This window comes from Helianthus annuus, chromosome 6, assembly GCF_002127325.2.
Source record: "Helianthus annuus cultivar XRQ/B chromosome 6, HanXRQr2.0-SUNRISE, whole genome shotgun sequence".
Taxonomy (NCBI): domain Eukaryota; kingdom Viridiplantae; phylum Streptophyta; class Magnoliopsida; order Asterales; family Asteraceae; genus Helianthus; species Helianthus annuus.
This window is the reverse complement of record NC_035438.2, coordinates 48,017,613-48,089,701: the sequence shown is the minus strand read 5'-3', so window position 1 is coordinate 48,089,701 and position 72,089 is coordinate 48,017,613. Positions and strand designations below refer to the sequence as shown.

General features: G+C 37.3%; 2 protein-coding genes, 1 long non-coding RNA gene and 1 pseudogene across 4 annotated transcripts; 2 read left to right on the top strand and 2 right to left on the bottom strand.

Moving 5' to 3' along the window:
- Window positions 1-9,762: 9,762 nt before the first annotated feature.
- On the bottom strand, window positions 9,763-12,142 carry LOC110865424 (peroxidase N1). Its single transcript, XM_022114669.2, has 3 exons — window positions 11,755-12,142; window positions 10,443-10,605; window positions 9,763-10,359 (listed from the first exon to the last, which is right to left on the bottom strand). The coding sequence occupies exons 1-3, from the start codon at window positions 12,139-12,141 to the stop codon at window positions 9,941-9,943; spliced, it is 969 nt and encodes a 322-aa protein (XP_021970361.1). The 5' UTR covers window position 12,142; the 3' UTR covers window positions 9,763-9,940.
- An 8,841-nt stretch (window positions 12,143-20,983) lies between these two features.
- LOC118479793 lies at window positions 20,984-22,242 on the bottom strand (annotated as a pseudogene).
- Window positions 22,243-50,700: 28,458 nt separating this feature from the next.
- On the top strand, window positions 50,701-51,938 carry LOC110863975 (blue copper protein). The gene is made up of 2 exons (XM_022113158.2): window positions 50,701-50,857; window positions 51,691-51,938. Exons 1-2 carry the CDS (start codon window positions 50,701-50,703, stop codon window positions 51,936-51,938), a joined length of 405 nt encoding a protein of 134 aa, XP_021968850.1.
- An 11,856-nt stretch (window positions 51,939-63,794) lies between these two features.
- LOC110863976 lies at window positions 63,795-65,932 on the top strand. 2 transcript variants are annotated; one of them, XR_002549512.2, is made up of 2 exons: window positions 63,795-63,830; window positions 65,706-65,932. It is a non-coding gene; the product is annotated as an uncharacterized LOC110863976 (long non-coding RNA). The 2 variants fall into 2 exon arrangements; XR_004860824.1 differs by lacking the exon at window positions 63,795-63,830 and adding an exon at window positions 65,313-65,582.
- Window positions 65,933-72,089: the final 6,157 nt, after the last annotated feature.

The following is a 72,089-nucleotide window of genomic DNA, read 5'->3' as shown; positions in this document are numbered from 1 at the left end:
GTTTTGAAAAATAACTGCCGGTTTGCATGTATCACGTATATAAACGTATCACAGAAATGGGCCAAGCCCATCAGAAAGGCTGGGCCGAAAGATGTCGAAGGATAGGGTCCTTGGTCGAAGGATATGTTTCGAGATCCTTCGAACCGAAAGCTGATCCTTCGAATCGAAGGATATCTTTCGTGGTCCTTCGAATCCTTCGAACAGTATGCCATGTTTCGTGATCTAGACTAAGTGTATTAAATAACAATTCTAGACTAAGTGTAATAAATAATAATTCCAACATTATCTTTTACAACCACAAGTAGTTACATGTATGCACAATGACAACACGTTTCATTAAAACACAACGCGTACAATTACAAATCCAACAAGTCAACTACTAAACAGTCAAAGTCAACGCGCATTTAATGCGAAAGTGAAAGTCAGAAACTCGAGTTGTCACATTATCCCCAACTTAAAAGAAATTTCGTCCCGAAATTTGGTACGCACTCACTGAGGAAGCTAGGTAAGTTACATCGTTCACTGGTTTTCCTGGGGTGTCACATCATCCCCCCGTTGATTTGGAATTTCGTCCCGAAATTCAGTAGTAGTAGCTTCAGCCTCAGAAGTGGATGCATTGGTTTCGAATAACTGGGGATACTTTTCTTTCATCTGATCTTCGCGTTCCCAGGTATACTCTGGACCACGCTGGGAGTTCCAACGAACTCGAACAAGAGGGATTCTCTTGTGTTTGAGGACCTTAACATCCCGGTCCGTGATTTCAACTGGTTCCTCGACGAACTGCAACCGCTCGTCGATAGTGAGTTCCTTAAAAGGAACTATAAGGGTCTCATCTGATAGGCATTTCTTCAGATTGGACACGTGAAATACATTGTGAACTGCACCGAGTTCAGGAGGTAGGTTCAGTCTGTAGGCTACTGGGCCTATTCCTTCAGTGATTTCAAATGGTCCAACATACCGTGGATTGAGTTTGCCTCGTTTACTAATTCGAACCACACCCTTCCAGGGTGAAACTTTCAATAAAACCCGGTCCCCGACCTCAAATTCCAATGGCTTTCTACGCTTGTCCGCGTAGGCTTTCTGACGGTCGCGTGCTGCCGCCATGCGTTGTCGTATCTGTGCTATCTTTTCTGTGGCGTCCACAACAATATCTGGACCCGTAATCTGACTATCCCCCACCTCTGCCCAACAGAGGGGTGACCGGCATTTACGTCCGTACAATGCCTCGAATGGAGCGGCTTGAATGCTGGTATGGTAACTGTTATTATACGAGAACTCCACCAAAGGGAGGTGCTTTTCCCAGCCGTTGCCGAAATCGATGACACACGCTCGAAGCATGTCTTCTAGAGTTTGAATAGTTCGCTCAGACTGCCCATCCGTCTGAGGATGATATGCTGTGCTCATGTCTAATCGTGAGCCGAAGGATTTGTGCATTGCTTGCCAAAGCTCTGACGTGAATCGTGCATCGCGATCCGAAATAATAGAGGTGGGCACTCCGTGCCTCGAAACAACTTCCTTCAAGTAAATGTCTGCTAAAGTAGAAAACTTATCCGTTTCTTTGATAGCCAAAAAGTGAGCAGACTTTGTGAGTCGATCAACGATTACCCAAATAGTGTCATTCCCACGCTGGGATCTAGGTAAGCCCGTAACGAAATCCATGGAAATTTCTTCCCATTTCCACTGCGGTATCTTGGGCTGCTGAAGTAGACCGGCTGGTTTCTGGTACTCGATTTTAACCCTTGCACAAGTTAAACACTTGCCGACGTAAGTTGCGATAAGAGCTTTCATGTTTGGCCACCAATAAGTTGTACTGATATCGTGGTACATCTTATCCGACCCTGGATGTACCGAGTAGCGAGACTTGTGCGCTTCATCCATCACAAGTTCGCGTAAACCGCCATAAAGTGGGACCCAAATACGCCCCGTTACATAGTAGGCGCCGTCTTCCTTTTGTTCCATTTGTTGCCTTGAACCGCGCAAGGCTTCAGCCTTGACGTTTTCGGGTTTTAGTGCTTCAATCTGAGCAGCTCGTATCTGTGCAGGAAGACTGGACTGAATGGTAAGCTGTAGCGCTCGCACGCGCTTAGGTAAAGTGTCTTTCCGACTGAGGGCATCAGCCACAACATTGGCCTTCCCTGGATGATACTTGATGGCACATTCGTAATCGTTAAGTAACTCGACCCATCGTCGTTGACGCATATTCAAATCCTTCTGCTTAAGGATATGCTCGAGACCCCTGTGATCGGTGTAAATCGTGCACCTGGTACCGTACAGGTAGTGTCGCCATATCTTAAGCGCGAAAACAACAGCTCCCAGCTCTAAATCGTGCGTCGTGTAGTTGCGCTCGTGAACCTTGAGTTGACGAGAGGCGTAAGCGATAACCTTGTCGCGCTGCATTAACACACATCCCAGTCCCCGAATGGATGCATCACAATAAACCACGAAGTCGTCTGTGCCCTCCGGCAATGAGAGGATAGGTGCATTGCAAAGTCTATCCTTTAGGTGCTGAAAAGCAGTCTCCTGGGGCTCTCCCCAGCGATAGGTAACACCCTTCTGTGTCAGTAGCGTAAGTGGTTGCGCGATCTTTGAAAAGTCTCTAATAAACCGTCTGTAGTAACCTGCCAGACCCAAGAATTGACGTATTTCTGTCGGTGTACGCGGTGCAGGCCAGTTTCGGATCGAATCTACCTTGGATGGATCGACATGAATCCCATCCTTGTTTACCACATGGCCTAAGAAGTGGACTTCACGAAGCCAGAAGTCGCATTTTGAAAACTTTGCGTACAGTTGCTCTTTTCGAAGAAGTTCCAAGATCAGGCGTAAGTGCTGCTCGTGTTCCTCCTGACTCTTGGAGTAAATCAAAATGTCGTCGATGAAAACGATGACGAACTTGTCGAGATACGGTTTGCACACCCTGTTCATGAGATCCATGAAGACTGCAGGTGCGTTTGTAAGCCCGAATGGCATGACCAGAAACTCGTAGTGACCGTAGCGAGTTCTGAAAGCAGTTTTGGAGACGTCCTCATCCCGGACTCTCAGCTGATGATACCCTGACCTCAAATCGATCTTGGAATAGTAACACGACCCTTGCAACTGGTCGAATAAGTCATCTATGCGTGGAAGAGGATAACGGTTCTTCACCGTCACCTTGTTGAGTTCACGGTAGTCGATACACATCCTGAACGTACCGTCTTTCTTCTTCACAAATAACACTGGAGCTCCCCAAGGCGAAGAGCTTGGACGAATAAAGCCCTTTTCCAAGAGCTCTTGTAGCTGCTTCGACAGTTCTTCCAGTTCGGTTGGAGCTAAACGATACGGTGCGCGGGCTATTGGTGCTGCTCCAGGAGCTAACTCAATCTGAAACTCGACTTGACGATGAGGAGGTAAACCAGGTAAATCTTCAGGAAACACTTGAGGAAAATCACGCACAACTGGTATATCCTCCAGCTTCTTTTTCTTTGTTGATGCGTCAGTGACAAGTGCCAGAATGGCAGTATGTCCCTTTCGTAAACATTTCTGCGCCTTTAGGAATGAGATGATGCCAACCACTGCACCACTCTTGTCACCTTGTACTTCGAGAGGTTCTTGACTGGAGCGAGGAATACGTATAACTTTTTCTTTGCATAAGATCTCCGCATGATGTTGGGATAACCAATCCATACCGATGACGACGTCGAAACTACCCAAAACTATGGGTATGAGATCAATCGAGAAAGTCTGACCCGCTAGAACAATACTACAACCCTTGACTACCTGTGTGGCTTCTACACTTTTACCATTGGCTAGTTCTACGACGTGTTTGGTGTCTAGGGGTGTTGGTGTACGTTTTAATAATTTACCCATTTTCAATGACATATAACTTGTATCAGCACCCGAATCAAATAAGACAGTAACGTAAATATCGTCGAGAAGAAACTTACCCATAACCACATTGGGATCATTCACTGCATCTCCTCGACCCAACACAAAAGCACGACCACGAGCTTCATTGCCGTTGTTGTTGTTGTTTCCCCCATTGTTGTTGTTACCATTACCCTGATTGTTGTTATTCCCGTTGCCCTGGTTGTTGTTATTGCGATTCTGGTTCAACTGGGGACAATCGCGTTTGTAGTGACCTTCAGCCCCACACTGGAAACACCCCCGGTTTCCACGCTGTGGCTGCTGCTGCTGATTCTGTGGAGCTGGCGGTGGAAGTTGCTGGTTCTGATTCACTGGTCGCGCGCTTCTACAATCTTTGGCCTCATGGCCCATCTTGTGGCATCTTTGACATTGACTCCTGCGACATCTTCCACTGTGGTGTTTGTTGCACCTGTTACACCACGGGTGATTTCCCTTATAACCACTATGTCCCTGACTGCCCGATGACTGCTGACTCGGACTCTGGTAATCGTTGGTGCGACGTTGCTGAGTTTGGGACTGAACAGACGCTGATCCCCTGCTGGAATCCCCGTCCCACTTTCTTTTATTCTCGCTGGGTGTGGCAGAAGTAGCAGCAGTGGGAGTGACTGTAGTAACAGCTGTAGCAGTAGCGCCGACACGCTTCGGCAGTTTATTCTGATCCACTGCCTGATCGGTGATGCGGTGAGCGAGACGCTGTATTTCCTGGATATTGTTGAGGTTAGCCGAGGTAACGTGGCTCTGTATTTCTGGCACCAAACCTTTGAGATACAACTCGATACGCTTGTAAGGAGGGTCCACCATAGTTGGGCACAGCACAGCCAACTCATTCGATCTTTTGGTGTAAGCTTCGATTTCCGAACCAACCATTTTCAAGTTATACAACTCGTCCTCCAACTTGTGAATGTCTTCTCTAGTGCAGTATTCCCTCTTGATCAGTTCTTTGAATTCATTCCAGGGTGTGGCGTTAGCAGCTGCCAACCCTAAAATCTGCACTTGCGCGTTCCACCTGGTTAGCGCGATTCCTACCAAAGTACCAGTGGCGTACTTGACCCCTGCGAACCTCAGGGCGTTCACACATGAAGTTCTTGAATGTGCCACTGAATGTGCTTGAGCGACAGTCCATGATGTTCTGGAATGTGTGCGTTCTGACCCGTTGCGCGAGAAAGATAGATCAAGGTTAAGCGCGAAAGTTGGGTCACGAGAGTAGGATCTAACATCCTAGAATAGGTCTGGGATAGCAGGTTATACCTCCTGCTTGTGCGGCTGCAAGTGCCGCAGCAACTTGTTCGTTAATGAGAGCCGTCAACTGGGCTTGAGTCATGTCAACACGTCCAGACATGATCGAACAGTAAAGGTAGCATAAGTAAGAATGGTTCACGAATAGTGCGATGACAGAAGAGTGTAAGCACGTATGTGTTCTCAAGCAATAACAAGTTGTGAGCAAAGTAATGTAAGCATACTACGAGCAAAGTTCTATGCAGTTCTAGCAAGCAGGTAATAAACATAAACCTTATTACCTAGGATGTCGAGTCTTGCACGTGGAGCGAAGCGTCGTTGTGGATCGTTGAGAGCACTGTTCTGGTTATAGTCTGGTTTTAATAAAAACGTTTTTCCATATTAAAACCAAGTTCTCTATAACCAATGGCTCTGATACCAATCTGTCACACCCCCAAAATCCACCTGCGGGGTATCACCGCTTGGGAGCGTGACTGACCAGGATCAAGCCACCAATCATATTGAACATAGCATAACATAAATAAAGTAGTTCGTAAAACCTCATTCAATACAATTGATGTTTCAAAACAAACATAGTATCAGTAGCGGAAGCATAAGTAAATAACCCAAGTAAACCATAAGTTCAATTATTCGAAATGTTTAAACATAGCGTTCATAATCCACTGCCCACAACGTCCCGCTCCTCCAGTGCAAGCTCCATAATGTACCTAAGGTCCTGCAAGGCATGCAGCAGATAATCAACAAACTAGTTGAGCGAGTTCACAGTTTAAAGTTCAATATCGTATAGTGTGAGTAATGGTTTAATCGTTACGTTCCATATGATTAGTTCCATCACGGCCTCCCAGGCAGGTGTGCGAAGATTGGGTTCGTATAGTTCGCGACCATAGTCTTTACCGACCAGGGTGTGTGCGAAGGCGGTTAATCAATTCGCGACCATAGTCTTTACCGACCAGGGTGTGTGCGAAGGCAGTTGAGTAGTTCGTTCGCGACCATAGTCTTTACCGACCAGGGTGTGTGCGAAGGCAGTTCGTAAGCATCAACAGTTTAATCGTTCGTTATAATATCAAAGTATGCACAAATAATCATCCAACCCATTCCCACCCTGGGAACCCATGCCTTGGCTGTGTGAACTCACCTTGGTTTGCTCGGTATGCTAGGTTATGCACTCACAAGTGATTAATCACGTCCTATTGTATGCACGTATAACAAATCAGTTCATGTTCACAATGATACGCATGCAATTTAATGTTCACATAACAGTCAGTTTGCATATCGGCACATCACGTATCATTTCGCATTTAATCATTAACTATCATTCGATTCACATTTACCCATCCTTCGATATATTGCTCATCCTTCGGTCTAACAATTATCACAACCATCACAAATATGTTTCGACACATCTATCGATACACAGTTAGCATCTTACGATTCATGGTTATCTTTCGACACATCAGCTATGTTTCGACATAGTTATCCTTCGGCACACAGATTATGTTTCGGTCAACACACTATCTTTCGGTCAAAGCTATCCTTCGGTCAACACTACTATGGTTCGGTCAATGCTATCCTTCGGTCAACACCTATGTTTCGAAGGACAGGTATCTTTCGGTCACAGCTATGTTTCGATTACTAATATCTTTCGATGAACATCAGTTACGGAATGTCAGTTACGTTTTTCTCAAAGTTTCCAAGTTTTTCCTAACTGATTATCAATTAACACCAATTTCACAAATCAATTAGCATCAACAAGATCAAACAAGCATGATTCCCATGTTTATCAAGAACCCTAATCTGAATAACAAAATCATTCAAACTATCCGATTTACACATAGGTGCCGATTACATAAACATGTCCGATTACAATATGATCAATTCGATTAACCTACATCCGATTAACATACATATTCCGGTTAACACGCAAACGACATATTGCAATACCAACATACATATCCGGTTATCATGGCCAATCCACAAGACATCATCATTGAACATCATCAAAACAGATCCGATTAACATACTAACAATATATTGCAAGACAATTTATAAATCATGAAATCAAAGCATCATAAACAACATCACACTAACCGGAAATCTGGATTACGGTATGGAATCCTTCGAACAGAGAGTAGGTTTGCTATATGCCGTCACACACACACAATAGCACTAGGGTTTTGAAAAATAACTGCCGGTTTGCATGTATCACGTATATAAACGTATCACAGAAATGGGCCAAGCCCATCAGAAAGGCTGGGCCGAAAGATGTCGAAGGATAGGGTCCTTGGTCGAAGGATATGTTTCGAGATCCTTCGAACCGAAAGCTGATCCTTCGAATCGAAGGATATCTTTCGTGGTCCTTCGAATCCTTCGAACAGTATGCCATGTTTCGTGATCTAGACTAAGTGTATTAAATAACAATTCTAGACTAAGTGTAATAAATAATAATTCCAACATTATCTTTTACAACCACAAGTAGTTACATGTATGCACAATGACAACACGTTTCATTAAAACACAACGCGTACAATTACAAATCCAACAAGTCAACTACTAAACAGTCAAAGTCAACGCGCATTTAATGCGAAAGTGAAAGTCAGAAACTCGAGTTGTCACAAGAGAGATGAAGGTGAGATGAGAGTTTAGAGAAGTGAAAGGATAGGATGATAGATATAAGTCTGGTACAATAAATGAAGAGAGAGAGAAAGATTAGACATTTTGAAGGAAATGACCAAACTACACCTTGTTGTGATTGGTTGAGAGTGGTTCTCACGGTTCTTACAACTGGAGGTGGTTCCTATTTTAGCGGCTCCCTATATATATATATATATATATATATATATATATATATATATATATATACATACATACTTTTTGTGTAAGAACTCAACCTTATGAAATATACGGACACGATGTAGGTTTATACGAACACGCTTTGATAAGTATATATATATATATTTTTAAGACAAGAAACATGGTAGGGATCCTTACCCCGTTTTCCCTTTTTGTTATCTTGTTCAATTGTTTATAAACCCGTTGACTATCGTTTCTTTTGGAACTCCTAACGTCTTTGGAATATTGATTTGTTTGATTGTCCGTTCATTTCCTTTTCAGACTTTAGATTTGACTTGATATCATGCGATAAGATTATGATTTTATTGTACTCAATATCGCATGTTCCAAAACCGATTAAATGGTTACTGTTTCTTGTTAAATTGGATTACCGTTTCTGACTGACTGTGCTCTGTTACCCTGAGTTCTACGCTTCTTGTGGAGTGTCCCACAAGCACGTTATTGAGGCACCGATAACATGTGCTCCTTCCGTGACGGAGAGATTAGTTTATGGTGTCCCTAGGTACAAGTGTGGTACATAGCTACTAGAAGGCGTATGGATTGATCCTAAGATTACTGTAAGTGTATGGTTTGTGTGTGCCCACACCCATCATACCTATTACTGTGCGGCTCAAGGGTACATCTGTATGATACCGTTTATTGGTTGACTTGCTTTATATTGTATCATATTTACTGGTATTAGTTATTATTGTTACTGCTACTATTGTTACTGTTACCGTTACTATTACCGTTAATGTAATTTAAGCCTAATATTTCGTACCGGGCATTCAGCTCATTTCGTGTATTTTATTTTAGCACAGGTTCACAATTTACTTTGGACGGGGTGAAGAGTGAAAAATAAACCCTAGGATGCTACCCGAACATGTTTATCACTTATATAAAATAAACATGTATTTTGGGCCTTAGGGCTATGAATTATGTTTTGGAATATAACCCTAACTTTAGTATTAATGGAACTATCTTTTGTTTCTAATCACCGTTCTAGTGACACATCAGCCCTATTCAGGTTGGGGTGTTACAGACACGATAAGACACACTGAACTACGGGGCTAGACACGAACACCATATGATAAATTATCAGGTCATTTTATTTTTTTTCTGAACACGAACACGAACCTATTAATAACATATTAACATGATAAGAGACGAACCTATTGATTAAGGGTCGTGAATGCGATTGTGAGATGCGGCCATGCGGCTGAGAGAGGAAGAATGTGCGATGCAATTTCAAAATTCCGGTTTTTTCAATTGTGTGGCCACATATGTCAGTATAACCCCCACCCCACATCCTATATTTTGTAAATAAAATTTAACATATTTTAATAGGTGATTAACATGTTAACATGTCTTTAACCTGTTTGACATTCAACTGTGAGGCTGCATATGTCAGTATAACCCCCACCCCACATCCTATATTTTGTAAATAAAAATTATTAACATGCTTTAACGGGTGTGCGCTTAACATGTTAACATGTTTTTATAACCTGTTTGACACGAAAATTAACAGATTTTATCATGTCGACTTATTTACGACACGGAACTTAGTAAGGTCAAAAACGAAACATATTAAGGTCATGTCGTGTTATCAAGTCCGTGTGTCTGAAATTGTCAGCCCTATTAAGAGCTGAACATAATAATTTTATCTTCATTTATATTTTTTTCAACAAGTTTTTACCAATTATTTGTTCCATCAACGCGAATAGCATAATAGTGTAGGTTCTTGAGTCAGAAAAGCCTCAATAACTAAATAGTAAATATCACTTTTTAAGTTCTCCTTTAGGTAGCTAATACATCATTCTTGTACAGTGATATTGAATAAACTATTATTTTACCAACTAATGTAATAGTGATATGATATATACGGCCAGACTAGCTTAGCTTAGGCCTTCTTGATGTTGGAATACGTTTATTCAATCAGCCTACCGCCTACCGGACACCCATCATCATCAGTTAATTAATTGATCTTGTTACAAACCCTACGAATTTCTCCTTGATTACCTGTCTTTAACTCAATTTTACTCATCTTCACCATTGCTCTCGCGAACATCTTGTTGAATGTTGATCCATGCGATCTGCTAGCTCCAATAAACCGTTGCGCCAACTTTTGTGTTCGTGGGTCACTCCACAGCTTTGAATCGGATTCAAGTACTCCTCGTCCACGCCTTATGTTTTCATAGAATGAGTTGTCGAAATTGTTTTCGCTGTTTGTATCCAAGGCCACTCGCCTTGTAAGATCACCGCTAAGAGGACATAGGGTTTGAAGATGGGGAAGGAATCCTTGGTCAATAGCAGGGTCGGGTGCATTAGTATTGTTGTAGTTGTATAGCCTGTCACTGAATGTGTCACAGCCAGCTGTCCCAATCGTATGTCCTCCTTTGAATTAAACCGTAAAATATGCAAGTTAGTTCCTTTGAAACTATATCCATTCCAATGTTAATTTGTTGGTCTTAACTTACCTACAAGGGTAACCAGATCTTTAATGCTAAGACCTTTGTTAGCAAACTTCTTGATTTGGTCATCAATGGAGTCTTTAGGACCAGGCATGCTTTCGGCATCAGATGCCAGTGAAACTAATCCGTCTCGACGACCTGTTGGCACTGCCCAACCACTTCCCCCAGTCTAAAACAATACAAATAAACGTACTCAGTAAGATTCTACTCATAGTAAGAAATTAATGAGGGCAAAACTTTCATGTACACCATGATACCGAGATGCAACACCCAACATGATCCCAGCCCACAAAAAAATAACCCTCTTTTTCAGAAAAATAAAGTATGACAAAACAAATAACATAAAGTGTGGACAAGAAAAACAAAAATTCTAAGACCATCCCTAAGGGGAGGAGGGGAACCAGCGGTAAGGGTAAGGCTGGCGGGTGCCCCCTACCCGCTCCCAAACACTGTCGTCGGTCCAACAGGTAGGGACGGGTGAGTAGGGTGGGGTTAACATGTTGCCGCTTGAAATTGATGATTGTGTGTGTATGTATGTATAATTAAAATAAAAAAGAGAGGGCAGTTTAGGTCTTAGGGTAGTGGCGCCACCAAAGAAGGTAGTTTAGGATAGTGGATGGTCTGAGTGACGTGTCACGACGAGATTAGCGGGACTTAGGGTAGGGGTTTAAGTGTCCCCTCCCCTAATAAGGATATCTAAAAATACTAAAAAACATGTCTACTCAGTTGTCACGTCAAAAAAGCACTCTTTCAAAAGCACTAAAGAACCAGAATTTTGTTTTTGGTACAATTGGATTTGGCTTTGCTATTCAAAAGAGGGTGGTGACGTAGCTTGTTGCCGGTTTACCTGTCATTGTTATGTAATTTCTCTGATAAGGATATTAAGATATTTAAGAACTACAATCTAACATTGCCTAAAACACACCCAATAAGAAAACCTAAAAACACTCAAAAACATTAACACATCATCACCATGTCTTTTTTTATTTTTAACTACTCATTTCTCTATATATTAAATGATTGGCCCTAACTCAAATGCGTTTTTTCTTGTTTATTACCAAGAACTACATGTCTACAACCCAAAAATGGATGCCAAAGCGAGCTCCACAATGGTTAAACCTGATATGTGGCGTTTTTGGAGGCTAAAAGCGAGCAAAAGCATCCTATTGTGGATGCTCTAATATTAATAATACTAAACCGTCAATAACAAAAACTGATGACAAACAATACGAAAGGAGAAAAACTACAGATTTAAATAGATTTTCTAACATCCGTGTAATGCTTAAGTTAAACATGTATGAAGCTAGTGATTAACTACCTGGACCACAGAATCACGAGCAGCGAGGGCAAGAATGTCTGCACAGGAGACCACCCCCGGACAGACGTTTTCTAGCATGGACTTTGCAGCATCTATGACTTCATAGCCTCTCAAGCGAGAATTTGTTCTTGCGGTTTTCTCAGAAAAAGAGCCATCAATTAAGACGGATGCATCACAACCATTGACAAAGCAATCGTGAAAGAACATTTGTAGTATACCAGGTGCATATGTCTGGTTTGATCGAATCGCAGACTGGACCACAGACTGCACGATGGCTTCAGCTTGTGGGCATGTAGTCTTGTAGAACCCGACTCGTGTGGAGCGTACTGTCAAGGTGGCTAAAAGGAGAACAAACAAGGGTAGTTTGATATGAGAATAAAGTCCCATTGCTTCAAATGTATTGTAGGATAAAATTTAGGGGTGCGGATAGCATGTTTTATAGTGAGTGAGGCTGGAGCTGCACACATGTTAGTGTTAATGAAATTAAATGAAGTCGGCCATGAAGATGCAAAGGAAGGTGATATGTTCAAAATTTTCCAATATCTTCTTTTAATTTTTGTCATCATTTGTACACATAGTATTAAAGTCTCAAATACCTAATTAGGATACTTATCACTTATGAGTTATGTAATAAAATAACCTGTATGCCAAAGTTCTACTAGAGGTTCAATGACTAGGTGTTTATTAAGTTATAATTTTTAGAAAGTAAGATAAAGTTACGAATTTTTAGGAAGACGTACGTATAGTTTTGTATTTAGCTTTGCCTAGCCGTCGTGACATGTCTAATCATTTTGTTTGGTTTTAGTCATAAGAGTGGGTACTAGGTAGGGGTGTTTAAGGTGTTGAAAATTTTGGAACCATAATAAAGGCGTTGGTTGAAGGTATGTTGGAGTAACCAGGCCGAAAAAAAAAACAGGACCGCTAAAGTTTATTTCAATTTTTAGAAGTCCAGCAATTTAAAATTTGGCTAAACAATTCATCATTTATAATTAGATAATGGGCAATTAGAGTAAATTACAAGTTTTGTCATTTATGTTTATACCCAATTGCAGGCGGTGCTCTTTAGCGCAGTTGATAAGTTTTGTATTTAATGTTCTAAAATTTTGCATGTTATGTCATTTGAGCCAAACCAAGTTAGATTTTTTGGTTAAACGAGTTGACGCAACCCGCGCGTTGCAGCGGGATGTTGATTATGAATGTCTTTAATATCAATATATGGGATGCGAAAATTTTGAAGTCTATTATTTTCATTTAGCAACACTTTATAGCAGTTTACTTCACCATCCATATGGGTTTTCCTTTGTTTATGCAATACCAATAGTTTTCGTATCATTTTTCCTGAAACACACTTTTATCTTTTATATTAGTACTTGTTCTATTTATTATAGATGTTCTTTCTTATAGAGTATTTTTGTTTTCATAATAATTATTTAGTAAACGTTATCCCGCACATTGCTGCGGTATATTGGTTATAAAAGTCTTAAGTATGCATAAACTAGTAACATAACAAACCAAACTACATAACATACCAAATTGTCTCACACGATTTTGAAATTTTATAACAATGATTCATGCGAAAGAATTAATATAACGGTACTAAATAAATAAATTAAATTGTTGCGGCTTCTATATTTTTTTGGTAAAGGAGAACAAAATCACTCTCATTCTTCCCTTGATGGTTCACAAAGTACTACAACAAAAACCATGGTTCACAAAGTACTACAACAAAAACCATGGTTGCAAAAGTCGCTACGCGCTCCCTAGTCGGTAGACTGGGGAGTTGAGAGTACTCAGTCTAGGCGGAGAGTACTCGGGAAGTACTCGGACATGTAAAATTACAAAGAAAATACTTTTTGGAGATTAAATATATGTCAAATAACATAAATTTACTAATATTTATAACAAAATACGTGAAAATGATATTCATTCTTTAATATGATAGGCTTAGAAATTATGTTTTATTATTAATTAAGTCAAACTAGGCCCGAGTTGACCTACTAGATCCAATTCTAACCGAGGTTGACCGCGTTTGACCGACTCCGAGTAATTAGGCGGAGTCGAAGAAAGTCGCCTCGGCAGCCTACCTTGTAGCGACTACTCGGAGAGTACTCGGCCTTGTAAACCTTGTTTTACAACCATGACAAAAACCATGGCCATAAACTCTCTATCTCCATCAAATTTATAGGTTTATTATTCTTGTTTTTTTTTTTTTTTGTTCTTCTTCTTAACATTTACAGTTACAAAAGTCTCAATCAAAGGAAGCCGACATTTGTAGCCGTAAACGGTTGAACCATGGCCTGATCCATCGCTCATAGCAAACACATTTAAAACAACTGATGCAGCCGTGACAGATGATGATTAAAGTCGTGCCGTCAATGCATGCCTATGCCAGAGGTTCATTTTGAAAATATAAATAAAATGAACATTGATGATTATGTTCGTAACTTTTGTAACTGTTATGGACTTATGGTATTATGATGCAAAAATTCCTAAAATAACATAAATAAATAACAACAATTCTAATAACAATTTTGAACAGTAACCGATCCTCATCTTCCTGCCGTCTTCTTCATCACTTTCGTAACCGATCCGCAATCAAATTATGTTCCAAATCTTTCGTATCTTTGTTGAAAATTTCCGTTGCGTCACTCGCCACCATCGTTGTGATACGCTGTCGCACAACCACTAAGACAGACGCCTGGTTCAAATCTGAAAGGGATATCGACAAACATAGTAACTGCACATAATTTGATCCTCCAAATTGAAATTGTTAAAGTAATTGCATTTCGAGAAGGAAAAGTGACAATTATGGAAAAGGCATATTGTTGAATCAATTGAACAAAGTGTAAATAACACCTTTGATGTTGAACGTGGCTGATGAATTGTTGGTTGCGATTAACGGATGGCGCTTAAAGCGGCTAGAAATTGATTGAATGAGTTTCTAAATGGGACGGTGGGGGTTATATAGGGTGTGAAACGACAAAGGAAACGGTGTTTGGAGGAGACGCGTCAGTTTGGTTATAACGGTAAAGTCATCACGGTAGGAACGGTGTGCCGGAGACGGAAAAGGATGGTGTTCAATTGTGGTGAACTTTCATTGTGAAAGAAGCGGTAATTGAGTAATGTTGGTGATGCGATGGTTGTCCGGAATAGTCAAATGGTGGTGTGAAAGAAAGTGGTGGGGCTTGGAGTTAGACGAAAACCGGTTGTGTGAGTGGTTACAGTAACGGTGGTGGTTATCGTTAAGTTGCTTTACGAAGACAACATCGGAGGCTTGGAGTTTCTTTTTAAACGGCACGTTGCTTTATTTCTTTTCAAACGGCGTGTTTTGTAAACTGGCGACCCAAGTTACTTTTTGTTATATATAGTAATATGGTCATGTGCGGTATTGTTGTCATTTCATCTCTTCAAGAACTATTGTATAAAACAACATATGTTTAGGGACTAGTTTGTAATAAATTGAAAAATAAAAGAAATATAATATGTTTCTCAGTATCTCTCTACCTCTTTATCTCTTTGTCTCTCTCTACTGCCAACAACCACCACAAGCCACCACCCTCTACCATTTTCACATCACCATCACCCCATGCTTGAAACCTCTAGCGACCTCTCTAACCTTAACCCTAACAACAACAATAGCGGACGATCCACCACTCTCCGATCCAATTCCGCTGCTCTAATCTCTTTGATCGATCAAGTTTAGATCCTAAATTTCATGATTTTGTCTCCAATTGCTCTCAAAATTGTAACAAAAATTTCTCCGGAAATTGTTATGAAAATTACAGTTCGGATGTTGCTGGATTCCTTAATATTCCGTCACTGGACGGTTCCGGTGTCCGTGATAGTACCGGTGATGAAAGTGTGAAGTCAATTAGGGTTTTAGAAAATTTGTTGAAAAATATTCTAGCTAAAAAATAATGGTTATTATTCATATGTTGTACAATTTAGCAATTTTGGTACTTGGTTCTCACTTATTTTAAGGTTTATCTTTAGAAATTTATGTTTTTAAGGTGGTAGAGATAGATGGCGGTGGTGGTAGAGGTTGTGATGGTGGTACAAAGAGATGGAGTAAAGAGGGAAAGAGTCTTTGGTTGTTTAGAGAGAGAAAGAGATGGAGTTGATAAATAATAATTTAATTTTTAAGAATTTTTTTAATCAATTTGGTAAAAAGAAAACAATGCCCTTATGTGCAAGGCACATGACCGGATTTAACCAAAAAATCTAAATGCGTTTGGCATAAAAGACATAACGTGCAAGATTTTGAAGCACTAAGTACAAAACTTGTCAACTTTTGTGCTAAAGGATAGCGTCTGCATTTTGGTGTAAACATAAAGGACACATTTGTAATTTGGCAATTATTTAGACTTAGCATTCGCATAATTCATTTAGTCAATTGCTTTTTGAAATAAAATATTAGAGTAAAGTACAGTTTCAGTCCCTAAGGTTAACACCCGCTCTTAGGTTCAGTCCCTATTTCAAAAAAATCAAAACTCTAGTCCCTGACGTATTCAATTGCTCACAATTAAAATCTTTGCACTAATTGACCGTTTGGATTTACGTGAAAGGACGAAAATACCCCCAAAGTTTACTTACAGTTTCAGTCCCTGAATGTATAATTCATATTTTCCCTCCATTAATCTAGTAACTAACCACCAATTATCCTTAATTACTTAGCAATATCATGTTATTAACATCCACAAACAATCCATAACAAGACCTGTAAACAAAATTGAAGTTCCTATGAAATGGGTTTGACCATTAGAATTCAAATGGGTTTGACTTTTAGAACCTGAATTGGGATTGAATGTTAGAACTTCAATTAGGATTGAACTTCGCAATTGCAATTGAGGTTCAAGTGAATTTTTCTAGTCAAACAGGTTAAACTTCATAATTGTAATTGAGTACTAGTAATTCCTAGAACTTGAAGGTTTAGAACTTGAAATGGTATAGACTTTTAGAAGTTGAATGGTGATTGACCTTCACACCTTCAAGTGAATTTTACTGGTCAAACAGGTTAAAGCAACGCTTACCAAAATTACAAATGCTTGAAGTTTAGTCTAATTTCTGGTGTGCAAACTTAACTTTATGTGCAGTAAACAAACAATTATGTTTAATGCTACAACTGATCCATCTACTTATGTGCAGCAAACAAACAATTCTGTTTACAGGTCTTGTGTCCAGCTGATCCATCTACTTATGTCCAGCAATGTCATTTGATCCTAAACACCCTTCTAATCATCTACTTATGTGCAGCAAACAAACAATACCATCTACTTATGTCCAACAATGTCATTTGATCCTAAACACCCTTCTATCATCTACTTATGTGCAAACTTCAACTAATATCATTTGATCACAAGCACATAAAACATAAATATGATGCAAACTTCAACTGATAAGCTGCACATAATATCATCTGATCCTAAGCACATAAAACATAAAAAAACATCAACTAATTCAACTAATATCATCTGATCTTAAGCACATAAAACATAAAAAATCCACTGATTCAACTAATATCATCTGATCCTAAGCACATAAAACATAAACAAACATCTGTTAATTTCAACTAATATCCTTTGATCCTAATATCAACTGATATGCTGCAAAATTCAACTGATACAGTTTAAATAAGCATTATATTTACCATTCAGTCACCATTAACAGTTACATAACAAATAACAAAAAACGATTAGTTATCCAAAATAACATTTTAAAACTGTTCTACATAACCTACTAGTTAGGTGATCATCATTCAATCCCAAATTTGATCAACCCAACCCAAATCATCCAAAACAGTTAATACATGGTATAGACTTTTAGAAGTTGAATGGTGATATACCTTCACACCTTCAAGTGAATTTTACTGGTCAAACAGGTTAAAGCAACGCTTACCAAAATTACAAATGCTTGAAGTTTAGTCTAATTTCTGGTGTGCAAACTTAACTTTATGTGGAGTAAACAAACAATTATGTTTGAATGCTACAACTGATCCATCTACTTATGTGCAGCAAACAAACAATTCTGTTTACAGGTCTTGTGTCCAGCTGATCCATCTACTTATGTCCAGCAATGTCATTTGATCCTAAACACCCTTCTAATCATCTACTTATGTGCATCAAACAAACAATACCATCTACTTATGTCCAACAATGTCATTTGATCCTAAACACCCTTCTATCATCTACTTATGTGCAAACTTCAACTAATATCATTTGATCACAAGCACATAAAACATAAATATGATGCAAACTTCAACTGATATGCTGCACATAATATCATCTGATCCTAAGCACATAAAACATAAAAAAACATCTACTAATTCAACTAATATCATCTGATCTTAAGCACATAAAACATAAAAAAATCCACTGATTCAACTAATATCATCTGATCCTAAGCACATAAAACATAAACAAACATCTGTTAATTTCAACTAATATCCTTTGATCCTAATATCAACTGATATGCTGCAAAATTCAACTGATACAATTTAAATAAGCATTATATTTACCATTCAGTCACCATTAACAGTTACATAACAAAAAACGATTAGTTATCCAAAATAACCTTTTTAAACTGTTCTACATAACCTACTAGTTAGGTGATCATCATTCAATCCCAAATTTGATCAGCCCAACCCAAATCATCCAAAACAGTTAATACATTATATATGCATCATATATTTACAGCAGAAGTGCAGCAACACATCTACCCGCCACGTTGGAAACAGAGTTCCACCCGGAACCCCATGCCATTCCTCATCAGGACCTGATACTCCATCCTGACGTACGTCCTGATCACTTGCACCTTTAACCCAACTGGAATCAAACATAAACAACCCAAAATTCAGGTTTCATACAACAGGAACGACTGGAATCAAACATAAACAGACTTGAAAAATGCAACTTTTAGTCAAATCTTACAGACGACGTGCAATGTGAACAAAATTACAGCGTATGTCCTCATCTGGGAGATGATTGGAGAAAGTTCGTTGGAGCTCTTGAGTCGCCGGAGTGTTTGGGGGAGAGGGGGAGTGTTTTGTAGCTTACAAAAGAAGAATGGGGAGTAAAATAGTAGTATAAGTTTCTACGTTTTGTGAATTTACCATTTTGGCATCCTTGTCATTAAAAGATGTATCAGTCAACGAACGGCCATTTGGTCAAAGGTTTTAGTTGTGAGCAAATGAATACGTCAGGGGACTGGACTGTTGATTTTTTTGAAATAGGGACTGAACCTGCGAGTGGGTGTTAACCTTAGAGACTGAAATTGTGCTTTACTCAAAATATTATTTGACATTACTTTTACTTGATTAGGGTTCGATCCTCGTATTTATGTGAGTGGGTTATATTATATAGAGTCATCATAACTGGATAAGAGAGAAAATATTATTATTCATTAGTAAATTTGGAGAAAAACACTTTTCAGCCTCTATAATTTTTAATATTCTTTAAAGTGGTTGTGAGTGGAGGAGAGAGAAAAAATAATGATAAAAGTATAAAAAAAGTATTATCTAATTGAAAAGAAGAGATGAAAGGTAATGACTTTTAATATAATTATAGAGATTGGAGATGGAGAATCAATTCTGAATGTTCTTAGTTTTTTTATTTTTTTTTGTTTTGAATGGCAAATTCTTTTTAACACCACCACCGGCAACCACCATGTCACCACCACCGGCAACCACCATGTCACCACCCAACTCCACCTAACCACCACCAAAACCCTTAATTCTCTAACATCGAAGACTTTATATGTATGATTGATTCCAAGGATGGAGATTAACTTTTGTTTCGATTGCTAGAGAAACAATGCCCATTTGTTGTTGATTGAGGTCAAGTAGAAGATTAAACACAGGTACGGAAACACCTTAAGTTTATTTGAATTTGTACATCGGCTGTCAGAAACGATTTAGATCTCCGGAACGAGTCCCAAATTTCTAATCGAAGATGTATGGTTTGAAGAAAAGTAGAGAACGATAACCTAACCGTTCGATGGGGCAACTCATCTTTTCCACACAGAAATATTAAAATCACACTATGGTTGTACCTTCTAAGTTGATGTGTGGAGGAATATTCCGATAATCGGTTGATCCGGAGTAACTAAGTTTATCGGTTATCGTGAAGATGAGCGAACATTCTTCATTCTTTCGATTTAGGTTTTTTAGTCTCGTCCATGTTCTGGAGAATGATTAACAAACAGGATCTAAAAATTGAGTATTTTCCCCAATTTTTCTCTCGAAAAATTGGATTAGGGCAAATTCTCGATCTCTGATGAGATAGCTACTTTTTCATTCTGAATCTGGTAATAAATATATGAACGTCCTCTGGGAAATCATCAGGTTTTTGAAACTTTTGAGGTTTCTACATCGTGGTTGCAGGTGGTGACATGGTGGTTGCAGGTGGTGGTGTTAGGAGGAAGAAGAGGTTGAGGGGTGGGGGTGGGGCCTTTATCCATACATACATAAATATATGTATATATTTATACATATATCAGTATTTACAAAAATTGTCCTTTATATGTATAAAGACTAAACTACCCTTATGTGACTTGCACGTGACCAGATTTAACAAGAAAATCTAACTAGGTTAGGGTCAAAAGGCAAAAGTACAACATAATTCCCTATAAAGGGCAAAACCTGTCAAAATTCGTTGAAAATGACACCACCTGAAATATGGTATCAAGATAAAGGAGAAAACTTGTAATTTTTCCTTCTTTTTAATTCCTGTCAGTGGGACTTGAACGCAAGACCTCCCCCTCTCAAACTCACGTGTTTAAAGACTTTGCCTTTGTCAATAAACCACCACCCCATTGGCGTGAATGCTCTTAATACAATGGAACTTATAGATGATAATGTTCCTAACATTGCTTTCGTTTTGTTTAATTGATACTCAATGGTGTATTTACGTTAAAATGTGACTACGAGCACCCCTGGTGCGAGGTAATATCTGGGTGCATTGTAATTCCTTTTCCTGTCTTCTTCTTTTTTTCTATTTGATTACTACTATACATTTATGTTACTTGTATTTTATAACATCAAATAAATGAAGGTTTACTGAGTCAGGGTCTCAGTGGGAGTAACCTGTCTATCTAACAAGATAAACGTAAAGTTTAGCATCATCTCACCCTCCCCAAAACCTACTTTGCAAGTGAGATATTACTAAGAACATTTGTTTGTTTGTATTAAATTAATATTTTTTTACAGAATTAAGAGTTTTGCATACTGTTTGTCATCAGTTTAACTCTTTGTATAGTTTTATGAGTAAATTATAAGTTTTGTCCTTTATGTTTACATCAAATTGCAGGCGTTGTCCTTTTGGCCAAAAGTTTACAGGCGGTGTCCTTAACCTTCCAAAATCATGCATGTTTTATCTTTTAGGCCAAACCTGGTTAGAAATCTCAGTTAAGTCTTGTCATGTGCAATGCACATGAGGGTACAACAGTCTTTTCCCTCTCTACCCTTTTGCCAATTCTTTATTCTTTATCATCCTCTTTTGCCTCATTTCCACAGTCTTCTCTATCACATCACCAGACGCAACACGTTTCCTCCTAGGTGTCTGCGTATCAGATAAATTATGCATCAAATGCCATGGAGACATTGCCATTTAGGTCTCCGAATAAACCATATCCATTATCGGGTTCGCCCCAATCGACAAAGACTGTTGAACCGGATGATGCCCTGACATATACATGTTGCTGCGGTATCGGTGCAACCTAATACTGCATCCACTGCGCTTGTTGATGATTCACATTCTCTTGTTTCACATCCACATTTTTCTTTCTGGATCTAGTAACAACCCCGACTTTGAGCAAGAAATTCTCCAAAGTCATCTCACCTAGCGTCGGTTGTCGCTCTCGATTTCCCCTTTTACCATTATCATTATTACCACTACCACCACTATTATTATTACCTTTGTTTTTACCTTGTTGGATACCTTGCCACACCTCATCGACCGTCTTTTTACGCAGATCTTAAGCAAGATTGATGCTCGACTGGAGAGCCAAAGACAAACCCGGAACATGTTGACCAAGATGAGAGTAATCAACATTCATGTTACTCTTAGGAGTCCAAACACTCTTCAAAAGCTCATCAAGATTCATACTACTCAAACGCTTTCCAAGATCCCCTAATTGGTGTTGTACCTCATCTAAAGTTAGGTCATACAATGAACTCTGTCTCCCTAACCCACCCGATTCGGCCCGTCGCAGTTGCGGTTCACCACCACCATTTGATCCCATTACCTCACCCAACTATCCACTAAACAATTAACTGAAGCAAAAATTGATCATAATTCAAAACCCCTTTGTTAATATCAAGAAAATAACTGTTCAATCCATCACAAAGTCAAGAACTCATTTGAACACAATACCCTTATGCAGAATCTCCAAGATTGTTGCTTCAATCAAGAAAAACAAACCCATTTGAACCCCAGTGTGGATTTATGAATTAGGTTAATCCAACATAAATAAAGCATATGACCATATTCTGGATTCACGTACTCTCAAAGAACAAAAAATGGTGGATTTGATTATAATATTATTATAAAGGTTTGATTTTTATTATTTTCTCAGTAACCCCACCAAGAATTGGGGGAGACGAAATTTGATGGCAGGTTGATAGAAATTATTTAAAAAAATTAAGAGTAAATTACAGGTTTAGGGAAAGTAGAGAGGGAAAAAGACCATTGTACCCTCATGTGCATTGCAGATAACAAGAATTAACTGAGATTTCTAACAAGGTTTGGTCTAAAGGACAAAACGTGCAAGATTTTGTAAGGTTAAAGACACTACCTGTAAACTTTTGGCCAAAAGGACAACGCCTGCAATTTGATGTAAACATAAAGGACAAAACTTGTAATTTACTCTAGTTTTATGTATCTATCATTTTAGGTCTACTTTCTAATAATCTTTATGGATGTTCTTGAAGATGTGAAGAATCTTGGATTTTAAAGTTATCTAATACATATTTACTCTTTAGATGTTGCATCTTCTTTATATATTCTTGAATGTATTACCACCACCATGTAGGAATATATAAACAATACAAAATAAATTTTTGGATGCCTTTATATTTTTCACCTCGTGTGTACGTGGTTTGTGGCCTGGATAGCGCGAGTCAAATCGAGGGCAGGCTCAGTATGGCGCATATTGTGGTGAGTCTGGTTTGAAGACGCGATTCATTCAGGTGCTAGTGTTTGGAGGCGTGAGAAAGGTGGCGCAAGAGCATGGTGCCTCGTGTGGTTGGCGTGGCGGCCCAAGAGAAGTCGTTTGCAGCTGGCATGAGCTACAGGGGTGCGTGATGTGCCGTTAATTATACATATTTTTAGTGCATAATTATCCCCTAATTTTAAGTACATTATTAACTTTTAAGTTGCAATTAGTGCATAATTATACCCTAATTTTTAGTACGTTATTGACTTTTAACCTGCAAATACTACCTAGATCGTTCCTGTTTGACGAATGTAGGTTTCTAAGTTCTCAGGATGAAAAGAAGTGAAAAACGAGTATAAACAGAAGTAAAAAAAACCCAAGATTCTAAAGAAATTATCAAGTAGCCAAATAGGAACACTGGTACCAGGCTATGGGCACGACCTTGCGCAACACCAAGTAGCATGAATTCAACAAGTCAACACAAGAATGGTCAGCAAAAGTCAACTAGATAAGGAGGCACGCTCGTGCAGAGCTAAGGATAAAGTTCAAAGCTTCGAAACCGAAATAGAATGTCATGTGTTCACTGTCATACCCCGACCGCGTTAAAACAACAAAACTGCGGTGGAAACGTCTGGGATTGAAGTAACAGAATCATTGTTTCACAACAAATGGATTAAAGTTAACTTTTATTGAATTATTAAATGTTCAACATTGTCTTAAAGTAAAACAAAATGGGTTCACATATCGTCTTTCTTGTTTTAAGTCACTAAGGCCTCGTCCAACCCTATGTGAGCATGCATCCTAATCATCATCAACATCATCAAATAACGGCACCTAAAACATATGTGAAAATAAGTCAGCAAAGAAATGTCGGCGAGTACATAGGTTTTGTGAGTGAGTCAAATTCATGGCTTGTTTACATGTGGCAATACCTTGTATGACTACAAGAGTCAATAATTGAAAACCGTGTTTTGAAAAGTGTTTTGTATTGCAATATGATTAACCAACTTAAAACAAGTTGGTTATAGTTTATAAAACCTCGTTGCCATGAATCTTGACCCAAAACATTTGTCTTTGAAAACCAAATTGTAAATTGTTCTTGTAATAAAATTCGTATGGTTTATATCATTTAGTAAACATCGTTGCGTGTCATCGTTTGAAAACATTCGTCCAAAATCATTCAAAATTGTTCAATTCGTTAATGTTATCAAAACCAATTGTTCAAATTGTTCAACTCGTTCATGTTATAAACTATCGTTCAAATCGTTCGTGTGTTTAATTGTGAAAACTAACTTTTGGTCGTCTCGTTGAACACATTCAAACCTGTGTGACTTGTTAATTGTTCAGCTCGTATTAACAAACCATCAAAGGGTTAGTTAACATTCATCAGGTTTTGTCGTTACCCACATTACCCCATAACCATGGCGATAGTCCGATAACGGGATTTTTCAGATCCTATGGTACCATAACATACTACTGCTCGACATGATCATTGTTAATGAATGTCATTCGTTTTATGTACTAACGCACCAACAAGTTCGTCCACGTTATCGAAATCGTTGTATTTAATCTAAACCATAGTTATTTGTTTTGAAAACTCGAGATCGTTTAGCACATATGCAACACCCCAAAACAATTGAAAGCAGTAAAAGAGGGGATCTATGTACTCACTTGAGATTGCAACGTATGCTCGATTAAGTGAACTAACAAGCTTGGGTAAATCAATGAATTCAAGTGGCACCTAGTAATTGGATCACTATGTTAATAAATCGACACCGAAATCGGGAGATCGGGTAGAATGAGGTCTCGTAAACCAAATGAGTATTGGAACTCATGTGATATGGTTTAACAAAGCCTACATTTTGAATTGAAACCTATTCTAAGTGCTTTTGACCCATTATGACCCGTTAAGGTAGTCTATGCTACTTTAACGCGTCATTTGCGCAAAAGCGCATTCGGATAGCCTAACTAGTCCTATGACAAGTATTATATGCCCTAACATGTTTAATATGGTTGCATAATCAGTTTAAGTGTCAAAATGTAAGTTACATAGGCTTAAATTCAAATTACGCATGAAAAGGGCATTTTGGTCATTTTCCTAAGGCATATAAACTACCTATCATACAACTAATTAAACTAAGTGACCATAAGGTATAACCTCGGAAGGCTATTCCTTATGCAACTATGGTCACAAAATATGTTTGGTCGGATCCTAATGATCGACCAAACGGGTCGGGTTCGAAAGTCTAAGCGGTTGTTTAGACCGCTTGACTTACGACCCGATACAAGCACTCAACTAAAAGTGACGAGTCAAACATGTTAAAACATGTTTAACTAAGTTAGAAAACTGATTTGATATCAAAACAAAGTGTTTTGATACCCGAAAATAGTTTCGTCGCAAAATGCACATAATCGTGCATTTTGACCGAAAATTTGACTCGTCACTTCGACTAGTCAATGTGGTAATCAGTAGGTATAGTCGCAAGGGACTATAACCATCGTGGTTACGCTCACATTGCAAAGTTCAAACGAACTTTGTCTTGACCAAATCATGGTCAAAGCTGAAAGTCAAACACTATTTGACTTTCTTGATTGAAATAAATAAACAAGTATGAAAGAACACTTACAAGAGTCCTAAGCTTGGAAGAAGACTAAGAAAACTCAGATTTGAGGCCTCCAACCAAGTGTGGTAGCCTCAATAGAGCAGATGTAAGAAGAAGAAGCAAATGAGCAAGTTGAAATGTTGGTGAACTTGAGTTTATATAGGAAATCAAGTGACATTGGATCATTGCCATGTGTTTTTGAGTTGATCAAGGCATGATCATCACCACACACTTGTTATGCTCTGATTTGGGGGCTTGAAGATCACACAAACCAGCCCACAATACTCAAAAACCATGATCAAAACCAAGTACAGCAGCAGTTTTGAAGATACATTGAATCTGCTAAGCAGGGAGGTCCTTACGGACCATAGAGGTTATGTGCATATGGTCCGTATGCAGCTTAGCTGGGCAGCAAGTTTGCTGTTTTGACAGCTTTGGTCCCTGAACTTGTTTTGTCGCATTTCGGCACTTCTAACACCCGCCAAGCCCATTTTCAAGCTCCACGATGAAGTTAAAGTATATTTAACTTGATTTATGCTCAAAAATGTCACGGATGTCGGTTCTTTTGGCTGTACAGTTGCGTTTTTCGGTTAATTACCATGGAAATCGTAACGGACACGAAAACGACCCAAATTGTGAAACGTATGAAGTTTTTGCATTCACATCACTAAAATACAATATTTTAATGATTACAAAAATTTTTGGATGTCCGGATATGGTCAGAACGCAAGATATGCACGTATATGCATACTTTTGCAGTTTTGATGCTTTTAGTCCCTGTTATCAAATAAGCGTATTTTCGCATACTGAACCCCTCAATACTTATTTCTAAGCTATGTAAAGGATACTTAGGGTATGTTTAGATTATGATATTGTTCCGGAGTGTACGTTGCTATACTATTCGGCAGACCTTTGCAGTTTCTCGCAGATAGTCCTTGTGATCGAATAAACTTGTTTTTGACACACCAAACCCTTCAAAACTTATTTCTAAGTTATGTAATGGTTATTTAAGGTATGTTAAGAATATGTCACTAATCCGGAGTGTTTTTCGCGTCAAACTGATTACGTTTACGTAACAGTTTGCGTATAACTTTCTAGAAAGCGATTAAAAGCTTGAAATCGAACTAGAATCACAACGTGAAATTGTCAAACATATATACACAAACTTTAAGACCAAAACACATTGTGTCATTGATAATTGGTATTTTTTTACATCGTACAGTGTTTACAGAGCACAAATGTCACAGAAAACAAATGTGGATATTTCATCCCGAAATTTTAACTAGAGGAAACTTGTGAAAACAAATGTGGATATTTCACCTTCATTTGGTCCTCACGTTCCCAAGTAAACTCTGGGCCACCTTTGGACTCCTAGCGAACTTTGACTATCGGTATTCGTTTGTTCTTTAGTCTCTTGACTTCACGGTCCATTATCTCCACTGGTCTCTCGACAAAGTGCATTGTGTCGTCAAGTTGGATTTCGTCGAGTGGAATGCGAAGATCAGTATCGGCTAAACACTTTCGTAAATTGGACACGTGGAAAGTTGGGTGAATATTCCCAAGTTCAGGAGGTAGCTCAAGTCGATAGGCAACCTTTCCGATTCTTTCAACAATCTTAAATGGTCCAACGTATCGTGGTGCAAGTTTTCCTTTCTTTCCAAATCTCACCACTCCCTTCCAAGGAGATAACTTGAGTAGGACATGGTCTCCGACTTGAAATTCCAAGGGCTTGCATCGCATATCCGCATAACTCTTTTGACAGCTTCTAGCTGTCAGAAGATTATCGCGAATTTTCTTGACTTTGTCTGTTGTTTCCAGAATGAGTTCAGGTCCAGTAAGCTGAGCTTCACCAACCTCATTCCAACAGACAGGTGAATGACATTTTCAACCGTATAAAGCTTTGAACGGTGCGATATTGATGCTAGCGTGATAACTATTGTTGAAAGAGAACTCGATCAACGGTAGATGCGAATCCCAATTACCACCAAAGTCTATCACACATGCTCTAAGCATATCCTCCGTGTTTGTATCGTCCTCTCGGATTGTCCATCTGTTTGGGGATGATAAGCAGTGCTCAGATTTAGTTGGGTTCCCACAACAGATTGCATGGTCTTCCAAAAGTGAGATGAGAATCGAGCATCACGGTCAGATATGATGTCCAAAGGAACACCATGTCGAGATACAATCTCATCAACATAAATCTTGGCGAGTTTATAAGCAGATAGATCCTCGTAAATCGGTAAAAAGTGAGCTGACTTTGTAAGTCGATCAATTACTACCCAAATGGCATCATGACCTCTAGATGTGCGTGGTAACTTAGTGATGCGATCCATCGCAATGTTCTCCCACTTCCATACCGGTATTTCTGGTTGTACAAGCAAACCAGATGGTCGTTGATGTTCAGCCTTGACTTTGAGACAAGTTAGGCATTTAGATACATACAAGGCAACATCCTTCTTCATACTAGGCCACTAGTACTGAGTACGAAGATTCTTGTACATTTTGTCAGCACCAGGAAGGATAGAATAATGAGACTTATGAGATCCGTCCATCACTAAAGTGCGTAGATTGTCTTAACTAGGAATCCACAGTCGGTTTTTGAAAAAAACTAGTCCATTGTCTTTCGTTTTGAGTTTAAGCTCTAGTTGACGTGGTAATTCCTTACCAATTAAGTCTTGTGTAACACAAGTGTGTTGAGCTTGAGAGATGCGAGTTTGAATATCAGATTGAGTTTGAACACAGTGAAGCTTGACTCGTTCCTTTCGACTTAGTGCATCGGCTACGACATTCGCCTTACCAGGATGGTAGCGAATTTCGCAGTCGTAATCGTTCAAGAGTTTAACCCGGCGTCTTTATCTCATGTTTAGCTCCTTTTGATTGAAAATGTGTTGGAGACTTTTGTGGTGTATGAAAACCACACACTTCGTGCCATAGAGATAGTGTCTCCAAATTTTGAGAGCAAAAACCACAGCGCCTAACTCAAGATCATGAGTTGTGTAGTTCTTCTCGTGAATTTTCATTTTCTTGACGCATAAGCTATAACTTTACCTCGTTGTTGCATGAGAACACAACCAAGGCCTAAATTCGATGCGTCACAATAGACAACGAAATCATCATTGCCATCAGGTAAAGATAAGACATGAGCATCACAGAGTTTTTGTTTCAGTGTTTGGAAAGCTTCCTCTTGTTTGGGTCCCCACTCAAAAGGATTATTCTTCTGAGTCAAAGCAGTGAGAGGAACCGTGATCTTTGAGAAGTTCGTAATGAATCGTCGATAATAACCAGCAAAACCAAGAAAAGAGCGAACTTCTGTAGGAGTAGTAGGTGTGTTAAAATCCTTAATCGCGGCGATTTTGGAAGGATCCACATGAATACCTTGCTCGTTGACAATATGGCCCAAAAACAGAACTTCCTTAAGCCAAAATTCACACTTGGAGAATTTGGCAAAGAGTTGTGTGAAACATGAGTGTTTAAGTGCGTATGTTACATGTTTTGTGTGGTTTTATATGCTTATATGTTTAGAATTGTTTTATTGCGAGAATTTATATGTTTGCAGGTTAAATGCGTGAAATGGATGAAATTACAGAGTGGAATGTACGAAGCTGATAAACAAGCAATTAAACACTATTGGGAGCTCTCAAAATGTTCCTAACATTATCATCATTATCACGTTTGGCGGCAACAGCAAGGAGTCACATGGGAGGACTATTTATTTTTCTTTTGTAAACATTAAATCATTTATCCTCATCATCACGTGGAATTGGAGGAGGATTTCTTTATGAGCATTAATTCCCATCAACTCCCAACATCATCATTATGGCATAATAGAAGCAAACAATGGGCATCACAAGTCAACCGATAGCATCATCATTATACATGCAGACTTATAGATTGTGGGAAAATGGTGTCACGTAAAAAGCCAGTCAAGAACAATGGCATATTGTTTGGAGAAAGTAACAGACATTTAGAGATGGGGTTTACGCTTGGAGGATGGGACTTACGGCTGTTGTTGGTGATCTTCACACAAATTCACAGCAACATCAACATGTGGCTTACGGTTTAGACATGCAACCTACGGAACAAAGACATGCAGCACGTGTGTTGTGGGTAGTTTAAAAACCCTAATTGAGAGACATCATGATTCATGAATCATTGGCAACCATATATTATTATTTTGGGCCCATAATCACTGTGAATTCACCGACTTATGGTGGCAGCAATATAACATCACTTAGGGGCTCGAGAATTTGGATGACACACATCATCATTCATCATCATTCATCTCCACTATCATCGATTTTTGCGGGGGAAGCCATACATCACATTTTTTTTGGTATCACACATCTTCATCATTCAATATCATTAATCCACCATCAACTAAGTCGGTCATGTCTTCATCAATTTCTTACCAAGTTATTGAAGATCAAGTCATGAACATGAGTGGCTAGTCGTCCCGTGACCGTCTCCGGGACTAGGGTTTATGTTCAAACATTGGGTTTGCTTTTTATTACAACTTTTTGGATTAGGATTCGATTAAACTTTCGGTTAGTCGTTCCTATTGTTTTTGTTTCGGTTAAACAATATTTGATTATCGTATTCATTTGAGTTCATCAATTATTTGGTTTGTTCATCAACAACCGGGATTAAATTCTAGGATGTCATTGTTTTAAACCTTTAATCATTGAACTCGATTATGTTTATGAAATCTGAAATTGGTAATTAATTGGACTACTATTCATTTGCATCTATCTTTCGGTTTCGATCGTGGATCATTGCACTCAAATATATTGCCCGTTAATTATTTATCAAAACAAGTTTTACAGATCATGTCTATGTGATTTCCAACTGGTTGTAACTAAGTAACCTGATTTTCTACATAATCTGAAAACCCGGAGATTGGTCTCCTTTCTCACAATTGTTTACAACTCTAATTTATTTTGTTTTCACAATCATTCTAAAATCTGCAAAAAGCAATTAGGTTTTAATTTAGATAATAGTTATAAACAACGAGCTTTCATACTTTCCACTGATTCCCCGTGGATTCGACACCCTACTTGTCCTTTACTAGTAAAAGGTGAATAGGACACTTTTTAATTATAATTTTGACCGGCCTTACGACATCGATCAAAATGGCGCTGTTGCCGGGGAATCGTTGCGCTTAGTGTTTAGTAACTTGTTTTTCTTAAAAAAAAAGTTAGAAAAAAAATTCCAAAAATATTTCTTGTAGTTTTTTGTTTTTTTTTATATGTTACTTTTCTACGCGGGTATTTTAGTTTGTTTGTGTAGGAAGTGAAATCTTTGGATCATGGATAGAGCTGATCAGTCATGCCCTTGTTGTGGGAAAATTCACATACATGAAGATTTCCTAGTGTTTTGGACAGACCCAGTGTTTTGGAAAGAAAAATTGATGTCTGGGTATAAGGCACCTTCATATCAAGGACACTCTCAGTCAAATGTCAACTACAAGTGTGAGAAAAATTTGGTTTATGATGATTATGAATCCGAGGTGGTGCCCTTCTCAAGATACCAAGAATATTATAATGGTCGTTACCATGATTACTTTGAGTCAACATACAACGATTTTAATATGCGTAATCAATGGTGTAATCATGGTAATTACCAAGAGAGCTCAGATCAGCAACACCAAAGTCAAAACGATTGTCAAGGTAAACACCGAAATTCTAAACTTGATGAAATCATGGATATTATGATGGAGGTGGCACAAGAGAGCAGGTTGAGAACTGAGGCTATGGTTCTTCGATCGAACCGAATAGACGAACAAATTGCAACACTGAAGGCTGTGAAAGATAATACCACATCCATTCCTGCATTTGTTGAAGAAACACAAGAAATACCTGTTTTAGTTGATGAAGATGAAGAAGTGGTTGAAAGTCTTCCTGAACTTGAAATTATATGTTTAAACCCACATGAAGACTTAGCACCTATTGAAGAACTAGAGACTGATGTAGTCCAAGTTTATCCCGAATCGCTGCATATTTTGATTACTCCAACTAACAAAGTTAGGGACGATGGCTCGAGTGGGAATAAGAGAAAGGTGAGTAGAGAAGATCTCAGACAAGGTATATTGAAGTGGCTATACAATGATCCAATAGACGTACTCATAATAAGGAAGAAGGTGAAGACTCGACAGGTCAACTATCGAGCACACCTTGGAAATTCGGTAGGCTAATGTAGATTTCACTTGTTCCGATTAGATTCGACAAATATCGTTGGCAGAAGAGAGCAGATGGGAGTTTGGAATGTCAATTACCGAGCATATGCAGGAAACTCGGTGGGTAAATGTTCACTTCGATCTCCATGAACGAACGTCAGGTACGGTCTGGCTGAAGACCTATAAACTTAGCGCACTCGGGAGGCAGCCCGAGGATGTAGAGCAGTGTATATTTGTTTTGTTTTTGCATAAGTATTTTTTGCAGGTTACCAGGTTGTTAATCTCTACAGATGCAATGGTCCAAGTGTTGGGATGTTTGGTGAAGTCCCAATACGTTCTAGTTGCAGTGGTGGACAATGCACGGATTAGAGTTCAGTCAAAACCATCCATACTCAATCTCCATTTGGACGGGGATGATTTGCACACTAATCGTAGAGATTGACCTGAGTACTTGTGGACACGGCCATGAATGAAATGCTATACGGTCGTGGTGGAACATGGCGCATGAGGATTCTACGCTTTAAACCAGGGGAGTCTGTTCCACTTTTTATTATTGCATTTCTATTTGTGGTTTTGGTGGTGTTAAGCTATTTATGTTTAGGGAATGTGTTTGTGTCAAGTTGTTTTAGGAATGGTTGCTCATGATGTTTGATAGTAGGTATTCTCGGTTCTGTTTTTGTTAAATACGGTACATTGGGGACAATGTCGCCCAAGTGTGGGGATGTGGAAACCCGGGAAGGGAAGGTTTGGGACAAGAGTTTGAAAGAGGTTGAAAGTGATTGAAAACGATGAAAACTGAAAAAAAAAATTGAAAATTTTAAAGAATTTCATCGCCTTAAGTGAACTAAATGGATATGAAAACCGAACGTTTCAATCACTAATGGGTTCCTTGCCTGTAGTAAACTAACATAGTCCCTTGTCATGGTCGTTCCTTTAAGTTTCATGAGAGTATGTCCTACAGGTGTTTTTAGGATAAAAGAATTGAAAAGAGAGGTCTATTTAGGGGTAACATGCTTTAGATTGCATATGCTACGTGTCGGCAACCTTTTACCCTTCTTTGGTGAGAATTTTGAGCCTGTAGAATGATAGAATGATTTATATTATGACTTCATTTGTTGAGAGCAGGCCGCATGTTATTCTGTGTTAGAACTTGTATGATTTGATACATGCTGAGACTGTGGTTTGACATGTGCACGTAAATGATAAAGGCATTAGGATATCCCCTATACCTGTTTGTTTGTTCTTTGTTTATCTAGTTATCATCCTTAGTAGCCCTGTTAAGCCTATTTACCCATTTGTTTGTCCACCTAATGTGAATTGTTTGATACAGACCGTGAACGACAGATTATGAATAATTGAAAAAAAAGAAGAAAAGAAAAAAAAAGAAAAAAAAAGCAAAAAGAGAAAGTGTTTTGAATATTGTTTATGTCTTGGGTAGAAACCAACCCAAAAGTTTGTTATGTTTGCAAATAAAGTTGTCACGGTTTGGTCGTTTGTTTGTTCGCCACATAAAAATATAAATATAAGCCTAAAATTTCCTACCTTAGCCTAAGCCCAAAACCGAAAGTCCTTTTGATGTGTGTCGTGTCACATGATACAGTGGAGGTGTGATTGTCATACAAGCATATGATTACAGGATTTCATGTTTGGTTTTGAGTGTTATAAATGCTAGCACATTACACGCTAGTTCAGATATTGAACTGAGAGGAGAGTTAATTGTGAGGGGCGTGTAGCATGTGTATAATCCTAAGCATGTTAGTTTTGAATAGACAAGTCTTGTGTTTTAGAAATTGCATCAATTGCTTGTCGGACTGTTAATCTCGATTGTGTCAGTCTATGGGACGGGTATGACTTGGGACTTAAACTGTTGCATCGGTTGAGGGGTTTAGAGGTATTGTTACTATGGTGAGTAGTTCTGTAACGGTTTGCTTGAGGACAATCAAAGGTAAATGTGGGGATGTGATGGAGAGTGTGAAACATGAGTGTTTAAGTGCGTATCTTACATGTTTTGTGTGGTTTTATATGCTTATATTTTTAGAATTGTTTTATTGCGAGAATTTATATGTTTGCAGGTTAAATGCATGAAATGGATGAAGTTACTGAGTGGAACGTACGAAGCTGATAAACAAGCAATTAAACACTATTGGGAGCTCTCAAAATGTTCCTAACATTATCATCATTATCACGTTTGGCGGCAACAGCAAGGAGTCACATGGGAGGACTATTTATTTTTCTTTTGTAAACATTAAATCATTTATCCTCATCATCACGTGGAATTGGAGGAGGATTTCTTTATGAGCATTAATTCCCATCAACTCCCAACATCATCATTATGGCATAATAGAAGCAAACAATGGGCATCACAAGTCAACCGATAGCATCATCATTATACATGCAGACTTATAGATTGTGGGAAAATGGTGTCACGTAAAAAGCCAGTCAAGAACAATGGCATATTGTTTGGAGAAAGTAACAGACACTTAGAGATGGGGTTTACGCTTGGAGGATGGGACTTACGGCTGTTGTTGGTGATCTTCACACAAATTCACAGCAGCATCAACATGTGGCTTACGGTTTAGACATGCAACCTACGGAACAAAGACATGCAGCACGTGTGTTGTGGGTAGTTTAAAAACCCTAATTGAGAGACATCATGATTCATGAATCATTGGCAGCCATATATTATTATTTTTGGCCCATAATCACTGCGAATTCATCGACTTATGGTGGCAGCCATATAGCATCACTTAGGGGCTCGAGAATTTGGATGACACACATCATCATTCATCTCCACTATCATCGATTTTTGTGGGGGAAGCCATACATCACATTTTTTTGGTATCACACATCTTCATCATTCAACATCATTAATCCACCATCAACTAAGTCGATCATGTCTTCATCAATTTCTTACCAAGTTATTGAAGATCAAGTCATGAACATGAGTAGCTAGTCGTCCCGTGACCATCTCCGGAACTAGGGTTTATGTTCAAACATTGGGTTTGCTTTTTATTACAACTTTTTGGATTAGGATTCGATTAAACTTTCGGTTAGTCGTTCCTATTGTTTTTGTTTCGGTTAAACAATATTTGATTATCGTATTCATTTGAGTTCATCAATTATTTGGTTTGTTCATCAACAACCGGGATTAAATTCTAGGATGTCATTGTTTTAAACCTTTAGTCATTGAAAACAAGTTTTACAGATCATGTCTACGTGATTTCCAACTGGTTGTAACTAAGTAACCTGATTTTCTACATAATCTGAAAACCCGGAGATTGGTCCCCTTTCTCACAATTGTTTACAACTCTAATTTATTTTGTTTTCACAATCATTCTAAAATCTGCAAAAAGCAATTAGGTTTTAATTTAGATAATAGTTATAAACAACGAGCTTTCATACTTTCCACTGATTCCCCGTGGATTCGACACCCTACTTCTTTAGGAGTTCCATTGTCAGACGAAGGTGTTGTTCGTGATTAACTCGTAACTTTGAATAAATAAGAATGTCGGCAATGAAAACAATGATGAACTTATCTGAATAAGGTTTACAAACCCTATTCATTAAGTCCATGAAGACAGCTGGAGCATTCGTCAAACCAAAAGGCATGACAGTGAACTCATAATGACCATATCTCGTGCAGAAAGTAGTTTTGGGAATATCTTCTTTGAGTACACGAAGCTGATGATACCCAGAACGCAAATCGATATTGGAAAAATATGTAGCACCTTGCAGCTGATCAAAGAGATCATCAATTCATGGTAGGAGATATCGTTTCTTGATGGTGAGCTTACTGAGCTCACGGTAATCGATACACATATGAAAAGATCCATCTTTCTTTTTCACAAATAGGACTGGAGCGCCCCAAGATGAATAACTCGGACGGATGAATCCTTTGTCAGATAACTCTTGAAGCTGTTTTCACAACTCTTGCATCTCAGACGGTGCAAGACGGTAAGGTGCTTTAGCAATCGGGTTGGCATTAGGTACAAGATCAATATGAAACTCGACTTGATGAACTGGAGGTAAACCAGGCAGTTCATCAGGAAACACCTCTGGATAATCTCGAATAATCGGAATATCTTGAATATTTTTGCTCTTGCCTTTCTCTTCTACGACATGTGCCAGAAAGGCCACATATCCTTTTCGTAGGTATTTTTGAGATTTAGTACAAGACATGAGTTTCAAACCATTCGAAGGTTTCTCGCCACGAACTTCTAGAACTTCACCATATGAAAGAGGAATACGAACAATCTTATCGAAGCAGAACACCTCAGCATGATGTTTAGTTAACCAATCCATTCCTACGATAATATTGAAGCTTCCAAGTTGCATTGGCATGAGGTCAATAGGAAAAAGATGGTTAACGAGGTCCAATTGACAATCGCGAATGACAGAATTGAGTACAAGAGGTTCACCAGTAGCAATTTCGACGGATAACGGCTTTCTTAGTTTAGTTCTAGGCATCGCAAGTAAAGGTTCAAATGCTAAGATACAAAACTTCTATCAGCACCAGAATCGAAAAAAATAGATGTAGGTTGATGGTTAACAAGGAACGTACCATTAACGACTTCGTTATCAGCACGGGCCTCGTTAACATTTATGTTGTATGCTCGTCCACGAGTGGGATTTGCATTAGCGTTCACAGGCTTCGGACAGTTGTTTCTAAAGTGACCCATCTCTCCGCAGTTAAAACATGAACCAGGTGGGAATGGAGGTCTAGCAGCGTTCACTTGAGCTTGACCCGGGTTCTGAGCAGCTTGATTAGGAATCGATCGACAAATATTGGCCATGTGGCCAAGTCTCCCACATGATGTACACTCTTTACATACTTGCTGAGCCAAATGATAACCATTGCACCGATTACAGTAAGGTGCAGTACCAGCATATGGCTTCCTCGCAGAAGGTTGCGCTGGTTGGTTCTGAGTGTTAGGGTTAGGTGGTGCGGTAACAGCAAAGTTTTGGGAAGCCTTACGCTTCCTTGACCTCCTCGATGACTCACCTTTCTTCTTGCCTTTACCCTTGTCTTGAGTGGTGTCAGCTGACTGTTTCTTATCACCCTTACGGGTTAGTTTACCCTTCCTGACCCGAGACTCAGTCAGGGTTGCAGCCAACTCGATGGCCTGACGTACAGTGGTAGGGTTACTACCAGTGACAATGTCTTGCACAGTGTCAGGCAAACCATCAATGTACCTCTCAATCGCTTTATCCAACGGGGTAACCATAGTGGGACAAAGCAAACTCAACTCCTCATAATGATCCATGTACGCACGGTGTTCTCCCCCATCTTGTTTCAAATCGTCAAATTCCCTTTCCAACGCCCTTATTTCGTGTCAGGGGCAGAACTCTCTCATCATGAGAGCCCGAAGCTCTTCCCAAGTTTGTGCCATAGCCACATCGGCACCCATGTCTCTCATCACTCCGTTCCACCATCTTAAAGCACGTTTCTCGAAAACACTAGATGCGAACTCGACCTTTCGCTCATTCAGACATTGAACATGTCTAAATGTGCTTTCCATACTCTTGAACCATTGTGGGAGCGCAGTTGCTCCTTGAGACCCAGAAAATTTCAGTGGTTTAGCCGAATTGAACATTTTGAAACTGCACTGAGCATTGTTGTTGTTGGTGTTGTTATTTGCTTGATTGATCTGAGTGATTAGGTTTGGAATCACAACAACAATCTACTGAGCGACTAGGGCTTCGAGTGCGGCATCCTGTGTTTGATCACGTCTACGAGGCATATTCTAAAAAGAACAAGGAAACATGAGAAACGAGTGAGATTGACAATTGGATAAACAAAAGAGGTATTGAAAACATCGACAAAACATTAGGAAGGCGATCGTTCATTCGTTACCTCGAACAAACAAACGACACACAGTGACTAATCAAAGTAAATGGGTCAATATAATGTATCGCGGAGACATGCTTTAGCCTATAAGTGGACACTCACCCCAAGAGTTCCCAGGTAAGAGTGACTGGTCCGATTATGTGGATTTGTACGAACACTCTAGCCTTAGACAAAAAAACTCGAGGTATGGGCACCCATCCTTACAGATTGCACGTGTTCACATTATAAGACCCAAACTTTGACGAGATTTTGAAAACTTTGAAGGCATAAGACTAAAACAAATCATCTAAGAATAGATGATTGATTTTCAAAATAGATTTGTAATTTGTGTTCTTGTTGTGGTTGTCACCTAAAGATAGGCGACGGTATTGTCTTAAGATCTAAACACAAGATAACTTGTGTTAGGGTCCTAGAAAGGTTATAGTCTATGTCAAAGCATTACTAATAACCTAATTCCCTATAACCATGAGCTCTGATACCAACTCTTCTGTCACACCCCGACCGCGTTAAAACAACAAAACCACGGCGGAAACGTCGGGGAGTGGAGTAACAGAATCATTGTTTCATAACACATGGATTAAAGTTAAGTTTTATTGAATTATTAAATGTTCAACATTGTCTTAAAGTAAAACAAAACGAGTTCACATATTATCTCTCTTGTTTTAAGTCACTAAGGCCTCGTCCAACCCTATGAGCATGCATCCTAATCATCATCAACATATCAAACAACAGCACCTGAAACATATGTGAAAATAAGTCAGCAAAGAAATTCCGGCGAGTACATAGGTTTTGTGAGTGAGTCAAATTCAGGGCTTGTATACATGTGGCAATACCTTGTACGACTACAAGAGTCGATAATTGAAAATCGTGTTTTGAAAAGTGTTTTGTATTGCAATATGATTAACCAACTTAAAACAAGTTGGTTATAGTTTATAAAACCTCGTATGGTTTATATCATTAAGTAAACATCGTTGCGTGTCATCGTTTGAAACATTCGTCCAAAATCTTTCAAAATCGTTCAATTCGTTCGTGTTATCAAAACCAATTGTTCAAATCGTTCAACTCGTTCATGTTATAAACTATCGTTCAATCGTTCAGATCATTCAAATCATTCGTGTTTTAATTGTGAAAACTAACTTTTGGTGTTCTCGTTGAACACATTCACACCTGTGTGACTCGTCCATCATTCAACTCGTATTAACAAACCACCAAAGGGTTAGTTAACATTCATCAGGTTCTGTCGTTACCCACATTACCACATAACCATGGCAATAGTCTGATAACGGGATTTGTCAAATCCTATGGTACCATAACATACTACTGTCGGCTTGATCATTGTTAATGAATGTCATTCATGTTATATACTAACGCACCGACAAGTTCGTCCACATTATCGAAATCGTTGTGTTTAATATAAACCATAGTTATTTGTTTTGAAAACTCGAGATTGTTTAGCACATATGCAACACCCTAGTACAATTGAAAGCAGTAAAAGAGGGGATCTATGTACTCACTTGAGGTTGCAATGTATCCTCTATTAAGTGAACTAACAAGCTCGGGTAAATCAAGGAATTCAAGTGGCACCTAGTAATTGGATCACTATGTTAATAAATCGACACCTAAATCGGGAGATCGGGTAGAATGAGGTCTCGTAAACCAAATGAGTATTGGAACTCATGTGATATGGTTTAACAAAGCCTACATTTTGAATTGAAACCTATCCTATGTGCTTATGACCCGTTATGACCCGTTAAGGTAGTCTACGCTACTTTAACGTGTCATTTGCGCAAAAGCGCATTCAGATAGCCTAACTAGTCCTATGACAAGTATTATACGCCCTAACATGTTTAATATGGTTTCATAATCAGTTTAAGTGTCAAAATTTAAGTTACATAGGCTTAAATTCAAAGTATGCATGAAAAGGGCATTTTGGTCATTTTCCTAAGGCATATAAACTACCTATCATACAACTGATTAAACTAAGTGACCATAAGGTATAACCTTGGAAGGCTATTCCCTATGCAACTATGGTCACAAAATATGTTTGGTCAGATCCTAATGATCGACCAAACGGGTCGGGTTCGAAAGTTTAAGCGGTTGCTTAGACCGCTTGACTTATGACCCTATACAAGCACTAAACTAAAAGTGATGAGTTAAACATGTTAAAACATGTTTAACTAAGTTAGAAAACTGATTTGATATCAAAACAAAGTGTTTTGATACCCGAAAATAGTTTCGACACAAAATGCACATAATCGTGCATTTTGACCGAAACTTTGACTCGTCACTTCGACTAGTCAACGTGGTAATCAGTAGGTATACTCGCAAGGGACTATAATCATCGTGATTATGCTCACGTTGCAAAGTTCAAACGAACTTTGTCTTGACCAAATCATGGTCAAAGCTGAAAGTCAAACACTGTTTGACTTTCTTGCTTGAAATAAATAAACAAGCATGAAAGAACACTTACAAGAGTCCTAAGCTTGGAAGAAGACTAAGAAAACTCAGATTTGAGGCCTCCAACCAAGTGTGGTAGCCTCAATAGAGCAGATGTAAGAAGAAGAAGCAAATGAGCAAGTTGAAATATTAGTGAACTTGAGTTTATATAGGAAATCAAGTGCCATTGGATCATTGTCATGTGTTTTTTAGTTGATCAACGCATGATCATCACCACACACTTGTTATGCCCTAATTTGGGGGCTTGGAGATCACACAAACTAGCCCACAATACTCAAAAACCATGATCAAAACCAAGTACAGTAGCTGTTTTGAAGATACATTGAATCTGCTGAGCTGGGAGGTCCTTATGGATCGTAGAGGTTATGTACATGTGGTCAGCTTAGCTGGGTAGCAAGTTTGCTGTTTTGACAGCTTTGGTCCCTGAACTTGTTTTGTTGCGTTTCGGCACTTCTAACACCCGTCAAACCCATTTTCAAGCTCCATGTCACGGATGTCGGTTCGTTTGGCTGTACGGTTGCGTTTTTCGGTTAATTACGACGGAAATCGTAACGGACGCGAAACCCACCCAAATTGCGTAACGAATGAAGTTTTTCCATTCCTATCACTAAAATACAATATTTTAATGATTACAAAAATTTTTGGATGTCCGGATATGATCAGAACGCAAGATATGCACGTATATGCATACTTTCGCAGTTTTGACGCTTTTAGTCCCTGTGATCAAATAAGCGTATTTTCGCATACCGAACCCCTCAAAACTTATTTCTAAGCTATGTAAAGGATATTTAGGGTATGTTTAGCTTATGATCTTATTCCAGAGTGTACGTTGCTATACGATTCGGCAAACCTTTGCAGTTTGTCGTAAATAGTCCTTGTGATCGAATAAACTTGTTTTTGACACACCAAACCCTTCAAAACTTATTTCTAACTTATGTAAAGGTTATTTAAGGTATGTTAAGCATATGTCACTAATCCGGAGTGTTTTTCACGTCAAACTGATTACGTTTACGTAACAGTTTGCGTATAACTTTCAAGAAAGCGACTAAAAGCTTGAAATCGAACTAGAATCAAAACGTGAAATTGTCAAACATAAATACACAAACTTTGAGACCAAAACACATTGTTTCATTGATAATTGGTATTGTTTTACATTGTACAGTGTTTATAGAGCACAAATATCACATTCAAGCCTTGCTGGGACACCTGTCTAAGCATGGCTGTGCCTACCCATGCACGCATGTGCCTATAACTAATTCACAACAGATTATCCTGGGAAAGGACAAGCTAGTGTTGGGGCCTAGCATAAGGCACGACCATGCCCCCCTAAGCACGTACGTGCTCTACTGCTCTGCTATAGCCTATAAATAGAGACCCATGGCTACCCAGTTTCACCATTCCACTTCACCAACTCCTCCTCCACATTTAACACACATACTCTCTAATCTTGAGAGATCGAAAAGGAGTTTGGGATCACTCCAAGAAAACACTTGTGATATCTTAGTTTGAGAGAGAACGAGAGAGAAAGAGAGAGCTTGTAATCAACATCCCTTTTTCAAGTTGTATGATCTTATTACACTTGATCTAGCATGATCCATTCTATGATCATTGTTTGTGGACAAGTTATGGCCATTCATGGGTAAACCCTTAGTGTTGCTTGGGTTGAAGATGAAGCTTAGTATGAATTAAATGTTTAATCTTTGACAAATGGTATGTTTTATCTTTAATAATTCCTTCTACTCTTCTTCTTCCGTAATGAGCTTGTGATTGTTTTGATCTTTGATTGTAATACCCCAAACCCTAATGTAACAACTATAAATGTGTGAAATTTATATTTCATATATTGTTGAATGAGTAAGTAATGAGTAGAATGGTCGCTTGAATTTATAGCATTTAGACGAATATTTAGTATTATATGACACTATTCAAAATTAATAATAAAATATATTATTTTTGACCTTACTCCGTTTTTCATGAAACTTAGGTTAAAACATAGATAAAAATATGCTCATTTTAATGACATATTCGTCATTTCATATAACGTTTTATTTTAGAAGTTGTAAGCGATAAACCAGTAAACCAACTGAATTAGTTATAGAAGATAATAATAAAATTTAAAACATAACTAGCCAAGCAAGCTAGCTAGCATGTAAAATTGTCCTACATCAAAACTTTGATGAAATTGAGGTGCTTGCCTTTCTAAACCATACCCTACTTATTTGTCATCCATGTAAACCTTTACCAACCATACACCTTACCATATTCCCTATCATATCACCCAAAGGAAGCCCTCTTAATTCATGAAAATTTGTTAAGTGATTGGTGTAGATGTGAATTGAATACAAGCCTATGACTCATGCATGCATTTGGATTGACTTGAGTGTTAAACCCATAATACTTACTCCCAAACATAACTAAGAGTTGAGTGAACATTGTGAGATGTGTAAGACTAAGTATAACTAATGTTTAGTAGGCATGTCATGATTCATCATTATCCCAAAAGAGTTAGTAGGTTACAACTCATTGGAAGCAGGAAATGACCAAAGACGTTTGGATCACCTATGATTTTCATTTAAAAACTTATGAGATTGCTTGAGGACAAGCAATGTTTAAGTGTGGGGTTTATGATGTGCCATCAATTATACATATTTTTAGTGCGTAATTATCCCCTAATTCTAAGTACTTTAATGACTTCTAGTTAGAAATACTACCTAAATCGTTCCTATTAGACAAATGGAGGTTTCCAAGATCTTGGGATGAAAAGAAGTGAAAAATGAGCATAAAAGGAATTAAAACCCAAGATTCTAAAGAAATCAGCAAGTTGCCAGATAGGTATAGTTGTGCCAAGCTAAGGGCACGACCGTGCAAAAAAGCAAGTAGCATGAAGTCAACAAATCAACCCAAGAATGGTCAACAAAAGTCCACCAGATAAGGAGGCACGCCCGTACTCAGCTAAGGACAAAGTTCGGAAGCTTCGAGAACCAACAAGAATGCCACCTATTCAAGCCTTGTCGAGACGCCTGTCCAAACAGGGCCATGCCTACCTATGCACGCTCGTGCCAATAACTGATTTGAAACAGATTGTACCGAGAACAGACAAGATGGACAAGCAGTATCAGGGCCTAGCATGAGGCACGATTGTGCCCCCTAAGAACGCTTATGATCTACTGCTCCACTCCAGCCTATAAATAGAGACCCTTAGTTGCCCATTTTCACCATCCCGATTCACCCACTCCTCTTCCACGTTTCACACACATACTCTCTAATCTTGAGAGGTCGCAAAGGAGGTTGGGATCGCTCCAAGAAAACACTTGTAATAGCTTATTTTGAGTGAGAAAGAACTTGTAATCAACAACCTTTCTTCAAATTGTTTCATCTTATTACACATAATCCATCATGATTCACTCTGTGGTCATTGTTTATGGATAAGTTATGGCCATTCTTGGCTAAACCCTTTATGTTGGTTGGGTTAAAGATGAAGCCTATTATGAATCAAATGTTTAATCTTTGGCAAAGTGGTGTGTTGTGTTATTAATAATTCCTTCTACTCTTTTTATTCCGTAATGAGCTTGTGATTGTTTTGGTGTTTAATCTTGTGGGAGTTCTTGATAACCTTGGGAGGTGAAGCATATTATTGTTAAGTATTGTTAAGTATGTATGTAGGGTTGGAGGAAAAATAAGTGTTTTTGATGCATTTATATAAATCTGATATAGCAACTGACTAGGCATGTTTAAAAACGCACTTAGCTCCTTGCATTGGTGATGGTCTAACAAAAATATGGTTTGAAATAGGATCCTTCCATGTGAATCATTAATTAATGTCATGAACGGTATGTTAAGGGGTTAATGTGTTTGTTATTGCCTAAAGTTTGCCTACTAGCGAAATTTTATTTTATTTTATTTATTTATTTATTTATTTATTTTTTTTGGGGGGGGAGGGGGGGCGCTTGATATTAAGCCATTAGATGCAGTTAACTTAACATATTTTATTTTTACAAAAACATAAACGATAAATTGTATTTTTTTCTGAATATGACACGTATGAAAGGGTCAACTTGCAGCCGATAGTTGCAAATGTTTAGCCTAGTTTCCAAGTTTAATCCATGGTTCTAGACCTGGTTGTCACAATGTCACCTATTTTAGCAACTTCATTTAACCGTGGATTTCTTCTTTTGTGATTTCTTATAAAATCATATAAAGACAATCCTTATTTGATATAGCTACAGCACGTATTTACCACTACAAAGGAATTGTCTCTTGTACATATCGTTTATTAATCTGTTATGTATAACTATTTGTTTTATTGCATATCTCTATCCTGATGAGCCTAAAGCAAAGCTCTTACTTTTTATATAATAGTAGTTCAAGTAAGTCTTGCATGAGAGCCCGAAAGCTTGATGCAAATACATGATCTTTAAAAGCTGTTTGGCATCAGCTCTTAAATCATATTTGGTAAGTCAGAGATGAGGTTTGAACAAGTTGACTTATGCAGCCTAAACTTAATTGGGAAGCATATGAGAAGTTAGGACTCTACACATGGCACTCCTCCTTACACATGTTTGGCACCCACGGTAGGCAGTTCTGTCTATTTGCACACCATTTGTCTCGTATATGCCTCGTATAGGCTTATACGGGGCGTATAGGATTGCATTGAACTCTCAGTTCTGGTTTGGCTGCTCCTATACGCCACGTACAGGTCTATACGTGGCGAATAGGACCCCTCGTATGGATCTCGTATATGACTCATGCCCCATATATGCCACGTATAGGCCAATATTGGGCGTATATAAGGGTTTTTTTACAAACATTTTATACAATATTAATCGTTTTAGCAAACTTTTATAAAAATATCAGTTTTCTATTTTAAATAAATAAAAATAACAAGTATAAGATATGATACAACATCTGTATAGGTCTCGTATAGTGTAGTATAAGTCTCGTATAGATCTCGTATAGGCATCGTATAATTAATATTAGTGTTATTGATATTAATATGAGGTCTCGTATAGTGTAGTATAAGTCTCTTTTTAAAAGTTTGCTAAAACGATTAAAAAAATTTAAAAATAAAATGGCAAATTACCATTTTAGCCCTAAGACGCCCCCAGTCTAGGCCTAACTCAGGGCTAAAATGGTAATTTGCCATTTATAAAGGTGTTTTTTTTTTAAAAAAAACCCTTTTATATATATATGCCTCATATAGGCCTATATTAGGCATATAAAAGAGGCAAAAAAGACCAATTTACCATGCGTATAGCCCCAAATTAGGGGGTAAAATGGTCTTTTTCGTCTATACGCCCCGTAAAGGCCTATACGACGCATATAAGACAAAATATGACATAATTAGAGTTTCTCTTGAAAATTGAAAAAGGTTATACGCAACATATAGACCTATACGAGGCGTATATGATGGTGTGTGTGAATAGGCACTTGGGTGTGTGAATATGTAGACCCATATAAAGACATCATACCAAAGTTGTACATTGGCATTTAAATCTGGAAAATAAGAAAATCCTAAGATATTGGGTTATCAAAGTTCTGAACCATTAAGAGTCAGTATAATGTTTAACAATTCAAAGGCAAATGTCTGACCAATTTAGATAAGAGGTCTTAACCATTTGAACTCAGTATAATGCTTAACCATTAAGAGGCAAATGCCTGAACCATTCAGACATTTGCTCGCGAAACAAATAGTTTGAACCATTAAGTGTTAAATCAGTAAGAGGTCTAAACCATTAAGAGCCCATTAAGAGCTGAAACAAACGGCCCCTTAGACAAATACCCCCTTCGTTATTTTTTTATGGGAAAAATTACACGTTTTGTCCTTTATCTTGATATTTTTTTCAAGCAGTGTCCTTTTCAACGAATTTTGACAGGTTTTGCCCTTTTATAAGAAATTTTGTTACACGTTTTGTCCTTTAACCCTAACCCAGTAAGATTTCTTTTGTTAAATCTAGTCATGTGACTTGCACATGAGGGCAATTTTGTCAATTTACTCTCATATTTCTATCTCTCTCTAAAACACCTCATCCTTATCACCACCATAACACCCACCTTCACTGCCACCAAATGCTCGCCACAACCTCCCACCTGAAACCCCTGACACAACTTCCCACCGGAAACCCCGCCGCACTGGAAACCTCCGTCGCACCTGAACCCCTCTGCGACATATAAACATGACCCCTTCTTCCATATCATACAGTTGTGTAAGGTTTGTAAACAAACTACCAAACACATAATTTTCACAATTACGCATAACCGAATTAAATAACAACTCCTCCGTACCAAAAAAAAAAAATCAACAAATTCCAATCACAACAGCTTCATCTACAAATTATATCCACATAAATCATAAATATTATAAAACCAACAAGGTTGAAATTTGACACATTTTAGTCTACTGCACCATTGCTCTGCAAACTTCAAGTTTCTTATCAATTCTCTTGACACATTTTACAGGCAAAACAATTACAGAAGGATAAGAAAAAAAGAGGATAAAGAAGACATGCCGGAAATTCAAAGAACCATGGATTGGAACTCAGACATTAGTAGGTGAGGCTTCAACTGCGACATATAAACATGACCCCTTCTTCCATATCTTGTGTAAGGTTTATAAACAAACTACCAAACACATAATTTTCACAATTACGCATAACCGAATTAAATAACAACTCCTCCATACCAAAAAAAAATCAACAAATTCCAATCACAACAGCTTCATCTACAAATTATATCCACATAAATCATAAATATTATAAAACCAACAAGGTTGAAATTTGACACATTTTAGTCTGCTGCACCATTGCTCTGCAAACTTCAAGTTTCTTATCAGTTCTCTTGACACATTTTGTAACAACCCTCGTCAAAACTATTGTTTATTATATTATTTCATACAATAGGAAACCCTAATTAAGACACCCAAGTAATTCTACGCAAACCCTAAAAGTTTCAGAGCAATCGGAATCAGGATCAGGGCCCCTAAAACTCAAGGGGGGCAAAACCTAGTTAACGATTATCCTTATAAATTATTATAAAAATCGAATTTATAAAAACTGTCGACTCACCTGAGCTAGTTGGACACGTACCTACCCTACCCTAAAAATGACTTTCCAGGCGAGTAGCGGGAGATTCCCCGAATTCTGCCGCGACAAGCGGGAGATGCCAATTTTCAGTATAAATAGAAGGGCCTGGGACTTGATTTCTGGCATTCGTTCGACGATAAAATTCGTCTTACACTTCGAGTTATAGCCGTTTTACTACACAAACACACACAAACCTCGAAACGCTACCGCAATCAGGGTAATAACTCGATCGCTATTACGATTCAACGTCCGATCGATTGTAACTATCCGACGATTGTCCGAGTGCTGCTCAAATTGAGCTTATACTTTGTTATTCATCGTGATTTCGACTTGAATATTTGAGTGCTGTTCGAATTCGGACTATGCTCTGTTATTCGTTGTGAATCCGATTGAATTATTAAGTATTATACTTTGTCGTTTGTCGTCAATTCGATAAATGAGTTGAAGTATTGCACTTGTTAATCGTTGTGAAGGTTTAATTCCGTGAATTGTCGTAATTGCTATATTAGTTACAAACCTCGATTGTGTGAAGTGTTATTAGATTAAATCAAGGCCAACAGTAGACTAGATTCTGCTCAAATTGAATCTGCAATATATCAAGGCTTCCCTGTAGACTAAACTTTGCTTGTAGAAATCTGCAATGTGAGTTCATTTCTCTTTTCTCACCGTTTGTGAGTCCAATCTCTTTTCTCAAAGTTTTGTCACCTTTTGTGATATAATTATATTTACAAATATTTTCCAAAAGCATAAAGGATTACCTGTGATACTTACAGTGATTAGATTTTTATATTCTTTGCTGGTATAGGAAATCATATATTATTTGATCCTTGTTATTATTAGCCAGAAAGATAACTAATAAAAGTATTACCACAAATCACAGTAAGAATTATACTCCAGTATCCATAACATATAAATTTTAACAGCAAATCGTTAATAGATTCATAAAGTATTTATCATAATAAAATAATCAAGAATAAAGGTATCCTACCATACGAAGATTAGATTGTTAATTACGTGAATAGATCAAGTATTAATATAATTGACATATTATACTTGATAAGTAGTAATAGTCTGATATGGATTGATATATGTCATTCTAAGGATTGAAAGGCTTTGTGCCATAAGTCATATATTTGACAAAGTAAATATCACCCAGAGTCGCTAGTTGAAAGAACGATCAACAGTGACATGACCAGGAGCACTAGTTGAAAGAATGATCAACAGTGCCAGGAATAGAATCACTAGTTGAGAGAATGATCAACAGTGATATGACCAGAGTTACTAGTTGAGAGAATGATCAACAGTAACATGACCAGATGCACTAGTTGAAAGAATGATCAACAGTGTAATGAATATAATCACTAGTTGAAAGAACGATCAACAGTGATATAATCACCGTCACAGGGATTGCCTAGTGACCAATAAATTGAGTAATCATACACAATAATTACTGGATAAGATTTACAATTGGACGAAAGTATGCCAATAAATGATATGATTACAGTTACATCGGAATTACCCTATGTGACAATTACTGATTGAGTTGGATAGATATAAAAATCTTAATGATGTAAAGTATAACGATATATTTCCAAAAAAAAAAGGAATGAATTCACCAGTAATTATTACTGACAAAATGTTTTTCAAAAACCTTTTCAGGTAATTACATTAGAGTGGAATAAAAGCTGGATACGGCACTGAAAGGCATCAAGATGTGGCTTATCTTAATCAAATTAAGAAATATCGTTTTACAAAATAAAAATTATCTTTTCTAAAGCTACCAGTATAAAACCAGGGTTTACCCCATCTATTTAAATAAAATCCGGTGTTTTCTAAACTCTGATATTTTTCCTAACTCACGGTCCTGATGAAAATTCCGCTGCCACGTTTTTCAAAAAAAATAATCACCGGTACCACGGGACTGCTCGCGACTCCCGATTCCGTCCAGGGTGGGTCGGGGGTCGTGACACATTTTATAGGCAAAACAATTACAGAAGGATAAGAAAAAAGAGGACAAAGAAGACATGTCGGAAATTAGAAGAACCATGGATTGAAACTTAGACATTAGTTGGTGAGGCTTCAATATTCCTTTGCCATGGCTTTCGATCCTTCAATTTCATTCACCAAACAAACGTTAATGAATACCTAAATGATCAATTAACAAGTAAGATGAGAATCGAGGGTTAATGAATACCAAAAAAAACAGAACACGTTAAGTAATATCAGTTAAAACAGACATTAGTTAAAATTGTTCAGTTTAGTTAGCATCATCAATTTCAATACGTTAATGAATACCTAAATGGTCAATTAACAAGTAACATAGTTAGTCCATGTGGTTTGCACAAAATAACATACTTAGGTACTAATAGTTTAACAAACAATTAACGTTAATACCTCTAAACGTTACAAAATGGAAAGTTAATACCCTAGAAGGTGATTTAAACTATTAGTACCAAAGTATGTTACTTTGTGCAAACCACGGGGACTATGTAATTAACTCAAAAGTTTAATTAGGTACAAATCATTACACGGGTTTGTGTAGTACCCGAAAGTTAATTCACATATTTATAATATTTACACACAAATATTAACGTACCAATATAACATAATGAGCAATAGATATATTTAATTGAAATATGTTATTAATTGTAGTACACTGCAATGGGTTTGTCATATATTACAACTAAAACAATTAACTTTTTAATAATTAATTAAAGAAATTTACCCTTTTTTTAATGATTAATGATTCCAAATAATGTCAGCCCATGTAATACATGTGTAATATTTAATTAAAAAAGTTTGTAATTTATATTTTTCTTTTTTTATATTTAACATGTGTAATATACTGGTTTCCAAAAAATGTTACGTATCACCCACTTATATATTAGTAACAAAATACTAATCTATTTATTATTTTAGCAATCTCATAATAATTATAAGCAACAAATTAACAATATTATATTTCTTAAAACTATTTGTTTACGATAATATTTATTGGTTTAACCCGTGTAATACACTTTTCTCAAAACTACGTATATAATTATGTGTCAATGAAGTAAATGTATCTTTCAAACGATAATAGATCATATTATTATATGTTTATTGGATTTTATCACATCTAACTATTGGCTATTTGCTGCTGCCACCCCCAACTATCACTTTGACGCCCGTCACCCCCAACTTAATACTTAGTGTTTTCTGTTACTACGTCGTTAATTGATCACTAACTTTTGATCTTGGTACTATACTTTTGAGGGTGTCATAGGGATCTTATGAAAGTTTTAGGGATCTTAGGAAACCCCAAAAGTATAGTAAATAGATCAAAAGTTAGTGATTAGTTAACGACGTGGTGACAGAACACACAATATTAAGTTGGGGGTGACGAGCGTCAAAGTGATAGTTGAAGGTGATAGCGGCCAATAGCCAATAGTTGGGGGTGATAAAATTCAATAACCGTATCTTGTGTTTAATTTAGTGGAGGGAGGAGGATGATTTTACCAAATTTAGAATATTTGAACGAGTCGTTAGGCAATAAATATCTTATTCATCACTAATTTCTCATGGTGCTCATCCAAAATTCTTGGCTTCAAATAGGCATCTAAATTCGTAAAAAACGAAGATCGTTTAAAGTGAACGGAAATGGCTAACAAAATGTTGGGCATCTTCATCCTCATAGCAACCATAGTTGCTCAAGCAAATGCAGCACAAAAGCATGAAATTTATTGGAAATACGGTAAAAAGTATGATCACGTGCCCTTGCAGAGCTTCAATACATTCGAAATTGGTGATACTTTAGGTAAGTATCCTTATTCTAAAAAAAGATTCATTAGTGATTTTTTTTTAACGGCAAATTTGGATCACTGACGGTCCACTGGAGTATCATCGTGCCACCAGTAGAACCATCCGATCATATCCATCTCCACTAGGCAATAATGCATATACACCAATTCAGGAAAAAACCCAATAAATCTGAGAAAAACCTCCCTTATGAAAATCGAACCCATAACCTAATGGCTTTCATTTCCTTTGCATTTTTTCTCAGTGATCAATTTTCACCATCGCTATGTTTAAGCAAAATAATAAATTAAGCAAACCAAAACATGCATGGTTCACATTTTTATGATTAGTTTAACAGCATACTTAGTTTGTAAAGTATATATAATAACAACATGCTTTGATTTTATTGGCAAATGAATCAGGGGCGGACCTAAGTATCTGTGTGGGTGGGTGGGTGGGTGAGCGCACCCTTTGAAAAAAAAAATAATGTATTTTTTAGACAAAAAAACTCGACCGCATTTTTAAAAATATGCGTGAACCACTCATCCGCACCCTAGCAAATAATTTCTGTATCCACCACTGAAATGAGCTTATACTATAAGATTGGCAAAAGCATGATACACATCCGGCAATTTATATCAATGAATCCTATGTGATTCTCTAGATTTGGTTTTCAAATATCCTAAACCTCACTATACTCGAAAAAAAGCTTTATGAAGAAAAGGTTTCATTGGGACAGCCTCTCTATCTCCTATGTGATAGAGGAAAAGTTTGCCTTCATCCACCCTCCCTAAAAAATAATAGCTTTTGATACGCATGTGTGGGATTTTATTGGGTACGTTTGTTTGTTAGTTTTCATATATCCTCGTGGAACACACGATGTGATTGAAGTAGATGAGAAAAGCTTTGAAGATTGTGTGGTGCCTCCTTCTGCTAAACCTCTCACAAGTGGAAAGGATGTGATAAAGATAGATGCCCCAGGAAAAAGATGGTTCATTTGTGGATTTAAAAACGGAAAGCATTGTAAGGATGGTGGTATGAAGCTTATGATAAATATCCAGAAGCCCGTGGCTCAGGGAGGAAGAAAACTACCAAATTAAAACTATCACATTTTTTGTTCTGCTCCAGTGATAAATGTATTATTGTGTGTGTTAATAGTTGTTTTTCTATTATTTGTTATGCTTCAGTGATAAATGTATTATTGTGTGTGTTAATAGTTGTTTTTCTATTAATATTCAAATCCCCATCCAAAATGTCCCTATAATTCAAGTGTCTCGTCTGAGCAACAAAAAAAAAAAAAAAAAAAAAAAAAAAAAACCGATTTGCCTAACGAATTATATAAACTCTTTTTTTAAACGGCGATAAACTTTATAGCACCGGATGCTTGTTTAAGGCCCTTTGGATTAACTTTTTTAAAGGGTAAAATGCGCGGATAGTCGTTGTGGTTTGGTGAAATTTCACCTTTAGTCCCCAACTTTTCAAAATTGCACTCTTAATCCCTGTGGTTTAACAAGTTGTTACTCGGATAGTCCCCAAAGCGGATGGAGGTTAGTTTTTCTGGTTAAGTGGGTGTGAAATGACAAGGACTATCTGAGTAACAACTTGTCAAACCACAAGCACTATCCGAGTAACAACTTGTCAAACCACAGGGACTATCTGAGTAAACTTCATCCGCTTTAGGGACTATCCGAATAACAACTTTTCAAACCACAGGGACTAAGAGTATGATTCTGAAAAGTTGGGGACTAAAGGTGAAATTTCACCAAACCACAGGGACTATCCGTGCATTTTAATCTTTAAATTTTAAACTATTGTTTTTCTTTTTATGTTATTGAACCTCGGATGGTTGTTTAGGAGACACAATTTCTAAAAAATCAAATCCAAATTCAAAAGTCAAAACCATTACTCAATTTTATATTATTATCTAGCAATTAACAAGTACTTAGTTCTTAGTCTAACAATTAATAATTACTCAATCAAAACTATAAGTCTAACAATCAACAAAACACCTGATTTAGGACTCAACATTCAACAACACACTCAATTTAGAACTCAACATTCAACAACACACCCAATTTAAAGCTCTAACATTCAAAATAAAAAAGCACACTCAATTTAGGGCTCGACATTGAATTAAACACCTAATTTAGAGCTAAATTAAGGCAAAATTGTGTGAATCAAGAAAGTGGAACAATAATAAAAAATAAAAAAAACTACCTTGATTAAATGATTGGGCAGTGGTGGTTGCCGACGTCAATTCCGGTCATTTTTGGTGGTCGCGGGCATGGCTGTGGTGGTGACGTGAAGTGACGATGGTTGATTGGTGGGTCAATCATTGTAAATGAACAACAGTAGCAACGTCGCTTTCTTTTTTTTAGTTTTTTTAATTTTTTTTAATTTTTTACATTATATTGTGTCACTCTGATCACTTTCTTGGTATTGGTGACTTTTTATTCCTATATTCTTTGACTTGGTGTGTTAGTATGTTGTTCGTTTTCGAGCCGAGGGTCTCTCTGGAAGCAGTCTCTCTATCCCTAGGGATAGAGGCAAGGTCTGTCTACATCCCACCCTCCCCAGACCCTATAAGTAGCGTTGCTATTTTTGGGATTTACTGGGTATGGTTGTTGTTATTGTTGTTGTTGTTGTTTTTTTTTTTAATTTTTACTTTTTATTGTTAATTAGATTAGATAGAAATTTGGAGAATGGATATAGATCAAAATAAGACTAATCGGCCTAATATGTTATATGATTCTGGATATAGATAAAAATAAAATTATTTTGGCCAATAACAATGTAAGATTAAATTTTTATAAAGATGGTCCAATAAATTTTTTGGTTTTACATTTATAAATATATATATATATATATATATAGGGAGAAGATCATGCGAGAACCACCTCTTATTGTGAAAACCGCGAGAACCAATGTGAACACACCAAAAATGCCTAAAAATAGCTAAAAATCACACAAAAATTTTTTTTGAATTTTTTAATATTTTTTATAAAAAAATCGCTACTTTTCGAAGCCAAAAAAAAAATTTTAATTTTTTTTTAAAAAAAAAAAAAAAATTTTTTGGCTTCTAAAAGTAGCGATTTTAACATAAAAAATACTAAAAAATTCAAAAAAAAAATTTTATATTTTTTTTTATTTTTTTATATTTTTTTAGGTTTTTTGGGGGTTTAGTTTTTAGCATTTTAGCTTTGGGGGGGGGGGGGGGGGGGTGGGGGAGGTTAGGTTTTTTTGGGTGGGGGAGGGGGTTTAGGTTTTTTTTTTTTTTTTTTTTGGGGGGGGGGTTTAGTTTTTTTTAGGTTTTTTTAGCATTTAGCTTGGGGGGGGGGGGGGTGTTAGGTTTTTTTTTTTTTTTGGGGGGGGGGGTGGGGGTTAGGTTTTTTTAGCTATTTTTTGTTGTGTTCACATTGGTTCTCAAGGTTCTCACAATAAGGGTGGTTCTCGCATGAGCCCCTCTCTCTCTCTATATATATATATATATATATATATAGGAGGGGAAGGTTCATTTGAGAAGAAAATTTTATTGAGAAGAAAAAGAATAAAAGGGTACAATTGTAAAACATTAAATAGTTTTTTTCTCATCTTATTTATTATTATGTTTGACTAATTAATTAGTCATTAAGACTATAATCCTCAACACTAAATATTTTTGCCTACACACGTCAAGAGTTATCCTACACATTTCGAAATTTATCCTACACATATTGAAATTTATCCTACACAACTCGTAATTTATCCTACACGCCTCGTATTTATCCTACACTATAAATGAATTTTTATTTTTATTTTTTGTGAAAAATATATATCTTAAAAATAAGTTATAAATTTAATATAGTTAGTTATTAAAGATGAAACTACCAATTAATGATACATGTAAGTTTACTAATATACCCTTATAGTTACATTAAGTACAAATATTAAATGAAGTCTAATAAAGCATTCCTATTGGTTGAAATTTCTTCTTTTTTCTTCTTACAAAGAATTTCTTCTCATTTGAACCCTCCACTATATATATATACTAGTATTAAGCCCCTGCGTTGCAGCGGTTGTCATAAAACTGTGTTAAGTAGTAGCAATATTATATCATTGTCAACGATCACCAACACCGGAAAAGCTATAAAAAACAAAATAAATAAAAACGCGAAAAAATAACGCCGAACGAAAAGCAGACGTAAAATCTTTGAATCACGCACGCTCGTTGCTGAGAAATTAAACCGAAACGTAAAACATAGAAATAAAATAACTAAGTCCACCTGACCCGCGTGTTGGACGAACTTGTCAAATGCAGAAAAATAGATGTGACACGACGGGCCAGACAAACCGGAAAAAATATACGAAAAATGTTGACCCCACACGCACGTTGCGATGCGTTAACTCACAAAATTTAAAATGAAACGAAAAACTTGGGAAAGATGAAAAGTATGGTGGACCAAAATTGAAAATAAAAACCAGTTGTGATTAAATTATAAAAGATGAAAAATTTTGGGTTAAAAGTAAAAAATAAAGGGTCTAAATTACAAAATTAAAGTTATATATTAATTTTAGATAAAGATAAGGATAAAAATAAGTGATATCTATATATTGATTATTAAATATTAAAAGAAATTTATTAAACAAATATAAATAAAATTTATGAGGTTGAAGAAAGAGAATGACATGTGGCATTATTTGGAGTCTTTTATTATAAGTTAGATATATATATATAGGCAAAAGATCAAATACAAATAATCTTAACATACTAAACATACAAATTGAAGGAAAACCCAAAAAGACAAGGTGGCATTTTTGTAATTACCACCAACTATCAAAGTTACAACCAAAAATACCTAAAAAAACACAAATTTTTTTTTCATTTTTTATTAAAAAATCGCTACATTTCGTTAGCAAAAAAAAAAAAAAAAAAAAAATTGGCTGCTACTAAAAGTAGCGATTTTTTAATAAAAAATGTTAAAAAAAATAAAATAAAATAATTTGTGTGTTTTTTTTTTAGACTTTTTTAGGTTTTTTGGGGGGTTTAGTTTTTAGCATTTTAGCTTGGTTGGGGGGGGGGGGGGTTAGGGAGGGTTAGGTTTTTTTTAGGTTTTTGGGGGTGGGGGGGGGGGTTAGGTTTTTTTAGGTTTTTGGGGGGTGGGGGTTTAGTTTTTTTTGGGTGTGGGGGGAGTGGTTAGGTTTTTTTAGGTATATTTGTAGAGTAACTTTGATAGTTATTGATAATTACAAAAATGCCACCTTGTCTTTTTGAGTTTTCCTTCAATTTGTATGTTTAGTATGTTAAGATTATTTGTACAAGAACTTTACCCTATATATATATATATATATATATATATATAGAGAGAGAGAGAGAGAGAGAGAGAGAGAAAGAGACTAAGGATCCATTAGGAACTACCATTTATTGCGAGAACCACGAGAACCAATGTAAAGACAACCAAAACTACTTAAAAAAGCTTAGAAAACACACGTTTTTTTAAAGTTTCGATAAAAATCACAGCTTTTTATTTATAATAAAAAAATTAATTTATAATAAAAAATCGGTTAAGACGCACTTGCCTCTTTCTCTTACCAATCTTTCCGAAAATCAAAGCCAAACAGTTGAAAATACAAACTGAACCGTCACTAATGATTTGGCTCTGATTTAGTTTCACGATTGAGCTTTTTTAGGCTTTTATATAAGTTGTTCAAAACAATAGAACAAAAATAACTCGAATGCAGAACATCATATATAAACATAGGAATGAGCATGGTACCTATTCGGTACCGAAAATACATGTACCGAAAAATGGGGAAATTTGGTACAGGTACTAGTAGCGAATATACCGCTTCGGTACCGGTATTTACCGATGTTTTACCTGTAAATACCGCTACCGGGCCGAAAAACGGGGAAAATGGGTACCGGGTACTGGTACCGAATATACCCGGTATGGTTCGGTACCGGTACCCTGTACCAAATGCTCATCCCCATATAAACACCAAATAGAACTCAATTTCTTTGTATAAACACCAAATAGAGTATGGACTATGTGGCAATGAACTGGTGGTCGAGCGGTAAGTGAGAGACATGGTGTTCCAAGTGACCCAGGTTCGATTCCTTCCCTTCCATTAGTTTTTGCGGCACCAGGTGATGATGAGAGACTAGGCAGAAATCGTTGGTTCGATCATTGAACTAAGCGGATTTTAGCTCAACGTACTGTCGTGCCTTCGGGCAAGCGTTCATGAGCTTCGCCCTAGGTAAGGGTTTTCACTGTTTCGGAGGCAAGTGTATCCCGATGTGGTGATGTTAAAAATACAATTCAATATTTATATTTTATATAGTGTTTTAATTGGTTTTTTATATTTTACATATTTGGTCTGCTTCTTATGATTGGGCTTGGAGCTTTGTTGTACATGGGCTCAAGGTCAAGAGGTTGAAGCTGGGCTTTGCTGGTGGGCTTTATGTGTTCGGACAAGAGGCTACAAGTGGTTGTCCTAATTCTTGGTTATAATAAGATACTTCTCGAGACTTGAGAGATCATAATCGTTGTTCGTCTTTCTCTCTGTTCAAAATAACTCTCTAGCTTCTCTTTGAAACTTTTTAGGGTTACTTTGATCTAGTGAACCATTCTGATTCACTGATCCTGTGCGTTCTTGTTATTCATACATAACAGATCATTGTGTTACACAATGATCTGGTGTGAGTTATGAGTTGTTTAAGTGATTACTTTGTTCTGGAGATTGTTTTGTGAATAAAATCCTTTGTTTTGGGTTTCATCATCTTCGTATCTCTTTATACTGTGTACATTTTACATGTTATCAGAGCACTAGGTGCTCTTAGTGATATCGTTTTCCGCTGTAATCGAGGGCTTCATCTCAGAGTCAGTTAGGTCTGGGTGGTTCCTGGTAGTAATTGGAGTCTTGCTAGTTCCGGTTGGCTCTACCGACTCCAGATTTGATGATTTCTGTCTTCTTGGTGTTCGTGCCGCTGCAGTGATCGAAACCCTAATTTCTAGGGTTTTCTAGTGTTCTTGAAGAAGGTTCTTGTTGGTCTCTTTTATAGGGCAAACCAACAGAACTTGTGTGATTGTCTTCTGATCAGGTGCTTGTAACCCTAAGTGAAGGTTACAAGCCTGATTTGCTGGAGTTATACGCACCCCCTGTGAGATCGTTCTATCTTTCTCTTATTTTTATTGTCTTTTGCATCACTGAGTCATTGTGTCTAGGCATATTGATACCTGGTATAGCAAAGACCGGTTTGTTTTGGGGACATAGAGAGGGTTCACTCTGTTGCATTCTGTTTTCTTTGGTCGTGTGTCTATAGCTTCCTGGATATTGTGTGCGGAGGCACCTTTTGAGTGACGAACCTCTGATTGGATCGTTGTCCTGGTTTTGCTGGTCTTTATTTTTTGGTTTTGTCTAGTGTTATTCTGACTTAGTTTGTTTGTTCTTGATTGGTCTCATTCTGTGATATTCTGTTTTGATACTCTGTTTATTCTTTGACTGATATTCTAGTTGTTATTTGTCTGTTTGGATATTGATTGTCCTGTTCTCAGATAGTTTGTTTGATACTCTGATTATTTTGATTGATATTCTGATTTTATTGTGATGTGTTTCTTCACTTATTTCTTGATTATTTGCTATGACTGGTGATGATATTGTGATTACTACTAATAATAATATGACATCTACTATTGCGACTCTTGTTAGTAAGATTGATGCTGGTGATCCTTTGTTTCTTCATCCTAGTGATTGTGTTAATATGTCCATAGTTAATATTAAACTTAAGGGTACAGAAAATTATAGGGTCTGGTCTAATGCTATGGTGCTTTCTTTACAAGTTAAGAACAAGATGGGGTTTATTGATGGTACCTGTCGTTGGTGTCGCAAACCCCGACCCCTGCCCCGGGAGGCGGGCGACCGCGAGCTACTCAGAGCTGGTGGTATCGGTGTTTATTAATTTCGCAGCGGAAATTTCATCAGGACCGTAGTTAGGAAATATTTTATCAGAGTAAAACACCACCCTTTTATACTTAATAAGTATATGGGAAAAACCCAAGTTTCCATTACAAACATGTTTTTAGGGATAGATCCAAAATTTTATTGAAATAAAACTTCTTCTTTATTTAGGTAACTTTTATAGCCACTTTTCTAAGCCTTCAGTGCTCTCCAGCTGACTTCTATTTGGCTTTCACATTTTGTTACCTGAAACGCGTTTAAAAACATTTTATCAGCAAGAAATACTGGCGAGTGAATCCCAGTTTAATCAAAACAAGTTTAATCATTTTACAGCATTGAGGGAAATCCAGCAATTACATTTGTTTATATCTACTTTAATTACCACCCACGGTACTGTCAATCCTGACTTGTGGAAATGTTACTACTCACAGTGTAGCAACAAATCTTGTATACAAAACCCCAACATACCAACGATAATTGTAGATTTACAAATACTCAATCACTGTTAAATTTCAATTAAAACAATTGAGGTTTTGTGAAAACAGTTTACAAAAAGAAGGATTAACTCACATTGCTAATTTAGGTATTTCCTTGTGACTTCCTGGTTATAATCTATTAATTAAACAATGCACACGCGTTAGTATAATAACCCAAATTTACATTAGATATACCCTCCCCAAGACAGAACTCCAACGACTGAGTCAGGCAGAGCCTTGACATGCGTTACGGAGCACTAGATCGATCGAGCAGCGTAACTAATACGTAACCAGGGGTTATGATTCTTACATCGAGGCAGAGCTTCGCTATTTTAGAGGGTATAATACCCGGGAATTATAATTGCTATCAGAGAATTGAGAGAGAAAGTTGTTTTATGAACGAATTGAAACTGAATGCCAACGGTCCCTATTTATAGATCTGATCGAGCACTCTCTCGCGGCCTGCGAGAGAATTTGCTTTGGCCTTCGCGGCCCGCGAGCAAGGCAGGGTAGGCTTTAGCCTTGGCCAGTCACGGGTGTAGGTTTAACTCGTAACAGGACACGTGGTATTACCGGGTTGTACCTGGTTTCAGGCTGTCGCGCCTCGTGACTGAGGTAGCCAAGGGGGTCGCGGCCCGCGAGCGCCCCCTATTTCTTTTTTTTTTAATTTTGGGAAATTAGAGGTATTTTGGGCCTATTTTTCGTATACATGATGTATTTTAGGAAATATAGGGATGTTTTAAGGATTTTGGGAGAGTTGTTATATCCTCCCTACCTTGTTTTAGAACTCGTCCTCGAGGTCTACTGGAATAGGTGTGGATATTTCCTCTGCATCTCTGATTCGAGCTCCCAAGTGTATTCTGATCCTCTCTTGGAATCCCATTTCACTTTAACTAGAACTAATCTCTTATGTTTGAGATTCTTGGTCTTTCTGTCTTCAATCAGTAGGGGTCTCTCTACAAACTTAAGTTTCTCATTCACTTCTATGTCCCTAAGAGGTACCATTAACCATTCATCTGCTAAGCATTTCTTGAGATTACATACATGAAATACATCATGTGTTCCTGCCATTTCCTCTAGCAGTTGTAGCTGGTAGGCTACGGGTCCTATTCTTCTAATAATCTCAAAAGGTCCAATATACCTGGGGCTTAGCATTCCCCTCTTGATGAATCTGACTACTCCTTTCCATGGAGAAACTTTTAATAACACCTTATTTCCTACTTGAAATTCCAACGGTTTTGAACTGTTATCAGCATAACTCTTTTGTCGATCGTGTGTTGCTTTTAGTCTTTCCTTGACTTGAATAATCTTATCCGTTGTTTCTTGTACTATCTCTGGTCCAGACAGTTGCTTTTCTGCAATTTCTGCCCAACAGACTGGAGTTTGGCACTTTCGTCCATAAGGTGCTTCAAATGGTGCAGCATTGATACTGGTATGATAGTTGTTATTTTAGGAAAATTCTATTAATGGTAAATGATCGTCCCAATTTCCTCCGAAATCAATTACACAAACTCTAAGCATATCTTCCATTGTCTGAATTGTCCTTTCGCTTTGTCCGTCCGTTTGAGGATGATAAGCTCTGCTTAGATTTAACTTAGTTCCCATTGCTTTTTGGAAACTGGACCAAAAATGAGAAGTAAAATGGCTATCCCTATCAGAAACAATAGATAAAGGAATTCCATGCAATGAAACTATTTCATTTACATATAGCTTAGCTAACTGTCCCATACTGAAAGTTGCCTTCATCGGTAAGAAATGAGCAGACTTGGTTAATCTGTCTACAATCACCCAGATTGTATCATTACCTTTTCGCATTTTGGGTAATTTGCTAACAAAGTCCATTGTTATCAATTTCCATTTCCATATTGGCATTTCTAATTGCTGCAATAATCCTGAGAGTTTCTGATGTTCAGCTTTAACTTGTGAACAGGTTATACATTTGGCAACATAAGCTGCTATATCCTTTTTCATTCCTATCCACCAAAAATTCTTTCTTAAGTCTTGATACATTTTATCACTTCCAGGATATATCGTATATTTAGACTTATGGGCTTCTTCTAAAATTCGGTGGCGTAGGTTTCCTCGTTTGGGTATCCAAATTCTTTTCTTATGGAATCTCCAAATTCCATATGTTCCTTTTTCTAATTCCTTAATCATTCCTTTCAATTTTTCAGTATCATCCTTGATTACTGATTCTTGTACTTCTCTAATTTGATCATTTAAATCTATCTGCAGATTTAATTTGAGAGAACGTACTCTTCTTGGTTTTTGATGATACTTTCGACTTAAAGCAACGGCTACTACATTAGCCTTTCCTGCATGATACTGGATACTACAATCATAATCACTTCCATCCAGCGTCTTTGTCTCATATTTAACTCTTTTTGTCCGAAAACGTATCTTAAACTCTTATGATCTGTGACTTACTACCGTAAAGATAATGTCTCCAAATTTTAAGGGCAAAAATTATGGCTCCTAATTCAAGATCATGGGTTGTATAATTCTCTTCATGATTCTTAAGTTGTCTAGAGGCATAGGCTATAACCTTTTGACGTTGCATCAACACACATCCATAACCTAATTTAGATGCGTCACAATAGACTACAGAGTCTTTAGTTCCTTTTGGTAACGGTAGTATGGGTGCGTTGGTTAATCTTTGCTTAAGAATTCTAAAGGCTTCTTCCTGTTTTGGTCCCCATTCAAACTTAACAGATTTGCAAGTCAGTTTTGTTAAAGGAATAGCTATTCTAGAAAAATCTCGGATAAACCGACTATAATATCCTGCTAATCCAAGAAAACTTCTTACTTCCATTGATGACTCAGGGACTTTCCATTTAGTAATTGCCTCGATCTTTGTGGGATCCACATGAATTCCTTCATGATTGACTAAATGTCCGAGGAATTTGTAACGCCCCAAAACTCGAGTCTAAATATTTTATTTTGACATTTTATTAGGTTGGCATGAGTAAGTAGGATTTATTGTTCAAGTGGGTTATTTCACTAACAACCAAGTTATCTAACTTGGTTTGATTGTGTTGACTATAGATTGAGAGTGGAAAAACAATGGGGCCAACTATGTTTAATTTACAATCATAAGGGACTAATGTGGGTTAAAAGGGAAGTTGGGATATTATAAGAAAATATCAACACCCACAAACACACATTTGTGTGTGTTCTACGTCGATCAGAAGCTCCCAAAGGAGCCAAACCCTAGCTCAAGCTTATTTGCTCAAATTGAAAGGGGAATTCAACCCAAATCTAATGCATGTACCCGAATTCTTAGTCATCTAGCCCTAAAGATCACTTGGTAAGTTGTAATTTTTGATTTGGTGATTTTGATATGAAGTGGGTTTTGATCAACCCGCGAATTTGTATGAAATTGAGCATGAGAATGTATTAATATCATGATATAAAGCATAGATTACACGTGGTTTAGGTTAATTATATGATTAGAGATGAAAACCCACTTGTGGTAGTGAAGATGATGTTATGGATAATCATGTATGCTTAATTGTTGTGTAAAGTTTATGTATGATATTGTATGTAATGAGTAATTGTTAGTTAATTTGGGTATATTATGAGAATTATATGATTCAAGTGGAATTTGATGATGTTGATATGAACTAGTAAGAATATGCAATGAATGCTTGTACATAATGTTTTGTTAGTAGTACACCCGCCAAGTGTTCGATGAAATGCCTAAGAGAGCAAAATTGTGAAATTATATGAAAGTTGTGGGTAAGTATGTATAGAAGGTGCTTATGGTGTAGCCGTTAGCAAAATAATAAGTTAAGTGTGCTTAAGGTGGAGTCCATATGAGAATTCGGATTTGAATGTATGGTTTGGTAAAATTATGCATTAAGAACTTGTACCTTATGCTTCAATGGTGTGATGCTCGCCATGTAATTGATGCGCTTGATTTATGGTGATTAAGAGTGAATGTGTACGAATGTGAAATGAATAGTTTATTGATAAATGATAATGTTGGAGTTATGTCGTGTACGTATGTAAGATGATAATTTTGATTAAGTGAATGTTGAACAATGCGGTTGTCGAATGTAGAGTTATGAAAACATAAGTATGTGTATATTGTGTATGTGACTAGGTGATCATGTAGTTGTATGTGTTATACAACATTATGTATGAAATTAATATGATGTCATTAATAGGGTCTATTATATCAACATAAATGCGTGTTCGAAATTGGAAGTTATATGCTAGAAGGTTGACTTTCTGAAAGTCAACAGAGAATCCATAGCATGGTTAGGCATTTTGACACAAATATAAGAATCGAGAGATCATGGAATATGTGTTAGATCAATTATGTGTTATGTGTGATAACGAATTTAGATTTCAAGGATATTGAAACTATGTGGTTGACCAATCATGTCGTATGCGTGTTAGTGAAAGTCAATGTAGATAAGAGTTGGAAAATGTGTGTTAATATGAATGAGCATGAATACTAACATTATTATGGCATGACGACATGAAAGAATAGGAACCACACTAGCATGGACCAAGCATGGAAGGCTAACGGGTCAAGATGAGGCAAGCAAGCGGGTATGAACACGGATGCACAAGGTAAGTGATTTCCGTAATCACTTCTTAGTTTGTTTAAGTAATATAATGTTTTAATTAATTAAACATGATGTTGAGATCAAATATGTGATGAAGTCCTTCGTCGTAAATGATGGGAATAAAGTTGACCAAAACGCCCTTGATGGGTATATTGGGCAAACGATCTTAAAAGTAGTTTAGAAACAAGCTAATCGATTGGTGTAATGTTTTGGTCAAGTATGAAAGTGAGGAGTATAGGGTTTTGTATGTCGTAAACCTTTTTATGCACGAATACCCATAACGTGTAACACCCCAAAGATAAAAGACACAATAAATAATAATAAACTAAATGTGGGATCCTAAAGAATATGTAGTAATATGGTACCTAAATGTGGGATCCTAAAGAATATGTAGTAATATGGTACCTAAATGTGGGATCCTAAAGAATATGTAGTAATATGGTACCTAAATGTAGGATCCTAAAGAATATGTAGTAATATGGAACCTAAATGTGGGATCCTAAAGAATATGTAGTAATATGGTACCTAAATGTGGGATCCTAAAGAATATGTAGTAATATGGTACCTAAATGTGGGATCCTAAAGAATATGTAGTAATATGGTACCTAAATGTGGGATCCTAAAGAATATGTAGTAATATGGTACCTAAATGTGGGATCCTAAAGAATATGTAGTAATATGGTACCTAAATGTGGGATCCTAAAGAATATGTAGTAATATGGAACCTAAATGTGGGATCCTAAAGAATATGTAGTAATATGGTACCTAAATGTGGGATCCTAAAGAATATGTAGTAATATGGTACCTAAATGTGGGATCCTAAAGAATATGTAGTAATATGGTACCTAAATGTGGGATCCTAAAGAATATGTAGTAATATGGAACCTAAATGTGGGATCCTAAAGAATATGTAGTAATATGGTACCTAAATGTGGGATCCTAAAGAATATGTAGTAATATGGAACCTAAATGTGGGATCCTAAAGAATATGTAGTAATATGGTACCTAAATGTGGGATCCTAAAGAATATGTAGTAATATGGTACCTAAATGTGGGATTCTAAGTTAAGAATTTCCTTAATCCGGAGGTAGGATTTTAAGTTAATATGATAGAATGTGAATTTACAAGCATGTAGGAAGAAACGAGAGGTTAAACGGATAAACGGTTCAAAAGTTATGCGCGTTTTAGCGCGTACGAACGACAAAACAACATCAGTTTTGCCAGACGCCTTATTTAGCTGTTTACGGGTGTTTCTGGCTACGGGTAAAGGCAAGGCCCGTCGCCGACGCCTCTAGGGCCGTCACCGACGGCCTCCCCAAGTCTCAAAAGCGGAAATCTTGTTATTTAAGTTGATTTATGTATCGTAGGCTTCGGTTTGTTACCCGTGGACTACGGCGGGTTTTCTAAACATGATTTGATCGATCCTTAGATGTTTATGGGCTATAAATCAAAGTCTAAGTCCCATGTAACTATTGTATGATTATGTAAAGATGTAGGAAAGGTATGTACGTATGTAGTTGTGTATGTATGTATGTGTAAAGACATATATGAGGGTATGCACGTAAGTAAAGTTGTAGGAAAGGCATGTGTGTATGTAGATGTGTATGTATGTTTGTATGTAAGTACGTATGCATGCATGAATTGATATGTTCGAATTTTAACGTTACTAATTATGCGTTTGAGGTCGGTATGTAATGCAGGAATGAGTACATCGGATTCTTATGAAATTTAAGCCCAACCCGGAATAAGAGGATGAGTAAGGATAGTTGGATGAACTAAAGTTAAATTGTCAAATGTTATTCAATCCTTAATTATATGAGTTTTAATGTTATATGATGTTTTCGTTGACTAATGGCTAAGTTGTATATGACGCCCACAGGTGATACACGGACTTCTTCTGCTACTTAGGAGGTGAAGCGGACGTAAATCGAGTCAAGAGCAAGGATTGCACGGATAGATCGACCATATAGTTGAAATATGTAACGTCTAGAAATGTGAAATTTTAGTATGAATGTTGTGAATTCTTTTATAGAACGTTTAACATTTTAGCTTTTGGAACCTTCTCGAAAGTAATGTCGTTAATAAGGAAGGAAATTTTTAAAGCTCTTTTCCGCTGCGTCATTTTTTTAAGGTAAAACGTGTTAGGGCGTAACAGAATTGCACTTCTTCTAACCAAAATTCGCTTTTTGAGAATTTAGCGTAAAGCTTTTCTTTTCTCAATAATATAAGGAGTGCATGTAGTTGCGCTGCGTGTTCCTCTTTATTTTTAGAGTAAATGAGAATATTATCTGTAAAGACCATTATGAATTTATCCAAATATGGTTTACATATTCTGTTCATCATGTCCATAAATGCAGCTGGGGCATTGGTTAAACCAAATGGCATGACGGTAAATTCATAATGACCATACCTTGTTCTAAAAGCAGTCTTAGGAATTTCCTCTTCCTGTACTTTCAACTGATGATATCCTGAGCGTAAATCGATCTTAGAAAAGAATCAAGCTCCTTGCAGTTGATCAAACAGATCATCGATTCTCGGTAATGGGTACCGATTTTTAATCGTGACCTTGTTCAGTTCTCGGTAATCAATGCACATACGCATTGACCCGTCCTTTTTCTTGACAAACAAGATTGGTGCTCCCCATGGCGACGAACTAGGCTGTATTAATCCTTTTTCCAGAAGTTCATCCAATTGTTTCTTTAGTTCTTGCATCTCTGCGGGTGACAAATGATGGAGTGTGTGAAAACCGGGTGCTAAAGTGTATTATAATAAGTGTTTTATTGTCGTTAACTTGATTATATGTGTCGAATGTGATATCTACGAGCGGTTGTGGTGTTACAGGTTAACCGGGTTAAATCGACAAAGTTAGAGCGTTAAGGATGATGAACAAAGTGATTCGTGCTGATCAGGCGTTGATTCGGATCGAGATAGAGTTTGAAGATACAAGATACATGATGTGGCAATGTTCAAGGGTCTTCGGGTAATTAAATGAAAGTTGATTACGGTTTGGATATGAAAGATAAAAAGAAACAGAAACCGTTAAGCGTAGGTTACGTTCCCAAACCATAACTTACGGTTTAAAACATTGGAGGCAGCAAGAAACAGATTGTTGGTGGGAATTATTATATTCTTAACATCACCAAAAGTAGAGATCAATATAATTCTTGCAGTAGATTCACGTGGCTTTAGGCCATCACACAAAATTATCATATCATCATTGAAGTGGGCCGATAATTATTCAACATAATTAATTGGGCTGGCTCGATTGGGAGGCACATGACATCAACCACATTAATTCTTTGTGGGCCATCAAAACATCATCATGACTCTATGTTGGGCGGCTAACATTGAACATTGGGTTTTAAAAAAGTCCACAATTACATCAACAAGAGGGCAGCCGTCATATGGCTTTGGAGGGATTGTTACAACTCATCAATACATATCATCATCTTCGACGGCAGGGGAACAACTCTCGGACGCAAACAGAGGCACGAAGATCAATCTTACCAATGAGCGGCTAGTCTTTTATGGTTTCCTCTGGATGGAGGGTTTTGTAAGTTGGACAATTTTATGTGTTTGTGACAATCGTATAACTTGGTGATCTAAGCATTCGATGCTTTTCACCTTGATTTGATTTGATTTATTGGTTGTAAAGAATTACATTTATTTAAACCTTAATTTCTAAGCATTCAGTTCCCGAGAGTTCTAGTAATTGGGATATATTTGACATGGGGTTAGGGTTTGTAATTGTAATTGATAATCATTTGATAACTTCCCGTTATGTATTGACCGGAGTACTTAGTCGTTGGTTATCACAATTGATGAATTAGGTTTAAACACTTATGTCTATGTGAGTGTTTCGATTAAACATATAATTGAATCTAGCTATAAAACCTGAAAGCTGGAGGAACCATTGTTCTTTCTATTGATTTAAATCTCACTTTTAGTTCATAATTTTTAGATAATCAATAAAATCCAACAATTGAGTTTTACTTTTTAATAGTAGTTAATCAAAACTGAGCATTATACACTTTCCACAATCCTCCTCTGGTTCGATATCCGACTTACCCTATCTACTGGTTCAGTTGGTTTTTGCATGTCACTAACGACAGACATCAAAATGGCGCCGTTGCCGGGGAGTCGTGCGCAAAGTGTTTAGTGTTAAGTTTTAGTAAAAAAAAATAAAAAATAATAAAAATCCAAAAATAGAGTCAGTTTTGTTTTGTTTTGTTCAGATTTATGCGTGGTGCTTGTGTTTTTGTGTTTGTGCAGGATGAAAGATCTTACAATATTATGCGGCTATTCTAGATGCATTTTGTGAAGGGAACCACTTCACCTGTGTATCGGTTGCCACGAGGCCCGATTTAGACGGGAAAGAGCAAAATTGGCAGAACCATCGATGCCTTGCTATGATAATCCTTCCCTTCCACCATATTTCTATGACTCTGATACAACGGTGGAGGATGATTATTACTCGGATGGATATGATCGGGACGAGGATGCTTATTATGAGCCAAGGACGGATGGACGATGTTTCTGTTGCGGTCGTTGTCATACTTCTTATGATGAGGATGTGTGCGTGGTGTATTTGGAAAATCCAGAGTATTGGAATAAAAAAATGATGGATGCGTACATCTCCACACCGTATCAGGGATACCGACAGTATCATCCCGAGGAATATCCTGAGCCCGAGGGTGTCTATGCTTATCAGACCGAGGAGGAAAAAAAGCTTGCTATGTTGGAAGCGAGTTTATCCAAACTCGAGCAGTATTTATCAGCACCCAACCTTTCCGATGAAGATCGAATCAGTTGTCTAGCTTCCAAGTGTCAGAAGTTAAAAATGAAGATAGAAATAGAAGAGTGTCTCTCACCATTACCTGATGATATTAGAGATTATTCTCACATGGAGGAGGAGGTTGTGGAGGATAATACCACACCAATGAATCCTTTATCTGATGAAGAGTCACTGGTGGATCAGATGGTGTGTGAGGATGAGGAGGCAGAGCAGTCTGATGAGATGAATGTCTGTACCGAACCTCTCCCAATATCAATCATTCAAATTAATAAGTGTGGGGAAGAGTGTTCGAGGAAGAAGATGAGAAGGGTGAATCTACAAGACATCAGGGTACATAACGTGAAGTGGATTAGCGAAACCTGCATGTGCTTTCTAAACATGCCAATTATACTGACAAGCTTATGGAGAAGGCATGTAAATTTTCGGGCATTCGTTGGAAATGTTTTGGGTAAATGTGCATTGAGACCACCATAGCGCATATCAGGTACGATCTAGCTGAAGACCGTTAAACTTAGCGCTCTCGGGAGGCAGCCCGAGGATGTAGAGTATTGTACTTTGTTTGGTTTCGTTTTGGTGTGTTTGTGTTTTGACAGGTTCTTACGATGCCATCTTCACGGATGCAATGAATCAAGTGTGGGGATGTTTGGCAACATCCCCGGTGAGATCTCAAAGAATCTATGAGGGGCGTATGTTCCGGTTAGATCACAGCAGCTACACCACTACAAACACTCACTTGTTTTCTGATCAGGTGCACGTGTTTATCTATCATGTGTTTTATTTGTTTTCGTGTATTTGGTGGTGTGATTTTTTGTGTTGGGAGTGGTTTCTTTGTGTTGAGTCGTCTAGTTGTTAGCCGTTCATGGTTTGCGGGTGGTATCTCTCGGGTTATGACTATAAATTGCACCATACATTGGGGACAATGTATCCCAAGTGTGGGGATGCGGTAACTCGAGAGAGGGTTGGTAAGATTGACGATCCTAAATGCTTGAATTGGTTGAAATTGGAAAAAATTGAAAAATTTTAAAAATTTTTGTCTCAAGTATGCTTAAAGTACATGAAAACCAACATTTTCCATCGCTAAAGGGTTCCTACCGACATTAAACTAACTTAGATCCCTAGTCATGGTTGTCCCTTTAAGTTTCATGAGAGTATTTCTGACATGTTTTTAGAGAATAGTTGAGAAGAGATGCCTAACTAGGGGTAACATGCTTTAGGAATTACACATGTTATATGTCGGCAACCCATATTCCTTTTATTCGGTGAGATATTTGAGCCTACTAGATTGTTAGTTGAATTACAATAACTGTTCAATTGCTGAGTGTAGGCCACATGTTGCTTTGTGTTAGAACTTGTGTAGTTTGATACGTGCCGAGACTGTGGTTTAGCGTATACACATAGATGATAAAGGCATTAGGATCCATTCATTGTTTCGTATGTTGATTGTTTTTCCATCCCACCATAGTTAACCATATTGAGCCTTATGTCTTTCGTTTGTTACACCTTGTTTGACCCGTTTGATTACCAACCATAAATGACAAATATGTTTAGAAGTATGTTATGAAAAAAAAAATATGAAAAGAAAAGAAAAAAAAGAAAAAAAAAAGAGAGAAAAGAATGAAAAAGAAAAAAATCATTGTTAAAAATCACCCAAGTGTTAGTGTTATTGTGAATAAAATCGTCATGGTTTGGTATTTTCGTTTGTGTTCGCCAATAAAAATACAAAAAAATATATATATATATCCCTACCTTTACCCTTAACCCAAAACCTGAAAGTCCTTTTGATATGTGTTCCGTTAATTGATACAGTGGAGGTGTGATTGCTATATAAGCTTATGATTGCAAAGTAGCATATTTAGTTTTGAGCGAATTATATACTAGCACGTTACACGCTAGTCTTGATTGAACCGAGAGGAGTGATCATTGTGAGGGGCGTGTGGCATGTGTGTAGTAATATAAGCATGTTAGTTTTAGTTAGGAAAGTCTTAAATTGTTTTAAACGCTTATCACTTATTTGTCAGATTGTCAACCTCGATTGTGTCAGTCTATGGGACGGGTATGACTTGGGATCATGAATTGTTAATTCGGTAAGGGATTTGAAAGTGATTTGTTAATAAGGTGAGTAATGTGTATGATGGTTGCTTGAGGACAATCAATGTTAAGTGTGGGGATGTGATGGAGTGTGTGAAAACCGGGTGCTAAAGTGTATTATAATAAGTGTTTTATTGTCGTTAACTTGATTATATGTGTCGAATGTGATATCTACGAGCGGTTGTGGTGTTACAGGTTAACCGGGTTAAATCGACAAAGTTAGAGCGTTAAGGATGATGAACAAAGTGATTCGTGCTGATCAGGCGTTGATTCGGATCGAGATAGAGTTTGAAGATACAAGATACATGATGTGGCAATGTTCAAGGGTCTTCGGGTAATTAAATGAAAGTTGATTACGGTTTGGATATGAAAGATAAAAAGAAACAGAAACCGTTAAGCGTAGGTTACGTTCCCAAACCATAACTTACGGTTTAAAACATTGGAGGCAGCAAGAAACAGATTGTTGGTGGGAATTATTATATTCTTAACATCACCAAAAGTAGAGATCAATATAATTCTTGCAGTAGATTCACGTGGCTTTAGGCCATCACACAAAATTATCATATCATCATTGAAGTGGGCCGATAATTATTCAACATAATTAATTGGGCTGGCTCGATTGGGAGGCACATGACATCAACCACATTAATTCTTTGTGGGCCATCAAAACATCATCATGACTCTATGTTGGGCGGCTAACATTGAACATTGGGTTTTAAAAAGGTCCACAATTACATCAAGAAGAGGGCAGCCGTCATATGGCTTTGGAGGGATTGTTACAACTCATCAATACATATCATCATCTTCGACGGTAGGGGAACAACTCTCGGACGCAAACAGAGGCACGAAGATCAATCTTACCAATGAGCGGCTAGTCTTTTATGGTTTCCTCTGGATGGAGGGTTTTGTAAGTCGGACAATTTTATGTGTTTGTGACAATCGTATAACTTGGTGATCTAAGCATTCGATGCTTTTCACCTTGATTTGATTTGATTTATTGGTTGTAAAGAATTACATTTATTTAAACCTTAATTTCTAAGCATTCAGTTCCCGAGAGTTCTAGTAATTGGGATATATTTGACATGGGGTTAGGGTTTGTAATTGTAATTGATAATCATTTGATAACCTCCCGTTATGTATTGACCGTAGTACTTAGTCGTTGGTTATCACAATTGATGAATTAGGTTTAAACACTTATGTCTATGTGAGTGTTTCGATTAAACACATAATTGAATCTAGCTATAAAACCTGAAATCTGGAGGAACCATTGTTCTTTCTATTGATTTAAATCTCACTTTTAGTTCATAATTTTTAGATAATCAATAAAATCCAACAATTGAGTTTTACTTTTTAATAGTAGTTAATCAAAACTGAGCATTA

Bases quoted from the DNA above. Each gene is read 5' to 3' on its own strand.
- LOC110865424 (XM_022114669.2), bottom strand. From the start codon at position 12,141: ATGGGACTTTATTCTCATATCAAACTACCCTTGTTTGTTCTCCTTTTA. The intron at 10,606-11,754 runs GTAGTTAATCAC...GTATTGTTTTAG, and splicing joins CTCGTGATTCTGTGGTCCAG to ACTGGGGGAAGTGGTTGGGC. The intron at 10,360-10,442 runs GTAAGTTAAGAC...TTTAATTCAAAG, and splicing joins AGATCTGGTTACCCTTGTAG to GAGGACATACGATTGGGACA.
- LOC110863975 (XM_022113158.2), top strand. From the start codon at position 50,701: ATGGCTAACAAAATGTTGGGCATCTTCATCCTCATAGCAACCATAGTT. The intron at 50,858-51,690 runs GTAAGTATCCTT...TTTGTTTGTTAG, and splicing joins CGAAATTGGTGATACTTTAG to TTTTCATATATCCTCGTGGA.